This window comes from Rosa chinensis, chromosome 4, assembly GCF_002994745.2.
Source record: "Rosa chinensis cultivar Old Blush chromosome 4, RchiOBHm-V2, whole genome shotgun sequence".
NCBI lineage: Eukaryota > Viridiplantae > Streptophyta > Magnoliopsida > Rosales > Rosaceae > Rosa > Rosa chinensis.
Genome location: NC_037091.1, coordinates 8,787,424 through 8,857,665, shown reverse-complemented (window position 1 = coordinate 8,857,665; position 70,242 = coordinate 8,787,424). Strand labels below are relative to the sequence as shown.

The 70,242-nt window shown below is 40.8% G+C and overlaps 6 protein-coding genes and 2 pseudogenes across 9 annotated transcripts; 3 read left to right on the top strand and 5 right to left on the bottom strand.

Annotated features, from left to right (window-relative positions):
* Positions 1-673: 673 nt before the first annotated feature.
* Positions 674-5,759, bottom strand: LOC112197462 (putative E3 ubiquitin-protein ligase XBAT35). 2 transcript variants are annotated; one of them, XM_024338146.2, is made up of 10 exons: positions 5,490-5,759; positions 5,272-5,386; positions 5,097-5,177; positions 4,907-4,995; positions 4,740-4,831; positions 4,460-4,541; positions 2,926-3,028; positions 2,748-2,792; positions 2,389-2,474; positions 674-1,713 (listed from the first exon to the last, which is right to left on the bottom strand). In XM_024338146.2, exons 1-10 carry the CDS (start codon positions 5,589-5,591, stop codon positions 970-972), a joined length of 1,539 nt encoding a protein of 512 aa, XP_024193914.1. In that variant the 5' UTR covers positions 5,592-5,759; the 3' UTR covers positions 674-969. The 2 variants fall into 2 exon arrangements, with proteins under 2 accessions (XP_024193914.1, XP_024193915.1); XM_024338147.2 differs by lacking the exon at positions 2,748-2,792.
* Positions 5,760-16,902: 11,143 nt separating this feature from the next.
* Positions 16,903-23,317, bottom strand: LOC112196672 (PH, RCC1 and FYVE domains-containing protein 1). The gene is made up of 9 exons (XM_024337076.2): positions 22,922-23,317; positions 22,196-22,282; positions 21,888-21,977; positions 21,679-21,765; positions 21,490-21,591; positions 18,760-20,799; positions 18,493-18,639; positions 17,872-18,242; positions 16,903-17,512 (listed from the first exon to the last, which is right to left on the bottom strand). Exons 1-9 carry the CDS (start codon positions 22,967-22,969, stop codon positions 17,164-17,166), a joined length of 3,321 nt encoding a protein of 1,106 aa, XP_024192844.1. The 5' UTR covers positions 22,970-23,317; the 3' UTR covers positions 16,903-17,163.
* Positions 23,318-24,171: 854 nt separating this feature from the next.
* On the bottom strand, positions 24,172-26,461 carry LOC112198258. Of its 2 annotated transcripts, none has more exons than XM_024339346.2 (2): positions 26,316-26,461; positions 24,172-25,022 (listed from the first exon to the last, which is right to left on the bottom strand). In XM_024339346.2, the coding sequence occupies exon 2, from the start codon at positions 25,000-25,002 to the stop codon at positions 24,406-24,408; it is 597 nt and encodes a 198-aa protein (XP_024195114.1). In that variant the 5' UTR covers positions 25,003-25,022; positions 26,316-26,461; the 3' UTR covers positions 24,172-24,405. The 2 variants fall into 2 exon arrangements, with proteins under 2 accessions (XP_024195114.1, XP_040374378.1); XM_040518444.1 differs by lacking the exon at positions 26,316-26,461 and adding an exon at positions 25,428-26,060.
* Positions 26,462-27,346: 885 nt separating this feature from the next.
* Positions 27,347-31,391, bottom strand: LOC112198477 (protein tas). The gene is made up of 7 exons (XM_024339607.2): positions 30,977-31,391; positions 30,824-30,907; positions 30,571-30,731; positions 29,780-29,897; positions 29,266-29,401; positions 28,405-28,583; positions 27,347-27,816 (listed from the first exon to the last, which is right to left on the bottom strand). The coding sequence occupies exons 1-7, from the start codon at positions 31,280-31,282 to the stop codon at positions 27,577-27,579; spliced, it is 1,224 nt and encodes a 407-aa protein (XP_024195375.1). The 5' UTR covers positions 31,283-31,391; the 3' UTR covers positions 27,347-27,576.
* Positions 31,392-38,649: 7,258 nt separating this feature from the next.
* Positions 38,650-42,554, top strand: LOC112198745. The gene is made up of 6 exons (XM_024339863.1): positions 38,650-39,337; positions 39,542-39,775; positions 39,818-39,999; positions 40,272-41,285; positions 41,385-41,859; positions 42,547-42,554. The coding sequence occupies exons 1-6, from the start codon at positions 38,650-38,652 to the stop codon at positions 42,552-42,554; spliced, it is 2,601 nt and encodes an 866-aa protein (XP_024195631.1).
* Positions 42,555-52,197: 9,643 nt separating this feature from the next.
* LOC112198481 lies at positions 52,198-57,086 on the bottom strand (annotated as a pseudogene).
* Positions 57,087-57,532: 446 nt separating this feature from the next.
* Positions 57,533-63,052, top strand: LOC112198744. 2 transcript variants are annotated; one of them, XM_024339862.2, is made up of 2 exons: positions 57,533-57,660; positions 58,539-59,242. In XM_024339862.2, exons 1-2 carry the CDS (start codon positions 57,639-57,641, stop codon positions 59,213-59,215), a joined length of 699 nt encoding a protein of 232 aa, XP_024195630.2. In that variant the 5' UTR covers positions 57,533-57,638; the 3' UTR covers positions 59,216-59,242. The 2 variants fall into 2 exon arrangements, 1 of the variants encoding a protein (XP_024195630.2); XR_005809859.1 differs by lacking the exon at positions 58,539-59,242 and adding an exon at positions 62,952-63,052 and having other exon boundaries at positions 57,561-57,660.
* A 6,153-nt stretch (positions 63,053-69,205) lies between these two features.
* The window catches only part of LOC112198743, a 2,995-nt pseudogene continuing 1,958 nt past the window's right edge, over positions 69,206-70,242 (top strand).

Here is a 70,242-nt window from a genome sequence, read left to right as displayed (position 1 = left end):
GTTACAGATCCAGACATGTGCACACACCCACACAACACCACACTGTTCTATATTATCCCTACTTCAACTTAGCTGACTCTATAGTTCGATTTTTTTGGCTCTTTGTTACTCACCTTGCAAACCTTACGAGCGTAATGTCCAGTTATAAAATATCCTTCTCTTCCAGATATATGTCAGCCTACAATGTATGTAACAAAATCATTAGGAGCTGGAAAAACATTTTGAAATTAAACATCTGAAGTCTGAACCATGTCTAATATTTAAGGGCAGTGAAATCCACTCACCATTTTACAATCCACACTCATCCTTTCTCTTTTTGATAGAAATTCATACAAAGAGACAAAACTAAGTTACCAAAGACAAATTTAAGTTGCTAAAAAAGAAAACTGAGTGTAGATTGTAAAATAAAGAGCGTGAATTTCACTTCCCATATTCAATTTTAGGTGATTGTCTGGTTAAGTCAAAACCTGACTTCCCATATTCAATTTTAGGTGATTGTCTAGTTAAGTCGAAACCTGAAATGATGTATGCTGTGTTTACAGTTGGATAATGCAGCGAACAACAATGCATTGGTCCCGTAAACAAACCTAAACCATGCAAGAGCATGGTTGCAACAATCTAAAGCTGTATAGATGGAAAGTCTTGCATGGTTGCAACAATCTAAAGCTGTATAGATGGAAAGTAGATATCATAACTCGTCCACAAGTAGATATTAACATAAGACTTCTGTGACAGTCCCCAAGATTTTTGGGAAATGCAATCGTTTTTACATACAGAACTTACACACCATGAAAAATTAAAATGAAGAGAAACTGCTGCCTCACTGATACTTGAAAAACCATGGTATGTACATCAAAATCTCGGGGTGGGGGCTCCTAACATAAAACTTCATCTGTTATTGGAGACAAACAGATTCCAGATTCTTCAAGGTATTCAAGCCGTAGTAATAGTATGGTTGACTGCCATGACTCATACAGCATAGAGCCTTACAACCTGTTCAATCTTAGCTCGGCAGACAGGACAGCCCCATTTCTTACCCTTAATCTCAGTCAAACAAGACATGCATCCAGCCATATGGCCACATGGGATGCAAGCTCCTTCAACTGGTGCATCTAAACAAATCACACATGAAGAAGAGGCTCCATCACCTTTCTTTTCATCGACTGTATGAGGTATACTTTGAGCACTTGGGTTTGATAGATCAATAGGGCTGTCATCAATTGATGGATAGTGGATAGGATATTCATCTAGACTTTCATCTAGAACTGGTGGAGCTGATGGGGGTGGAACTGATGGGATTGCAGCTGATTGTGTTGAAGCTGATACGACTAAATCTGGGGTAGTAGTTGTCTGGGTAGGAGATATTTCCTGGATGTTTGCATGTCCACTTGAGCCACCAACTGGGCCAGTTTGAACCCCTGACCAGTCGCTGCTACTTACTTTTGGAGAAGCAGCTGCAATTGTTGCATCCCAACCGTTGTAGCTGCCAGTGTTTGTGGACGTACTCCAACCATTCAAGTTAGAAGCATTTGTAGAGGTACTGGAGCTACTTGAGGCAATTGATTCATTGATTGGGTGTGCATCCGGAAAGGGTGGTCTCTCCTGTGAAGCAGAATGAAGGGAGGCGCTGAGAGCAATGGCCAACTCTATATCTTCTGCAGTTGCTGGTGGTGCAGTTGCTGGATTGTTATTACCCAAAAATGCAGGTTGTGCCTGAATACAATCCAGAAATTCAATTTAAAATAGGCTCCCCAAATCTTGCCAAAGATTGAAAAGTGGCTTATCATAAACGACATGTATTTCACAGAACATAGTGCCAACAGAACTTGATCCACTCACATAAGCAGCATGTGACAGAATATGGCATTGCCAGAAAAAGAGACTAGAATGATAGAGAAAATATCTGCACTACAGAACAGTGTAATCTCGCATATCGTTGCCTACATAATAGTCTGTAAGATAGTACTTCATTGTCTCAAAAGTCGGGACTCCAGTCTATATGTGAGACTATGAGAGCCATTCAGCTATTTAGAAATCCATTTTTGCACATATTCACATCAAAGATCACAATCTTAAATGTTGGCAGCATGCAGTACATTGTTTGGAACTGTAATCAAAAGCCGCTTTTAGGGAATATCTGAAATTTGATGACCCATCATGTTAAGCCCAACTCTCTAAAAAATTATTCCACTCCTGTTCAGTAATACTATTCATTTCCAAGTGGCGGAAGTGAGGAATTGAAATAACTAATGATCTTAGTGACCGAATAAACTTCGCAACTACTTCAGCAATGCCACCAACAAATTTATGACACTTATTTATCAGGTAAGGTATTCCATTGTTCGAGAATCGAGAGAGATAGGAGAGACGAATGCAGATGACTTTTACCTGTGGAATTCCTTTGCATGCATTGCTAAACCACTGAAGTTGTTGCCTGTCAGTTTCATTTCCAGATGCAAGTCTGATGCGTGCTTCTGCAAAGAAAGAATTCTGACTTTAAATGACATAATAACAAAAATAAACATAGAACTAACTTGAACCATAACAGTATAACTTCAATTCTTCCTAGCTAGCTAGACTGCATGCGGCATGCCTATTATAGATAGGAAGGAGTAGGACTATAGGAGGCTGGAGAGTGGTATCACAGCATTACTGCTGTACTTTATCCGAAAAATATCCAATTTCTTTGATTCTAAATCACTTTCAAAAATCATATTGATTAAGATTAATTAACAAACAATACTTACGCCTAAGTTTTTGATGCCTTTGTCTCCGCCTCCTGCCTCGTGGGACTATGCATGGACATAGAATTCAATTAAAAAATGGCTCTAGAGGAATGAATGTGACATCAACTCCCATATTTATGGCCTAAGAAAAATAAGGTTTAAAACACTCTTAAGAATTGTTTCAGAATAAAGGAATTACTTGTGGAGATATCATGAATTATAACCGAAGGATCAGACAGTTGAGATTTTGGTTCTTCCAGATTGACTTTCCACAATCCAATAACTGTACGTGGTTGAGCATCCTGCTTATCAGAAAAAAAAAAAAAAAAAGAGATTAATATTCCAAAAAAGAAAGAAAGTAAAATAGGAATATAACAAAACTACTAGACAATTCAGAACACACAAAATAAGTGAACCAAGATGATTCAATCTAGAGTAAAGAAAGGTACATATAAATAATTTGGATAATCAATCAAAATTACAAGGTGAAAGAAAATGAGCCAACATGGAAATCAAGTGCATTAGCAGCCAAAAACACCAACAATAATATAGGAAACATGGAAATATGTTACAGAACACTACATAACGAGTCCATGGTCTTCATCACAGTAGAAACTGAAAATGAAAGAACAAGGGACATAATACTTCAAAGTTACGAAGCCAGAGGCTTTTAAGTGGGAACATAAATGTACAGTATTTGAATATGGTTAGACATCAGAGCAGTGGTTAAATCGCCGCCACCATTCCAGCAACCTAGCTGCTAAGGAAAATGTACAAACCTAATATTAAATTGTCAGACCAAACCACAGGTGGTAAGCCCAGAGTTGGTGAACAAATGACACGAGGAGCCAAAGCAATGTTCTGCCCTCCTTGGTAATCACAAGGGAAAATTATTCAGCCAAGAAGGCTGAACTTGAAAGAAAATGAAGGCCTTTCTGTCTCCAGGAGGTTGAATGGCGGTTGGTTTATGCACTTACTGATCAAGTTCATCCCCAAAGGCAATTTAACTCCCCTGAATTTCCATTTATAAAAGAAAAATGGTGCTAGCTTCTAGAGCATCACAACCACAAATCAGAATACAGAGCTCATTGTAAGAATTGAGTAGGTTACTTCACTGAAAGTTGAGAAAGAATATACATGTTGTATCCTGGTCATTGCTAGTTTCAAGTATGGGATTGACTTGAGTCCAGATTACTCATATGAGTTTGTTTTTGCTAATAGGGAAGTTAGGTACTCTGTGGACATACGGCAAGATTTTGGCCAACCAAATATTTTTGCCCATGTGCTCATTCATCTAAGCTTAATTGCCCTATTTTCTTTGTTTGTTATGACAGCCAAGTCCTTCGGAGATTTATACTCAACAAAACAATAAATAAACAAATACATGGTGAAGTAAGTTTACTTTGGTCATTAATTAGGACAGATATAATTCTAAATGCCTTAGAAGACAACATGATTGGACGTTTAGTGCTCCTTATATATCTTCAATAACTTTGATGGCACAATTTAAGGGATGATTTATTAACATGTTTAACAAAGGAAAAAAAAAACAAATATTCTAGTAGATAACAGTTATATAATTTCAAATGTGGCCAGAACATTAACTCAACCTAGTGCTAATCATATCATCTCCAAGCAATCATCTAAAGCATACACTACTTGTGACTTGACTTCAATGTATGCATACAAAATTAAGAACAAGTAAACAAAATATAACCTCCTACTCTACGTACCTGCATACTAGAATATATGGCAAGCTCCAACTTGTAAGGCATGGTAGGTTTGCGGGAACCACATGGCAAAACAACAACCCAACTGCAGAGAAGCCAACAGATGACCATTCAGACAATTAATAATAACAAGCAAGAGCTGCATAATCTTCTTCAGAGCAGATCAAGCAATCTGTCATATTTCTTAGACAGTTTGCTGCTTTTAAAGTGAATACAAATGCAAGACAACTAAACAGAAACAGTGAAATACTTCAAGATGACATAACTTCCGCACATTACTTACACTTTTCTTGAAACCAACTTCGGAGCAAGTAGTTCCAGAAATCCAGGACCATACAACTCGCGCAACCAACCCGAGAACAAGCAAATATGCCTCTACAGTCATTCACAAGAAGTACCATTTAGAAGCAGCAAACCAAATGATCGTTGCATACTGAACATTGAATATACCTCAATTGCGCGGACAACAGCACTCTGCCCTTTTGCTCTAGCAACATCAAGAGGGCTCTGACAGTCATCATTCACGATCAACGCATTCGCTGAACAAAAAATCCAAACAACAAATTTCACATCCAACGCAATCAAGCCAAAAAAAAAAAAACAGCACTACAGAAGTAAATTGACAGAGCCACACACACACCTCCGCGCGAAAGAAGTAAATTGACAGTCTCTTCGAGCCCTCTCTTAGCTGCATGATGCAGAGGAGTCCCGGCATGCCGACCTAAAACACACGAATTCACAACATCACAAACAAATCCAAAGCTAAAAAAATCAACCGAAATTCGATCAAGGCTGTTTCTTTCTCAACAACATACCGGGGCGATAAACATTGACATCTGCACCGAGGTCAATCAAGGTCTTGGCAACATTGGTAAGCCCAGGATTCATACAAGCCACAATCAAAGGGGTCTTGCCATCCCTATCAATAAACTGACCACCCAAAAAAAAAAAAACCACCACAAACATCAGTAAATCATCAAACAATTACCGCTACGAATACACGAAATCACGAATCACGGCGAAATCGAATTACCTCGAGGCCTGCGCCTTGGGTGCGAAGGGTTTTGATCCCTTCGACGTTGCCATAGCTGACTTGGTCGTAGAGAAGCTCATCTTTGGATTGCTGAAGCCCCATTCAGAGATTCGAATTTTTCGAATTCGAATCAAGGGGAGGAAGGGTGTCAGGGTTTGGCAAATTTTCTAGGTTTTTATATATTTTTTATTTTTTTTTGGAGGAAACTTGATTTTCCTGGAAAAAAATGGGGTGGTGTGAAGGAAACTTAAACGAGTGGATGATTGAGGAAAGGAAATAATTGAATTGAATGCCTTAGCAACGAAGTCTCTCTCATTTAAGAGTCAAGGACAGTTATTTTATTTAAAAGGAAAAATATTTAATGTTATTATTACTAGTCAAATGTGTTATGCCGTTGTTTTGGTAGAAAATTATGTTTGGGGTTTTGGACACGGTTTGTATTGGAGATGGTCGAACCACTAGATTTATCTGAGTGTCCGTCCGAGTGTGTTTATGTCTGATAAGGTTTCGGCAAGTGTGCTCATATCTAATTCGCCAACTTTAGTGTTGTTAATAGAGAAAATATTTCAAATAGTACCCGAACTTAGGCCGACTCCTAACTTTAGTATCCGACTATGCAAAACTATCACTTTGGTACCCCAACTTTGAAGTCTGACCCAAGAATGGTACACTCCGTCTATCACAGCGTTAAGTCTTTACTATGTGGCAACCCATGAGGGCCCTCAAAATATGCCATGTGGTTAGCTAGTTAACGCCGTGATGGACGGCGTGTACCATTCTTGGGTCGGATTTCAAACTTAGGGTACCAAAGTGATAGTTTTGCATAGTCGGATACTAAAGTTAAGAATGAGTCTTAGTTCGGATACTGTTTGTAACATTTTCTCTTGTTAATATACTTAACATAAATAATTATTCTATGATCCCGGATCACTGATCATGGTACATGTGGTGGCATAGGTAAATGTCATTGATCCAATTGACATGTGTTTGGTGTTGATTGGTTCTCTTATTTTAATTATTCTTTTCACTTGACCCATATAAGATGGGAAAAAAATTCTCATATAGTTACTGGACTATCATCTATTGCATTTTTTGGTACCTTAACTTTTAACCTACCCTGATGGTACCTGAACTATTGCTCCATTTCTTCATATGGTACTTCCATCCAATTTGCCGTTAACTTTGCCTATGTGGCCCATTCTTATAGGATGACATTCATCTCAAAAAAAAAAAAAATTAATAGGCAAAGTTAACGGCAGATTGGATAGAAGTATCATATGGAGAAACGGAGCAATAGTTTAGGTACTACGAGGGTAGTTTTGAAAGTTTAGGTACCAAAATGTGCATTGAACCTCAGGTATCATTTGAAGATTTTTCCCTGTAAGATGACCACAAAAAACAGATGTTGAAAATCTTTAAACATTACTACTATTTGACATATTTAAGACGTTGCACTAGTAAAAACATTTCGAATTACGTATTTCTAGTGACTCGTTTATGCATGTTACATACAATCGGCTACTTAATAAATGGGTTACACACGTTCATTTCGTGTTGGTGGAATGACCTCAGTTTTTATTTTGTTTTGGTTTTGAAACCTCTAGCAAGCAATTTTTTTTTTTTTTTATTTTGTTTTTAAGCCTTAGCACACCCCACCCTTACATATGTTAGTGAGAATCGAACTTATGACCTTTACAATGTTAGAATTATAACTTACCAACAGGTTACAGCTAACTGGCACACCTGTAGTAAGCATGACATTAAAAAAAAATTAACTCAATGCCATTGTTGAACTTGAAATCCCATTGGAGAGTGAATATATGAACCTTTGCCAAATTCGCCCGCGAGCAACTCCCCAACAAAGACATTTACTCATTTCTCCTCTCTTTATTTCTTATCTTATCTTATCTTAATGGATCTCTATCTTTCTCTCGAAGGAGACTATATCTCCTAGAGGATCACAAGGGTTAATGCTCATACACCCCAAATTTGGGAAAATACTTCTCATACACCCCAGTGTATTATTTTTGTTCCCTTTTACACAACTTTTTCTCACTTTCTTTCCTACCTACCCGTCTTTTCAAAATCCCTACCATTAGTACCCCTTTGTTGTTTTGGTTTGTTAGAGTCTGCATCTGCATATGTCTCTTTCATAAATTTATATATGTCGTTTTAGAAACGTGGTGGGCCCATCAGAGTTTGTTTCATTTGAATATATGTATGAAGCTGACAGTCATCCTCTAATTCGAAAGGTAAACGGTACAATTTACTATTCATAATTTCAATTGTAGACAGACTTGAGCTTGTTGCTATATGCAAACATACTACTAAAGAACTGCAGAAAGAGAGAGAAAAACTGAGAAAATTAAAAACCTATCGGGACAGCCTTGATAGAGAATCTCCCAATTACTGGGATATTATTTATAGACTTCAGACTAGAATCTATAAGATAGAAGAAGAGATAGAAAATCTCCTATATGTTCTGGAAGAGGAACAAAAACCTCTGAATTATTTGAGCATTGGTTAGATCCGCACCTCACTGGTATCAGAGCTTGTAAAAGGCTCAAAGGAGAACCCCTCCTTAATGGGGACAATGTCAGAATTGTTATTAGAGAAAATAAATTCTCTACTAAAAGCTTCTGATGAGAAATATCAGAAGATGTTACTAGAAATATCTAGATGTCAGTCGACACTAGAAACAATACCTGCTATAATCCACCAATTAGAAAGATTGGAAAACAAACTGGATTATATCAAAGATCTTCCAAAAACGGAAGAAGAAAGACTGACAAGTGTCAGTAGAAAAATCAAAGAACAGCAAAAAACGCTGGAATCTATACTGAAGGACAAGAAATTGCCTACAGTAAAAAAGAAGACTAATGGGTTCAAACCATTAGAGAAACCAGACTCAAATCGTGTTCCTAACATGATTTTTCTGGAATCATCTACTAGCCAGTCTAGTATCCGGTATGAAAACCCGGGAAATACAGAAAAAAGAGAAATGAAGATGTTAAGCATCTTTGGAAAAAAGAAAGGAGTTCAACTCCTAAATTCTGAAGAATTTGAATACAATGAAATCGAGCATGAGGTAAAAAACTCCTCAATTCCAAAGCTAGATTTCAAACAGATCTACCGACGGGGAACATTTGACCTGATGGACAGCCATCATTTCAAAATACTTGAATTCACAACCCCCTCAACAACAGGAGAAACAGATCTCTTGATGATCACCCCTGCTGAAGTTGCCAGAGCACAAGCAAAGCAATACCAATTTATGCACATTGGAGCAGTCCAAGTCGGCATAAAACAACTATTGGCAAGAGAAGGCATCAACTGTTCAGTCCTATGTGTCCTGCAAGACAACAGATTGACAGACTTCCAAGCTAGTCTGTTTGGGACTCTAGAAGCATCACTATGCAACCAGGTAGCATATTTCAACTGCTTCCCCAACTTTTCAACCAGCTTGAAAGATGCAGCCCACTGCCTCAGACTGAGAGTCAAGACAGACGGGATCTCAATGAAAGAAGAAATGCAAGAATTGGCAATAGTATACAGAGTGTACTATAAACTGATGAGCACCACAGTGGAACCAAAGACAAGGATCTCCAACATCCCTGGTCTCACTACTGGATTCCTCACCAACCAGAAGAACCATTCACAGCAGATTCACAAGGTTGCTTGGAATGAAGTAACTTTTCCTCTTGAATGGAAACTGTCCGGTCCAAAAAAGCTGCCGGAAAGAGCAAAAGCAAAGATCTACGAGAGTAGACGCACTGGAGAAATCAGCCTCAACTTTGAAGATCACAGGAAAAGTGATGTATGTCCTGAAAACATCAGGATAAACAGTAATCTTCTGAGAAGAAGCTACAGCACCAGAGAAGCCGGTGTCAGTGGTACAAAACCCACTATTGAAGAACCAATATCAGAAGAAGATCTGGAAGCTGATCTATGCAGACCAGTCCATATGCTCAGAACTGAGAAGCTCTATGATCTTTACAAAGAAGCTGAGAATTGTGAAAGTCCTGAACGATTAGAAAAACTAATCGAGGAAATGAAAAAATTCAAATGCAGAAAGACAAGAAAAGTTTTTCCTTACCAAGATGTTGAAATGGAAGAAGGAGGAAGCTCCAGAACTTTCATAAAAAAAGAAACAAGGGAAATAAAACTCCCAGTCCAGAAAGCCCCCACGGGTAAAAAAGGAGAAAGAAATTCTCAAAGATTCGTCCCCGAGGACAATCTGCCAAGAGTTCCGATCACGAACTATGGCATCTGGCTGAATTTAGACAAGAGTCTAGACAAAAGAAAAACCATTGACCAATGGGTAGATAGCCTGATGATGGCTTCTGCACTAACCCTTGGAAAATTTGAAGCACCAGATTTGCAGGTGTACTATGAAACTACTCTCACCGGAGTAGCAAAAAAGTACTACCTATCTTTCAAGGAAACTACCAGAGGAAGAGACTGGCTTGAAGAGATAAAAAATTCAAAGTCTCCGTATGATTTTGCAGTACCCCTGTACGATCAATTCTGTGGAGATCTCTCAAATCTGAGTGAGAAAGCCAAAGAAACGGCAAAGTCGAATATCTATGCTCTCAAGATCTGTGACATGAGATATTTCGAAGAATACCTGAATGAATTTCAGGAATATTACTGTACAATTGGTGAACTAGAGAATACTGATCTAGTTAATCTGTTGCACAGAAAGCTCCCTGAACCATGGAGAACAGCTGTGAGAGAAAGCATAGCCGAGAAACCAATTGAACGATTTTCAGTTGGAGGAATTGCCGACAGAATCCGGCAACTACTGAAGGAGCAATGCAAAGCCAATCTTAGAGCTAAGATGGCTAAGAAGCAACTCAAAGGAGTTGAAAATTTCTGTTACGGAATACTGGATATGCCCACAAACTGGGGATGTCATGAATCCAAATTCCACAGAAAGAAGAAAAAAGAAAAATATTACTCTAAAAAATTCAAAAAGAGTAATCAGAGAAAGAATTGGAGATTCAAGAAGAGCTCCAATTACAAGAAGCAACAGGATGAAGATCCAAAAAAGAAATTCTTCAAGAAAAAGAAGAATACTCAGCAGCATAAACAACCTAGCAAGAAAGCTTGCAGATGTTGGTTGTGTAAAGCTGAAGGGCACTATGCCAATGAATGCCCGGAAAAGGGTAACAGATCTACTAAAGCTCTCTTTGAAGAATATGAGCAAATAGTAGAGGTAGCAAACATGAAAGGCTACGAAATAGCCTATTCTGATGATGAAGATGACGACAGGTCAGTCTATTCTACCTGGTCTGAAGAAGAAGAAAGTTCATCAGAAGAGTCTGAGATAGATTCTGAAGTAGAGTACTTCGAATCCAGACAAATGAACGTTTTGAAAGTCAAAAACTGGGAAGAAAGCAAGACGGAATCCTTCATGTCTTCTTATCAGGTCAACCCTGGTTCGTTCGTCTGTGACTACTGTTTATGTCACGAGAAGAATGGTCTCCCTATGTTCTGCGAAGAGTCTAAGAAGACTTATCACAAAGAATGCTTCATAGCTGAAGCAAGAAGAAAAACCAAGAATGGTCTTGTCAGCCAATGGATTGAGCAAGAATATGAAGAGTATTTCGCTAAGAAAAAAGCGAAAGAAGTTGAAACTCTGTTCCAGGAAACCATGGAACAAACAAAGAATGTTGCAACAACTGTAGTCCAAGAAACGACTATGGAACAACCATCTTCCTCAGAAGTAAAGGAAGAAATCATCGGTGAAGAAACAATCGATGAAGATATTGAACTGGTTGAAATACCAGAAAATGTTCATCTCTTAGAAAGACAAGAGATAGCTGCGGATACTGGTACATGGGATCTACTTGGCCAACCTTCCGGCAAGTTTGATTACAAAGTCAGATATGATCCTCCCCCTGGTTCAGTAATCCAGACAGCAAAGAGATAACTCCTACAGATTGGGATGATGATGACAAATCACCCACTCAGGAAAATGTTCCAGAAGAATGTAAACCATTCATTCCAACGGAACAAGCTCAAGAAAATGAGCTTCACCAATCGAAAGTCGTCTCTACAAGTAGATACAGCAACTACATAGAGGTCGGACTCAAGTTCCCTGATCACAAGAAATATCATCTACATGCTTTTGTAGATAATGGATCAGGCTTTACTGTTGCAAAGAGATTTGCAATTCCAGAAGAACTCTGGAACGAAGACAAGAAAAAGTCAGCTACTGGTGTTACATTCGATGGAAGCCATCTCACCATGAAGAAAGTAGCAAAAAATGTTCATATCACCATTGGTGGAGGAACATTTATCATCCAGAATGTTTGGCAATCTGAAGGCCAAGGATCTGATGTCTTGTTGGGCAATGATTTTATTCTCCAACAACGATTCATTCAGGATGAAGAAGCGATAGGCTTCAGAAAAGGAGAACGGGTGTTCTGGGCTGACCGCCTCACACATGCATTCAGTGTAGTCGGTCCCGGTTTTACTACTCAGTATCAGAGATCGCAACAGAATAGTGGTGATCTTACCCCCTACAAACCCAAATTTCAACCCATACTCCAAATCAAACAACAAGAAGAACTGCTTGTTGAAGAATCTTCAGAAGAAGAAGAAGAAGCTAGTGAAGATGAAGAAGCTAGTTTCATCCACGAGCACAACCTCAAGCACTTTCAGAACAAGCTTGAGTCTCAACAAACCCCCACTCTTGACAAAATCAAGAAACTACTCGAGCAGAATGTGGACACAAATCCTCAGAAGTTTTGGGAAAAAGACCCAGTGGTCTGTGAATTGAGATTGCATGACATGAATGCCATCTGCCATGTCAAAGCCATTCCTCAGTACAAAGAGGAAGATCAAAAAGAATTCAGAAGTGATATTGAAGATCTCCTGAAGAAGAGATTAATTCAACCTTCCACTAGCCCTCATCATGCTCCAGCATTCTACGTGAGAAATCATGCAGAGAATCTAAGAGGAAAAGCTAGAATGGTTATTGACTATAGAGATGTCAATAAGAAGACTGTCAAAGACGGATATCAAATCGCTCAAATCAGAGTCCTGATCAACCAGCTCAGAGGAGCTAAAGTCTTTTCGAAATTCGATGCAAAGTCGGGTTTCTGGCAGGTCAAGATGCATCCTGAGAGTGTACCTCTCACTGCATTTGGAACACCACAAGGTCATTACGAGTGGCTAGTAATGCCTTTTGGTCTCAAGCAAGCTCCCTCAATCTTTCAAAGAAAGATGGACAACATCTTCAAGCATGTAGCGGAGTTCTGTGTCGTCTACATAGATGACATCCTGGTCTTCTCCAAAAACAGAGAAGAACACATGAAGCACCTCCACGAGGTAGCAAAGCTGATAGTCCAGCATGGAATTATCCTAGGTGAGAAGAAAATCTTCTTTATCCTCGATGAAGTTGATTTCCTAGGAATAAACATCAAGAATGGAGTCATAAAGCTCCAACCTCACATCCTTGAAAAGATCTGGAAGTTCCCAGACAAAATTCCTGATGCTAAGAGTCTAGAGAGATTCCTTGGTGTCATAAATTATGGGAGAGATTTCATCCCTAGAATCTCAGGGTTAACAGCAATGTTATCTCCCAAGACAAGTTCCAAAAGGAAATGGAACTTCACAGAAGATGATGAAAAGATCGTGAAGCAGATAAAAGACCTCTGCAAGAACCTCCCTCCTCTTCAACAACCAGAAGAGAATGATGAAATTATCCTCCAGACAGATGCGAGTGATAATTACTGGTCCGGTGTTGTTCTGGCGAGAGCGCCTGGAACTAACATTGAAAAGATCTGCAAATTTTGTAGTGGCAAGTTCAGCCCTGCAGAACTGAATTATCCCACAGGGGAAAAAGAGATTTTAGCTGTCAAGAAAACAATTTTAAATTCTCCAGCTTATCTGGGAAAAACCTTTACTGTCCGCACCGATTGTGCTAGAGTAAAGAATTTTAAAAATTTTAAACTTGACAAAGCTGCTGATAGAGGAAGATTAGCCAACTGGCAATTGTTTCTTAACCAATATGATTACACTGTTGAATTAATTGCAGGAAACAAGAACTATCTTCCAGACGCATTGACCAGAGAACTGGCAATGTTCAGCCAAAGAGAAGACGACGAAGGTCGTAATCCCAGAAGCAGAAGGACTGGGAAAGAACAGGAATCTGAAGAAGATCCAAAAGAAACCAAGGAAAAAATCCTTAAAAGGTTTCTGCTAAGCTCAAAAGGCTTGGCCTCAACTGATCAATCCCAGGGTAAAGGATTGGCTAGCCCGTCTCAAACGGCAGACGGTAAAGGCACATCAAGACCGTTGACGGCTGCTGCTTTGCCAAAAAGCAGACCAACTCCTAGTGGAGTTATAAATGTTTTTAATTACGAATTAAGAACTTTTGATACTCCTGTGTTCAGAACTGGCAGGAGACTAGCATATCACCAGAAGGCAATCCTGGACAATCTCTTATTTGCCTTTCAAGAAAGAAGCAGTGGATTAATGTTCCCAGCTCTGTTTGCATTAGCTGAAGAACTCTACGAGAATGGTAGACCACAAGGAGAAGAGCTTCATACACAGCAGAGTGCTGTAAGGAAAGAAAAACTATCCTTCCTTGAAAGTCCAGAAAGTGCTAGGGTCCCTATCATAGCACTCAATGAATCAGATTGGTATGAATTCCATAATCTGATAGGAAGGCACAATCCTGAAAACCTAGTTCCTCCAACCCTCTTTATTGTCTCAGGACCATATGTTGGAAGATACCTGGTAAATGTTCAGAGTGAACATCCTCAAGAACACAAGCTATGGCTTGTTGAAAATGGTTTTGTCCATAATTTATGGACTAAAACTAATGATGATCTGAGAGGCTTGCCGCCTATTATTGTCAACACAGTCAAGAACATCAGAAAAGACAACTGCATGCTTCGTCTGAAGTTCAGATCCACACCTCCTGAATGGATCCAGAAGACAGATGGTGAAGTTGAATATATTCCTCCGTATCATTATGTGAGAATTATTCAAAGAAGATATCTTCAACCAGCCTGTGTAGCATACAACGGCCAACCGAATTCTAGCATTCCCTGGATGAAGGCCATGGCTCTTGACTACATCAAAAAGATCATCTCTGAAGACATCAACAACACATTCCTGGCAGCAGGAGAAAAGACAATTATCACTGCTTACGATCATCCTGACGTAGTCAGCAGCGATATATTCCTATCTCTAACCAGAAAAGAGATAGACTCGACAATGGCATGCATGCGTTGGGTGGAAAAGCTTGAAAATGACAACCACTACAAGATGTATGTTGATACAGACGTCGAGGATAATGCAACAACAACTCGCATGGCCCAGACAGACAACAACTCCTTTGTCTTTGGCCACCATTCTGAAACGGACGAGAACATGTGAAGCTACAGGTGAAGAATCAGCACCAAAATAGCAACTGTAGAACTTTAGACTTTTCTAAAGCTACTTTTGCTTTTTCCTTTTCAAAAAGAAAAGGTTAAGTGAAAAACATTTCACTTTTTCCTTTTGCTTTTCCCTGACCGACCTCCACTAGCAGGAGCACTACGAAAAGCAGAAGTCACGGAGTTGTCCTGTAGATTTTTGCATTTTGAATTCTAGTTTGAGTTCCGCTCCCTATATAAGGAGCTTCAGCTTCTCTTAGAAGGCATTCGAAAATGAGATCAGAAAACTCCTCTGATAATAAAAATAGTAGAATAGCAGTGTGCTTCCTTTCCTGTTTAGGTGTGAAGTAGTGTGCTTCCAATACAAGTAAGTAACTGTTCTCATTCTTATGGATAGCTAAACAGCTTTTGCTGTTTACCTGAGAATGAGGCTCTGATTGTTTAAAGTTTTATATGTATATTTGAATAAATAAATTCAGATGGATGTTCACCCACTTCTTTAATTTATAAAATGTTTATGTCATTATCTTTACATATTGTAATCATCTTTATCATGCATAGTTTACTATGTCAAAGTTTGAACATTCGAATGCATGCATCCCATGGAAAGCTAAAGTTCTAAAGCCTTACTGTTCAGCCAAAAGAATCAGTTTTAAAACAGAAAAATTAGGACAAGCAGCAGTGATTCCGCCCTGTGAGTAGCCGTTTAGACAGGAAGTCGTTAGGCGAAATGTGGCATGTTGAAGGCTAGTCTTGTTTTTGTTTTAATGTTTTTTATTGTTTCCTTTTGACTGAATAAAACGGTAGAAGAATCTAAGGTCAACATAGGATACAGAGGGCATTTGTTTGTTAAAACTATCCATGTTAGTCTTTGTCTGTTGTCAATAGTGAAATACCAAAGTGTTGGGCAGTTGGGAAAAATACCAAGGATTTTTGGGTATGCGGGAATTACCCCGGATCACAATGATCATCTCGAAATCAGTGTTTGGGTTGGAAGTAAAATCTATTGCCTGAATATTTGAAGTTGTTTCAATATCGATAGAAAAAGTTTTCATTGGACTTCATATTGTCAAATTTGATTGCACTATGTTGTGTTTCTTCATTTAGATTCTCCATGAGCTTTGATCATAGTTCTAAATAATGACTACTTTAATAATGAAGACTTCTTTCTTCTTGTACCGACCAAATTCAATCGTAAAGAAATAGTGAGAGAGAGGAGGAAGAAGGAGAAAGGCTTCACCGATAACTATGAAATGGTTATGACGGCGATTTGCAGTTCAGTTGGAATTGTGTTTTTTTTTTTTTCCTCTCTCCTTGTTTAGTTTTTGGTTTTACTTTTTATTTTAATTTTTTGTTATTTCTAATTCAACTTAATTATGGGCAAAATAGGATTGTTAAGAGAATATTGGGTGAACAAAGAAAACAAGTGGGTGGCAATAGCCCCACCTTTAGACAACGTATGGGTGGCCCAAATTGTGTGAAAATGACATTGCCAACCACATAGAAGCTACTGATCAGGTCACTTCTGCTTATATAAAATAGAGATCTTAATTAGATTCAAATATCCACATCACTGTTACTGGAGTATACTATTAATACAGAAAAACAGTTGAGAATTTGTACAAACTTGGTTGTCACCTATACAATATTGTGGTCTACATTTTGGTTGGCCAAATTAGATTTGCATTAAATAATGAACAGACCATATGAGAAGATAACTCTATCCTATGTTCAAGATTAGGACAAGATTAAGGCCTGCACATACATACCCCAGTTGGGTAAAAGAACCTATACTTCTGAAAAAGTATACTATTTAGAAACAAAAACTCCTAATAATCATATTAGTTAATTCAAAATCAAAATCTCACCCAACTCATAACTCCCAAGTCCCAACATATACATAAATTTCTATCTGTCAGCCTTTAATATGGATTGGACCTGCAACTATTTTGGCAATAAGATTCATTTCTGTAATTAACCTCTGAGTAATGAATTCCACTTCAACATACAACAGAACCTATAAAATACACTCACTAATATGGATGAAAAAATTACAATGAAGGTTGCATGCCTTTAATTTGCACAAGTCTCACAGTTCTGTCCCTCTGATTCTCTGAATATATGACATGTTTTCTTTTTTTCCATGGTAAAAGTAGAACTCCTCTCTATCATTCCACTACCAAAACAAAGGCTCTTTCTCTAATGTACACCTACCTGATTCATATACTGCAATTCTAAAGCAGAGTGCTGATCCTACTGTAAGAGACTAAGTTACGAAACTATGTATCAGAAGATGAGGCTGCCTCAGTGTTGTTTTGATTTGAAGATGAGGCTGCCTCAGTGTTGTTTTGATTTGAAGATGAGGCTGCCTCAGAACTGTTTTGATTTGAAGATGGGGCTGCCTCAGAACTGTTTTGATTTGAAGACGGGGCGGCCTCAGAACTGTTTTGATTTGAAGATGAGGCTGCCTCAGAGCTGTTTTGATCTTCAGGAGGTTCTCTAGTGCTGGACGATGATGGTACACTTGGAGGAAGAGGAGCTGTCCTCGGTTGACTGTATCTTCTAAGCAGCCTTTCTCTGTTGTTAGTCCACCATTCTTCTGCCTGTTGCGAACTAAACCTCCGTTTACTGCAAAAGTATTGGTTGTAGGTATGAGAAGACTGAAAGAGAGCGAGATGAAAATGGTTGAAGACATGAGGTTTGAGTAGAACTTTTCCTTGCAAAACTGCCTTACAATGAAAGGGAAGCCATGTGATTATAGACTACATATACTAAAGGTACGTACCCGGACAATGTGAGACTATGCCAACATCATCATCATAAAAAATTATGAACTATGGAAATGAGGGAACTAGTGAAAATCTTGATTTGAAATCTTTCAAATGTGATAACGAGAAAAGAAGTCTTGCTTTACTTTGTTAAGTTGTGCTTGTATGTGCATCTGCAGATGTCTAATCACTGAATGTTGGTAAGACTAAATATTTTACCTGAATTTAACACGCCGGAAAGCCCTAGCACCATTTGGTAGATGAAGCAGAGTTACATAAACACCTGGTTCAAATTGTTCAATGACTTCCCTTTGTCCTTCGGTCTGCATTGTTGATGATTCATTTGACTTCGAGGTGCTTGCTGAGCTGGTTTGAGAGTCAGCAGTCACTACATGGTCATCCACTCTGTTCTCTGCCATTTTTGAAGACTCAGGTACCGAGGAAGACTTATCAGCTGCACCTTGTTGATCATGGTCTAAGCTTGATCTTTCACTGTATGTGTTTATAAATTCTTCTGCTTGAGCACGCAATGATTCGAAGTTCTCGTTGTCAAAAACCTCAGGAGGCAACTTGTCTGCCAATTCTTTCATCTGCACATGAGAGAAAGGCCCACAAGGACACAACATCAGCATACTTCACCGAAAGAAAAAATATACATCAACTTTGGTGCCACTGATACTAAACAATTTGTGTTATGACTTATGAGAACAATATCACTGTGCTATTTCCAGGTTCATCCTACTATCCTAGCCACTACCATACAGAACAAAACAAAAACAGACTAAAAAACAATAATAATAAGAAAAAGGAATTTTGCAATACTAAGTAAAGTTTAGAGACCTGTTCTGTTATGGACTTGACAAGTTCCTTCACGGCTCTGCACTTGGAAAATTGTTCTTCTGCTAATGAACTAGCTTCTTTAGCATTTTTATTTAGTTTTCGAATCTCCAGATCTTGAGTATCACACTTCTGCTTCAGACTTCTGACCTGAAGTGATCGAAGAGAGGAAAGTGTACCAAATGTTATTTGGTTTCGAAATTTCTACACTACAAATCAATATAATGTTGCAACCAAGGATGTAATTCACAAAAGGTGTAAAACTAGTACCTGGGTTTGCAACTTTGATAGTTCGTGAATCAGACTGTCATTTGTCCTTTTAAGACTGTCAATAACACTTCTAGAAAATATAGGAGTTGCAGACCGTGGAGGGCTTGGTCTCCTTGAATATGGTGAACTAGATCTTGACCTTGCAGTATTAGACCGAGGTGTTACTGGTATAGCAGGCCTCAAAGCATTTTGAAGAACACTCAATGAACTTGGAAATGCAATATCTTTCAGTTGTAAAAGGGACGGAACTTGGGAAGCCCTAACTATAGAAGGAGATTCCGATCTGCCCCCAGCCTTCATTGACTTAATCTCATGATATTTCACTGGTTCTATGATGGGAGGAAGCAGAATCCTTGAAGATCTAGCCTCTCCCCTACTAAGACCATCTCTGTCCATTGAACGGGCGATTGTAGCTCTCCTACTAACAGTACTAGAATTCCCAGCCTCAGCAGATTTAAGCTTAGCATAACAAGAATCACATACGCGATGCGGTTTTCCAGGAGTGGGAGCCAATGCAGCCCTCAGTGCTTTTTTGGAACTACAAGCATGGCAATGGACTAGTCCACAATTATAACAGTTATGCCTCTTCCTAGTAAAACCAAATGCCTGTCGACAACCTGAGCAAACTGATTGATCAGCTCCAGAAACCCATTTATGGATACATATACTAGATGTGAAGTTTGAGCCACATGATATGCTTTTCACATGCCTATCTTTCAGAGCTTCAACCATAGTTGGCGTTCTCCGATCTTCGGTGTCCCCATGTCCCAGTCTTCCATTAGCACCTCTGCCCCATGTGAATACTTCACTTCTCGATGTCAGGACAGCAACATGATGGGCTCCACATGATATTTCTTCAACAAACTCACCTACCAATTTATCCTGTACTAAGCAAGGTGCTTTCCCATCAGAACTAGGATTTCCTAGTTGACCATATGCAGTACCACCCATGGTAAACACATGACCAGATGTGGTGAGGGCAATAGTCATTGTGTGTCCACACGCTAGCTGCTGGAAATTATAGTCGATAAGTGAAGAGACACAGGTAGGAAGAAGATATGTGTCCTTGCTTCCATGACCTAAACGATGTTTATCACCATCACCCCAAGTGAACAGCTTTCGAGATGAAACATTTACACCAGACTGACCCATAACCTCTACAATAGCTGCAGTATGCCAAACACCACAAGCTACTTTTATAGTCTTCAGCCCACTCAATAACTGCACCTCCCTTGGATATGCAATACTCTCTCGATCTCCATGTCCCAAAACTCCAAATTTTCCATCTCCAAACGTAAAGAGTTTGCCATTATAAGTTGCCAAAGCTGAATGCCATGTGCCACATGCAACCGACAGAACCTGCAGTCCTTCTAAAGAACCAGTAATCCTTTTAGGTAGCCAGTGGCTAACATCAGTTCCATGACCAAGAAGTCCAGCATTATGTGTACCATCACCCCAAGTAAATAAATCACCAGACGTAGATACAGCACATGAATGATACTCGCCACATGCAACAAATTCTACATTATTAAGAGCCAGGAACTCAACAAGGCGAGGGCGACTAAAGTCTCTATCAATCCCATGACCAAGTCTTCCACCAGATTCCTCTCCCCAGGTGAAAACTTCACCTTGCCTTGTTACAAGAGCAATATGTCTAACACCACAAGCAATTTGATGAACATCAAGAACAACATTCGACTCCAAGGGCTTTGGAATAAGCACATCAGTGTTTATAGGTATTACATTTGCAGATCCATCAGGTACATTTCCATCAGACCAGATCTCTCCCCACACATAAACATCTCCTAGTGATTCTATGTCATCAGGTCCAGACCCTCCACTTGAGCAGCTAGGAGTGCTTGAAACACTAACTCGAAAACCATCTCCTGTACTTGTTCTTAGTTGCATATTTGCACGTTCTGCACCCACATCTGAGCTCACTGATTCACGAGAATCAACGGATACCCTACCATGGCTTGAAGTGTCATTTAAGGTCACTCCAGAATGACGGCCACTAACAGATTCACTTCCGTCGTGAATCTGGAACATTAACAAACTTAATCAGATCTTTTCAAAAGAAAAATATTGCTGAAGATAATTTCCGAAATGACCAAGAAAATTATGCAACATTCTTTTTTGTGATATGAGTAATGGGAATTTCTCATATATAATGCATGAGATGGGTGAACACAACTGCCCAATATATTGATGCACTAATGATAAGCTACTTCTAGTAGTACTTCTCCATTTTTTATATTTTTTAGAAAACCTTAAATAATATGTTACATGGTTGACTGAAAATTGAAATATAGTTTCAGCTTTACATTAGTAACTGAATTCGTGTTCAAAATAAATTGCTGAAGCCCTTCAAACCAATATAATTTGGTAAATATAAGAATAAAAGTAACCCAGTTCCTAAGAAATATAAAAATGAGACATTTAGAGAAGACAGTGCGCGTCAAGGATCTCAAATATTCTTATAGAAACATTCAGTACGTTTTCAAAGGCCATTAGGATCACATAGACATGTTTATTGCTGCGTTAACCAACTATACCTCAATCTTAATGCAAAATTTTGCATGATTTTTAAAAGTGGGTGTCACAAAATAAGTGAAAGAATTCCAGAACTTGCTCTTCTCTTAATTCAATATATGTGCAGAAGGAGAAGATCGCAGAAAGAGCAATAACAAACATAGTCCTAAATGCATTTTTGTTTAAAAGGAAACTTACTTCAGTAAGATCACTCTTTGTACGCCTATTACGCTGTCCTCTAGAAATTATTGCCTTAAGGCCAGCAATCCATGCCTCTACCTCAGCTTTATCCTTGCAGACCTATAAAGATGATTAATGAATTTAAACTTTTCATTTCACTGACCATGATAGACAAAATTGAAACTAACACTTCTTGATTTTGCATACCAGATCAAGTGACCGTTCACCGTTATTATATAGAAGAGAAAATGATAAGTAATCCTTTTCTGGACGCAAATATCTTCTAAACACAGCCTGTCGAGCAACAGTAAAAGCATTTATTTTTCATCAACGAGCAACGACTAGTTCATAGGTATACTGCAACGCAGGACTACAATAACAAAGCGTAAAATATCAATTAGCTGTTAAGAACTCACTGTTCTCTGTCCGGGTATAATTCTAGATACTGTCGATAATTTCAGATGTCGTTCTTCTCCATGTGATAACCAGACTAGAGTGGTTTCATCCTGTTAATGGTACTAAAATTGAAATCATTCAAGCCGTTGAGATACATAACAACTATGCATGGAGAAAAGCTCATTGATAAATGATCTGTGCATAGAAGCACCAAGATACTTGACTGCATGACTGCAACAACTAAACTGCTAGAAGATGTAAACAGGATAAATAACTTGCATTGCTATGTAATAAATCCAATATCCCTACTGTATAGAAGATTACTTACCGCAGAAAGTCTGAATGGACGAAGCTTTGGCTTTCCTTTCCGGCTGTACTTAATCAACTGGGTTCCTTTTTTTAATGCAATGAGTGACTTCATAAGAGAAGGAAAATCAGGAGATGAAATATTGACAAAAGCACAGAGATCAAAATCTTTGATATAGACCTTAAATGGTAAAGTGGTAGTGCATGTTTAACGTCACGTACAGTACTTGTGAAAAAATGCAAAAATACTACCAAACTTTGGAGAAGTTCGTGTTCCAGCAAATCACTTCTCAAGTTCAATACAAAGAAACCTTAATTTGTTCGGAGTATTAATGCATGTAACTTCAAAGGCAAACCGCGCTATACTACGCCCTTTTGTTGTTTATATTCTTCTTATGTGTAGTCCATAAGTCTATTAGTTCACCACTACTAAAATACATATATCTACTTTCTTTATGTGATCAATTAAAGACTACATTTTATAGTTTCATCTTGTTGCATAGCAAGTTATGATCATTGGGTATACATCCTTTTCAACATACATGCACTTTCTTCAGAACTATCATATCTATGTTTCTACGAGACATTCATCAAACACAAATAAGAATCACCCAGATTTCATTCAATTCTTCCCTCTTCTCACAAATAAACTGAATGACGAAAACCCATAAACAACACCAAAAATTAAAGGGAAAATTATAAAAAAATATATATAAAAAACACAGAGCGTAGTGATGGGAATACTGACTTGCTCATAATCACGCTCGATATTCCCAAAGATAGAAGGATCTGCCATTCCATCTGAAACAAAGAAGAAGCAGCTCGACCGACAACTGCATCGGCGACTTCCCTTCACCACTCTTCTTCATAGATGCATATGCTTTCGTCTACTTTGGCTCTCATCAAAATTCCTAGTTATCCTTCTAACCAAACAATGTGATTAACACCATGCACACATTCGGAACCTCCAGAAAACCACAATTTCTCACCAACAGCTTCAAACTGATTGAACCGCAATTGAAAAATATTTGATGAATTCACAAGATGGGAATGTTGGAGTTTCTGGGAATTGGTTCTTGCAAATTGACCAGGGCCAGATCAGAGAGAGAGAGAAAGAGAGGAGTGGAAATGAGAGGGCAGTAAGAAAAGGGATGTCACATGTTTAGGGAAGTTTGAAGCTCAAAAGAAAAGGGGTTGAGATATTGGCGCGACTCTTGTTCTTCCTCCACGTCCACTAACGAATTAAACTACTTTTCAAATTAAATTATTAAAAATAATACCCAATGTGCCACGTCATTTGAATTTAACTTTTTTTTCATGACAAATTACTTTTTTTTTTTTTTTTAACTTTTCAATCGATCAGCATTTTATATGTTATAATCACTTGGTGTGGTAAGGTTGGTCGAGCAACCTAGCATAGAACCACCATATCTAGCGTTTGAGTCTAATTCCCTCTAGTTTGTGGCCAGTGGGTTTGAGGGGCATTCGGGTCTGTGCGTCTGCAGCAGAGGGTTAGTATAGCTTTGTTGGGATACCCTCATGGGCCTCGGTTCGTATATTGAGTGGGTGAACAATTTACTTGTTAAGAGAGGAAATTCAAGTGTTTCTTTTTACCTACCCTCGGATTTTCTATGCTCTACATTATGATTTTTGTTCCATTTAAAATGTTGCACCCTGAATTATAGTTTGTTCCCAATTTTGTACACCCTAGTAGATACCATCTGTATGATTATTGTGTAAAATTGTGTGTTAGAGCGATCACAGCAGAAGGATCGCTTGTCAGTTTGTCACTGATGATTTCCGATGCAATAGCGTCTGTGTTTCCGACTGCACTTGGCATTCGATCGAGACCATAACCATGCTTAGCTTAGTAGTAGTCTCTGCTGACAGATGATGTGAACAAAATCACGCGTACTGGAAGTTGTATTTTCATGCAATACCGTGTTGGAACATGCAACACTACATAGTATCTTTTTCTTGCACTGTTATCAATGAAGCTAAAACAGGAATATTGCCTCCTTAGTTGTTGTTTCTGATAACTGGTAAACCAGAATGGTTTGGAAAAGCTGGGTTTCTTTGGTTCATATAAAGCTAGGCTTTCAACCGTACATGAGTAAAGGCTACATACACCAAAGATCATTGTCTCTGAATTAATTCAACTGCAGAACCCAAAACCGAGGTACCAGACCAAAATGGAGACATTTTTCAGAAACTACATCAATACTCTAAAATTCAGTCATCTGCAACCCGAAGATGATAACCGCGAGCCAATTGCCTAGTAGTTCCATCAGCTATCACACTATCTATCATTTTATACTTCTTATGCGTTGCTTTGAGGGATTCTTGATGCTGCTTTTCAAGCTTCTCTTCATCCTCCAGTTGTTTCTTGAGTACATATTCAGCTTCCACAGCATGAATTTTAGCAAGCTCCTTCAGTTTCTTTGCCACCTCAAAATCAGGATCATTTGGCTCCAACCAACGAAACTGTATTGTTCTACCGGGCTTTACAGGGCGATCGTCAAACATCTCCATTTTAGCCTTGCGTGCCCTCACAGGCCTGGGCATCCCCCCAATCATGAAAGGCTTCTGCGCTATATCTGAGACAATGGCATTGACCTCTGTTGGGTTCTCCATCTCAATCAATGCACATTGTGGGACGTTCTTTGATTCCAAGTAATTGGGAATAAATTGAACACTTTTCACATTCCCAAACTGATCCAGAGCTTGTTTCACAATCGATTCATTGACCTGTGGTGAGAGGTTGTCAAGGTAAACAGTTCTTTTGACCTTCTCCTCAAATTCAGCATACTGTGCTTCTGAGGCCTCCATATGCAACGGCAAGTCAAAATCTAATAAGAAACAAATTTCAGTAAGTTAGCCAAAGTGTTGAATATTATGTTAGAATTCCAAATCAAGAAAAGAATTAAACATAAGGTAACCTTAAATCCATCAGAGCCCCCATCGGAGTACACCTAATCTTTGACATACTAAATAGTTGATTAAATGGATAATGACAAAAGCTAAACATATTCTTCTTTCCACAATCAAGCTCTATAAACTTCTAGCAGCACTTATTTAGCATTGGCAAAACATTGTGGTCCTTATTGTAGATGTTATAGTTGGTCTTTTACAGTTGTCCAACCTCAAACAGATCCAGTTATTGCTTATTGAGTAATTGAACTGTTTAACTAAAGTCCTCAGTGGTTTCAGTTCATACTACACCAGATCTGGATTGGGGTAACAAATTTCATTACCAAAATCTCAATCTACAGAATGTGTCTCATCTGACACTGAATCACAATTGCAGATTTGTATGCAGTAATCTCAACCTGTGATCGGATTGTGATAGTTAATATCAACTCATCAGATCAAGCAGAAAAAGTACATGCATGCTAAATGTATGGGAAGGCTCGCATTTTGAATGAGACAGACGAAACAACAACCATATAACACATCTAACAATGTCAATGATTAGAGCAAAAATGGATATACAACACCTACACTAATGATATCAACGAGTGTCTCAGCAAAATCAGATGCAAAATTCATGTCTATTCAAACACAAGGCTCATCCTGAAAAGTTCAAGGATTCTTTTTACTCTCAGAATTAAGCCAACAAATTGACTACTTTCCAAACATTGGAGTCGCAAACTTCTTGATAATCAGATCCAATACGCATATACAGTTTAAAACTTCAGTTCTCAAACATATGTTTCTTTTAATCATTGCAGCACTACTGAACTTGTCAGTTTTTACAGGACTATTGGATTACGCACCAAGTCCCAAAACCCAAAAAGCACAAGCTTTCAAGATCCATCAAAACCCATTAAATACAGACATGTTTCACATCAGGCAGTAGTAACAAAAATGTTAATTTCCCAGACATCACAATTTCCATATGACCAAAGAGGAAGAGGCTCGTCCAAAAAAAAAAAAAAAAAACCATTGAACTACTCTTATTAAATCTCTAAACCAATGAAAATTCAGTCCTTCAACTATATCACAAGTGTTTAAAACCAATGCGAAAGAACCATATTTCACCTACACCAAACTGTGTTCATCAAGTGTAAAAATCGCCACCTACCTAACACATTGCATATTTAATTGTAAATATGAAGAAAATTAGATTAAAAAAAAAAAACCTCAAATTGGGGCTTCGTTTCTGGAAGCGAATTGGTGTGCAGAAGACGCAATTGGGTCGAGAGAGGAAGAAGACGACTGAAGCAAAGCGAGAGAGGAGAGCTCTCTCGGTGTTTTGGCGGTGAGGACAGTTACAGTATTGGTATAAATGCATGGGTTTCCGCGCTACCCATATCGGATTCGGATTCGGATTCGGATTCGGATTCAGATTCGGATTCGGATTCGGATTCGGATTCGTTTAAATGACCCGAACCGGCCCCACCTTCTTCTTCTTATTTATTTATTTATTTTATTTTTTATTTTTTTAAGGTGAATAATTTGAGCAGTAGCGTTCACTTGGTCACTGAGGAAATTATGTTCAATCAGTCTTGGATGTAAACTCATTGGTGGAAAATAAAATAACTTAATTTAAAAATATTTTTTTCTATCCTTACATTTACATCCGGGGGTGATTGAATATAATTTTCCTAGCTAATTACCAACCATATAAACATTAGGGGAGGATTCAGTGCACCGACGTGCACTTGCACCGACATAAATAGATGGTTAGATTATATTAAATACACTCTTAGGTTATTGATAAAAATATTAATTATAAATATTAACGGTTGAGATCATCTTATAAGTGTTGGGTCATTTGTACCGTCAGTGCATAGAATAATTTCCAATAAATATTACTGTTCACCACAATTAATTAACTAAAAGAATTTTTTTTTAATTTTTTATTAACTGTCATTTAGGCTTTAATACTGAAATTGCTCCCTTTAAATTGTCAACTTATCATGTGGTGCAAACATGACCATGTAAATTGACAGTTTCATCGGAAGTTGAAGGCTAGACTGACAAGTTCGTCGTCATTTGTAGAAAATTGATCAATCCTCGGTGTTTACATTTGTGTTTATTTGCCTCTTAAGAAAGTACTTCTAGTTGCTTTAGATGATCGAAGCTGCCTGGTATCCAAGCAGTATCAACTCCATGAGCAACCAGTCACCTAGTTTAGGAAACTAGATCAAATAGAAGCATAATCAAAAGCTTGGACTAAAGTTGTATTCAATATAGAGAAAACGGAAGGACAACAAGAGGTCATAGATACAAAACAATCCTGTACAGTAGGATGAAGCTTAATTCGACAACGTGATGCTTAGTTGCTCATTGGAACATCAACATTCCCCAGGTAAAACAAGGGAGATCAATATCATTGACCTTTGATCTACATATAAAACCATAAACAATGATAATTACACTTTTCTAGGATACTATTTTTCAAAAAAGAGTGGGATCTCGGTATCTCTTGTAAATATCTTCGATATCAGCCGCAAGTTCTGCTGGTAAAGGCCTCTCGGTTGACAGAAAAGCATCAATGTCCTCTTTCAGTTGGTTGACAGAAGTTGCGCCAATGATAGAACTGGTGATGAATGGACGATCCCTTGCAAATCCAAGTGCAAGCTGAACTGGAGTCAGCCCGTGTTTTTTGGCAAGTTCGATGTACTTTATTGTTGCTTCCTGAATACAGAAATGAAGTAAGCAATCAACAAGCTGTAACGAAGATTATCCTCAGCAATCTCTATTCACAACTTGTAACTACTCATCAAGAAACAAAACAAACCAATTATTTCCACAACATCCAGGTTATGAGGTAAATTATGTAAAGCAAACTCCAGCATGATTTTTATAACAAGTTGTAAAGAATGTGCCTTCTTGTGGGTGGTAAAAAGTAAAACAAAAAACACAAGCCTTAAATTTCGTTAACTGGGCCTTAATCAATCATTTTAATATTGGTTTTCAATAAATTTAAAAACATGATAATATGTTTTGAATATATAATCAGTAAGAAAGTTTTTTCAAGTCAATAGTAAACAAGCTGCTTCCCAATGACAAATGCCACCAGTGCCATCAACAACAATCTGCTGTTCCGCAGCTCCATTACCAAATGTCACAGAATGATAATAAGCCCCCTTATCAAACATGTCGACAGTGTCTAGAGACTGTTAATAACTAATTATGCAACATATATGTCCTCCAGCTTATATGGTTTTAATTTGAATATTATCATGATTTACATCTCCAATCATGTGTGAGTTTTTAACATACCCTGGCAATGGATTTGTTATATCTTTCCATGTAGCCTGGGAAGAGATTCAACCTCCCTTTTCTTGCAGCATCGGAATTGCTATCAATGTATTTTCCGGTCAGAGCTCCACCAGAAAGTGGAGAATAAGCTAGTAAGCCAATGTTGTGATGTTGTGGGAGGCAAACTTCAACAAGATCAACTGCCAAAAAAAAAGTGATAAATTAAAATTTCCTTGAAGTTCAGAGACTGGCATAGAAACACTGGGAGGGAAAGCTAAGCACAACATCATGATCATCTCTCTCAACACATAAAACAAAGGGCGAACTGCAGGTTGCATCCAGCAAATAGGTTAATGATTTGACATTAAAGGACATGATATTTAGAAAAATCTACGGAAAATGAAGTAATTAAACTCAAAAGATTCTATCTGTACTCAGCAAGGACCTGTAAATTTTCCGAGGTATGTCCATTTGGTCAGGGCTAGGCGTATTATGGGAAAACTTGCTTGGTGTTTTGAAATTGTTAAAAAGGTTCAGAGAATGCTTGGCATAACTAGGTTGCTTGGTTCAACTGGTAGCTCTCACAAAACTTGCTCCCCACTAGAAGAAACAGGCTAGACACACAGCCCAACCAAATTGTAATCCAAGGTCTAACAGAGGTTATAGATCAGCCAGATAGTTCTTAGCAATCAAAAAAGTTAAGCATCCAATATAAAAGTGTATAGTTGCATGACTAAAAATCTTATTTCTAGGAAAACAAACTCAGAGAAGCGAAAGAGACCTCTCAACCCTTTCAAAAAAGAGACCTCTCAACTGTCACCTAATTTTAACATATAAATAGGAAATGTTTGAATTTTCTACCTACAGAATCAGAAGACTTACTTTCAAAATGAGTTCTAACAAGCAGACTGTAATTGTTTTGGATACTGACGATCTTTGGTAGTCCTTCAACTTTGGCAGTATGTACGAACTCCATCACTCCGTATGAAGTCTCATTGGAAACACCAATATAACGTACCTATAAAATTTAAACAAATCTTACATCAATGTGAGTTCAAGAATCATAAAGACGTCAAGAAGTTATAGGAAACATGTGATACTCCATTTGTTGCTAAATAATAGTTACCAGAATTTACAGTCTCAAGGTTTAACTTCTTGGGCTTACTCATATATCAACATATGTTTAATGTCAATTTGCAGTTAAGACTTTGAACCTTACTTAAAGAGAGAAACTCAATACACTAAGATGATAATACTTCTTTTCAATTTACATATTATAACAGGTCATGAAAGCTTACTTATTTCTATACAACTTCCACATCAGGTGGAAGGTATTTTACAGTTATGCCGGAAAGTCAAAACTTTTAAGTTGGTTTGGATAGCTCATAGTTATTACCTTTCCTTCATCCACAACTTCTTGAAGAGCCTTCAGTTGCTCCACAAATGGTACGCTTGGCCTCCATTTGGAAGGATCATAACAATACTCACCAAATAGTGCAACATAGCGATCTGGCCTGGATTAAACACAGTAACTTAATTTTCGAAAACCACCACCGTAAACTAATTAACATTCAGATTCCTTTTCTGGAATATGAAAAGCAAGTGTGTCAATGTATCATTTCAACATAATATGAGTCAATTTGGAAGCCTTCATAAATGGTGTTGCTTTGCCGCTTTCTTTGTTTTTACCATGTCTAATCAAGGAGCTCCAATGCATTAATTTAAGATAACCTTTTCAGCTTTACTCCCGTGAATGTAATATACGAAAATGAACAAAGTTGTCCAATGATGTAAGAAGTGCTGATATATACGAGTTCAGAAGACCAATTTTATTAGCATCTATATGAAAACCAGAAAAGGTAAAAGGGACAAAAGAAGAAAAGAAAACCAGGTCCTTCCCAGGGGACTCAAATTCCTATAGAAAATAGTAATGTCCAGTCAATCATACAAATGGTAAGAGTAATCTCCAGCCATGTATATAAATGATAGAGTAATCTCCAGCCAAGCATATGAATGGTAAAGTAAAAAAAAAAGGTTTAGACATCTCCGATTCTAAATGTTCGTTAGTCCCAATTTAAGACTTGAGCGATATTAAATCACAGAAACAAATTACATAGAATCAGAAATGAGGTGAGAGTGTACTCATACAAACTCGTAAACACTGCGAATATTGGTCAGTGAACTCACCAATGAATTTGCAATAGATCAATGTAATCTGTGCCGAGTCTCTTAAGGCTTTTCTCTACACTCTCTCTAATATTTGCAGCATCCACCCTCAGGACCTTTGCATTGTCACGCAGATAACTAGACCTCTCTGAATACCCACATACTTTTGTTGCCAAAACAATCTATACACAAAACAAAGTAACGAAAATCAGTGACTCCCATCAATAATCCGGAAACCATTGCGGTTAAACTAATGAAGAAGCTCATTGATTACCTTCTCGCGGGGCTGAGACTTTAGCCAGCTGGCAATGTAGAGGTCAGTCAATCCCTGCGTCTCCTTCTTCATTGGAATCGGGTACTGCAACAAACAAACAATCAAATTTTATTCGAAACAGAAAATAAACAAAGTAATATTTAGAGTACTCACGGCTTCAGCAGTGTCCAAAATGTTGATCCCATTGTCGAAAGCGTAGCCGAGAATCTCGTGCGCTTCTTTCTCCGAGGTTTGCTGACCGAACGTCATTGTGCCCAGAGTAATTTCGCTAATTTCGAGGTCCGAGTCGCCGAGCTTCCGGTACTGCAACGCCGTCTTCTGGTCCTGCTTGGCGGTTATGGTGGTTGGTCTGAGAGAGCTCCGGAGGCTTCTTGCGCTGGTTCTGGTCTTCCGAGGCGAGTAAGGTGAGGTTAATGCGGCGGCGTGGTTGCAGAGGAAGGCGGTGGCGCACGAGGCCATGGCGATGGGTCAGCTTGCTCCGTTTGCTCTTGGCCCCTTACCGGAATTTGACCGTTAACGAAATCAAGGTTCTAGAGTGTGTGAGAGACTGTGTGACTCTAGTGCGGACTCGTATGAGATTTTGAGGGAACTAAAAGTCTGTCGGCCCCACCTTTTCGGCAATTGGATTTTTCATTTATTTATTTTTTATATCGAGTTTCCACGGTTATTCTTAAATGTTTTTTAGGCCGAGCCAAGGGTCATGCCAAAATTTCAAAACTCTTCATCCCTCAGCTACCAAAATCTATTAGCGATTTAATGCAACTAGCGTCGGAGGTAACTGAAAAAAATCTTATTAGTGGATTGCAAATAATTATCAAATTATGAATAAATAATGAGCACTTTAAAATGAAAATTTTATAAAGATTTTCAAATCAACGGTAGGATGAGTGGTCTAAATTTTAGTTGTAATATTAATTCTTCAATACACAAGTCATTCAACCATCAATTTAAAAGTCATCATGGAATTTTCATTTTAAAAGTTCTCAGTACAGCCTAAACAAGTGCTCCGAACACCGAAATTCAGATATTCTCGTTCTTTATGTTTACCATACACTCTTGACTTTTGGTTCTATGTAATCTGTACAAGGTTGTATAAGTACATTCTGACAATTAATACTATAGTTATAGAACCAGAAGTCAAAGTATACTTATGCAATTGAAACTATCACAATTGTTGTAGTAGAGCATCATTTGTTTATCTGAGAATTCTTTATGATACGTTTACTTATCTGGAATAAAAATAATCATGAATCAGAGACAACTAGAATGAGAGAAGAAATTAATCAGTATGAGAATATTTCCATTTGCGGAATAGGAATCAGAATAGGAATGCGTGCAACTGACTACAATTGATGTTGTTTATTCATTTTCATAAATCAGAATGGTGATTTTTTGTCAAATCAAATGTTTTCTCTCAACCCTAGCTGTTGCTGGCAAGGGCTCCAATGGCAATCTCTATCGCCAATAGCTTCTCTAATCAGTGCTATTTCTTTACCCGGCATGGGAAAGAGTGTGCGCTATCCAACCAGTTATGTTTCGTTGATCTCTGAGGCAGAGCTTGTGCAATGGGATGAGTCCCAAATGGTTTTGCGTTCCAAGCTAAAAGCGTCGAAACCTCGTGTCACGCCCCGAATTTTGAATAAATAAATTCAAATCCGAAACACGATAACTTAACAAGACAAGAAAAACACATGAAAAACTTTTCATTTAAATTAAGCAACTAAACAACTGAGCTCACAATGTCAATACCGACTCGTTCTTTAGAGTCACATATTACATTATAGATAGTTTACAAATTAAACTGAATGACAATTCAATAAGTAAACACACCCACCACAACTCACTACACAGCGGAAGACTTAAAACTATGAGTACCCTTCCACGTCCATGCTACCGGACGTACACCTCAGCTTTGATGACGATTAATCGAAATTCTAACCTGCACAATAATCCCTACACCATGGAATAGTGCACTGGGAATGGAAACAACAAACCCGGTAAGCTTTTTAAGCCCGTATGAGTAAACTCAAATAAAGTGACTTACGTCACGCATGCTTATAATTTCTCAACTCGTGAGATGAATTAAAGCAACAATATTTACTTCCAAAAAATACATGCTTTCACCATCTTAGTCTAACAAAATAAAAATGCAATTATCACAACAAAAACATCAAGTTCAAATAAATCAATATCATGCTCAATAATTTCAACCCAACTAAAACCCACATGCTCTGTCTCACAATTCATTTTATCTCACTTTCCACAATCTCCAACTATACAAATAACTCTCAATATTTTAACATTTTACATCCCCACAAACTATCAGATCACCATTCCTTTGCCTCTGCGGCACAACCACGAAATCATATTCATTTCCCTCAACATAACGCGTTTGCCAAAATCATGACATCCCAACTCATTTTCCAATCACTATAGATCACAACCCACCACTGTACCCACAATAAGAATTAAGCAAAATCAGTAATCCCTGCTGTTTGAGCCCAAAAGTAAGTTTGGCGAAATCCTTTAGTGGGTCTGAGCCAGTGGGCCGATACTTGCGGCCCAAAATGGGATAACATGGACTTGGGTCGTGATGCTGCTTATCCCGTGTCTCATAAGGAGATATCATCATTAATTGCATGAAGATTTGAGCGCTCAGAAGGGCGTGAAGATATATTTGCAATTAATACGTGCGTATCCTACTGCTCGCATCCAGCGATCACGTCTAGGATTCTAAGAGGCAATTAATCTTTGCCTATATTCTAGCGACGACAGAGGCGGATAACATTAATTATCGCTTACAATAGATATCAAAACTATTAAGAGTTTTGATTTGATTCAAGGCCAATAACTGTGGCCTAAAATATAGTATTTCATTCCTATTTGGACAATGAATCTGCAATAGCCTATATATAGAGGCTAAAGACAATACAGAAAAGGACCTCTCTCAAATCAATCAATCCCAGCGATTACAAAGCCTCCCCGGAGCAAACCCTCAACCTCGTTGAAACCCGGTGACCGCCCGCCAGTCCTAGTCTCCTCGCGAGCCGACTGTCAGCCTCACCAGTTCAACCCGGCGACCGTACTTCCAGTCCCAGTCTCCCCAGGAGCCGACTGCGAGCACAACCGCCACTGTTACTTCCAGCGAAGCAAGGGTAACGCCCTCGCAACCCAGCGAAGCTAAAGTCACGCTTTAGCAAACCCGTGCTTCTCTCAAACTTCCCAGTGATTGCTCTGCTCAGCCTTTCAGCGTTGAGTATCGATTCGGTGAACGCAAAGAGACCACAACCAAAGCCCTTACCCGCGTAAGGCAAGAAGTCCTTTTCCAAAAGGCAAGAAAAGAACCCTGTGACGAGGTTGGTGCTCTCCTCGTCCACAGCGCTTGAAGAAGAAGTCAGGTCACGGGACTACCCCAACGACTGCACCCCGAGGTGCTGGCACGCCTGCGCAACCACTCGCTCAAAAGAGACTGTTTGCACACCAGCTGGTTTTGGAGCCAAACATTTTGGCACGCCCAGTGGGACAACATACTAGGGTTTCTTTCCGAACGCAACCATTGGGAAGTCTAGCAATAACCCTTACCAAAAAGGCTACGCTAGCTGCCCAAAGCATAAGACCTCCAGTTACAGATCGCATTCTCGTGCGGACTGTCGTGGTCTATCTGAGGAACAAGTAACGCAACGATTCTCTCTGCAGGCTCAACCATCCAGTATGTCAACTTCGCAAGGTGAGAATCACTTGGCCGCAACTGAAGGTCAGAGCGTCAACACTAATCAGGCTAGCGAGCCTGTTAGTCCCTCCACTGTCAACGCTGTAGTGGAAGCGGAAGAGGCTTTTGTTTCGAAGCCTATCCCGGAGGGAGCAACCGTCGATGAGACTATCGCGATCCTTATGGAGAATGTCAATAACCATCGCAAGAAGATGGACGCGGATCTAGCCAGAGAAACCGCGAAATCAGAAAAGCTCCTCCGCGAGTTTGAACAGCGCATGACTCTTTATGCGGAGAATACCAGGCAGCAGGTCACACAGACAGAGAGCGCCTTGAAAGCGCAAGCTATAACTATCGCTGCCGCACAAGATGAGCGTCATAAGACAATTCTGAATGCTATAGCGGATCATTCCAAGCAAACCACATCGAACATTGCTGATCTCCGCAAGGAGGGGGCCAACTTGGCAACTGAGGTGGCTATGCAGAGAGCTGAATTGAACCATGCGAAGGAGGTGATGCACACGGCTTTAGGAGACCCTAATACCATCCTTGGCTCTCTTGGCCAGTCGTCCGGTTCAGGCAAGTACGTGCCACCAAATCAGCGCGACAAGGCCAACCAGAACGTCGGTTCTTCGTCGGCGATGACTGCTACTACTCCATCGAAGAACAAGGAGCAGGCCTTGGTTATTCCTGGCGGTAAGGAAAAGGTTGCTTCATCAGGTGGACAGGCTGCCAGGAAGCATCAAGCCTCGAAAGGTATAGGAGCTGCGTCAGAGCCTACGACTTTTGTCCAGTATGACAGTGATGGGGCGGAAATAACATATCAAGAATTGCCAGGAAGCTATTATGCGCTCGACCAAACTGGCACTCCGATCAAGATAACCGCTCTATCAAAGGAAGAAATTATTCCTGCAATGACTCTCCCGCCAAAAACGGCTACCCGCACTGTACATGGCGGGGAAGGATCAACAGTAGTAAACCAGGTAGCTCCTGAACAAACTGCTCACCGAGCTTTGGTGATACCCCCTCCACCTCCGGGTCCGGATTACGTGAGACGGGACGAGGTAGAGGAGATGATCAGAATGGCAAACCCTAGGGCCCAGCCAGATGGAGTGTACGAATGACCTTTCCCGCCAAACATCATGCTCGCACCTTTCCCTCGAGGTTATAAGAACATTATTTTTACTACTTTTTCAGGGGAAGACACGGAAGATGCGGCCACTCATCTGGCCAGATTTAGGGTGCAATGCGGCCAATATCAGAATGATGACGTCCTCAAGTGCAGGATCTTTGGTACCTCCTTATCCGGCGCTGCCTTCAGATGGTTCTCTAAACTTAGGCCAGGGACAGTGGCGGATTGGCCGGCGATGGAACTACTTTTCCGGGCAACTTTTGGGAATATTGAGCCTGAGGTAGATCTGGCCTCTCTTACTCAGATGGCCCAACAGCCCGCAGAATCAGCAGTCTCTTATCTTCAGCGCTTTCAAATCCAGAAAGCCAAACTGAACGTCATTCTGCCCGAGAAGGAGTTGGTCAAGTTGGCGGTTAAAGGCTTGGAACCCCGGCAAAGAAAGAAGCAGCATGGCAGCATGATACAGTCGATGGGGGAACTCATCACAGAAGTGGGCAGTTTTGAGCATCTCCTTCGAGAAACAGATGCAAGGAAGAACGCTTCTAAAGGAACGTATGTGCCCGGTAAACACCGTACGGTAGCGGCCCTGAGCTACCAGCCGACCACTTACGACCCTTATTATCACCGCGGTACGCCAGAGATGAGCCAGGACGATGAAGAGGAAGAGGATAATGATATAGCTGCCTATGAACTGACTGGGAAGAAAAGCTCATCTTTGAAACAGTTGAAGATGTCCAAGGAGCCTGTTAAGCTCAAGTCGATGGCTTTCACTAAGCCGGAGTTCGCGGCATATACCTACGATGCCAACAAAGCGCACGAGATTCTCGACGAAATGATTGCTGCGAAGATGGTAAAAACTGATTTTGGGCCGTTTCCGCGGCCAGAGCAGTTGAAAGGAAAGAAATACTGCAAGTTCCATAACCTGTGGAACCACAACACTGCGGACTGCGTAAAACTTAAGGACCAAATTCAGGTATGGCTTAATAACGGTAACTTGCAGGTCGAAGCTCCAGTCACCGCGACGGCACTAGTGGATGTGGACCCCTTCCCTGATACTGGGGTTAATATGGTCAACATAGACTGGAACAGAAAGCAGCAACAGAAACCGACACTGGATTTGGCCACAAGCGAACATGGTTATAAATCCGCCGCAGGTGAGGCACCTGTTAAGGATAAAATTGCGACAACCAACCAGGCCTCACCTGTGTTTCTTTGTTCGCGATGTAAAGAGGAATGTGGTATCCAAACGCCACATGAAGAAGTTGAGCAGACATTTCGCTTTGGTTCTCTACCACCAGTCAAGTGGACTTCCCCATCGCGGAACTATCAGCCTACCAGCCCGAGGGAACGGGAGAAAGTGACACCACCACCTCCCAGAGACTCCAATTTATTCCTGAAACTGAAAGCAACCGCCAAAGAACCAGAGCGGGAAAAGGTTAGAAGTGACTGCAAAGATGTTTTGACCAAGCCCTATATACCACCTGCAGCAGCTAATCCCATCAAAGAAGGTAGATGGTACACCAGGGAAAAGGGGAAGGCAGTGGAGATTAGCCCGTCCAGAAAGAGGAAGCTGCAGCGCCGTTTCGGTGAAGCCAAGCGCACTCTAGAGGCCTTAGACCAAGACCTAATCAAACCTTCCCAATTGGTCAAGTCGCCTGAACGATACCAGAAAGAGCTTGAGGCACTGGCCGCTAAACCACTGAGACCTCTCCGTGGTCTTGACAAGCAAACAGATTCGCTAATGGGAGCTTCAAAGCCCAGTGTGTTTTGCAGGATTACTAAAGAGATCTCACCGCCGCCTACCCAAAGGAACAGCACGCCAACTCGGCGACCGCACGTTCAGCGCAGACTCTCTCATGAAGCACCGGCGGTCAAAGCTTCAGTCTTCGACAGACTGGGGGGCAAGGACAGAGTGGTTAGCACTTTGCAATGGCGACCTAAGAAAGTCCCAAGTGTGATCATTTCCGCCCCAGAAGAATGTAGGGAACCGGAAAACCCTAAGCCGTTGGTAATTGAGCAAGAAATCGAGTCACAAGGGCCTGAACACTGTCAGGTAAAAGGCCTTACAGAAGAGTCGCTGGTAGATCGCTTGGCTCGGTAGTTCCAGACTGATATCCCATTGGAAGAACCCAAGATTGATCTGGATGTCAACATGGAGGGGACTGAACCAGATAATGTTTCTTGCAACATGGTTTATGTGCTCCCCGCGAGATATGCCTTGCCGGTCGCTGCCCAGTGTTGCGTGGAGGAGACAGAAGAAGAGGGTGCGCAACCATTGCAGGTCACGTCCGCAGCCGCAACTCCGGTAGAAGACGGAGCCTTACCAGAACCAGCGGGGGTTCCAGACAAAAGGTTGCTCATGCATTTCTCTAAGCCAACACCAGCCATGGTCCAACACATGCGGCCGCTATACATTACGGCAGATATCGGTGGTGTCAAAGTCAGCAAAATCATGATTGACACTGGAGCGGCCGTTAATGTTGTCACTACTCGGACCATGCACTTGCTTGGAATCAAGCGGGAGAAAATCCAATCCACATCTCTTGCGCTCAAAAACTTTGCAGGAACTGTCACCAAAACCCTAGGGCTATTGTTCTTGCGTATTAAAGTCGGACCAGCAGAGGGAGTTTATGCTTTCTTCGTGACGGATTGTTATGCGGCCTACAGCGCCATTTTGGGCAGGGATTGGATCCATCGGAGTTACTGTGTTCCGTCGACACTTCACCAAGAGTTGGTTATGTGGAATAGAGAAACAGACACGGCAGAGGTGGTCCCAGCAGATCCCCGTCCGTTTCCGGTCTCCGCAAATTATGTAGATGCCAGATACTATTTGGAACCTATCACTCCATTGCAGGTTAGTGGCATCGACGATAAGGGCCGCCCCACAGGGGTGACGGCCTCTGAACTGGCACAGTGGGGTCTCACGCTCGCAAAAGAAGGCTTGGAGCGGCCTGGCCATACTGTGCTCAAACCGTTAACTGATTAATGGATTACGACCTCACTGAGGAGGGACTGGAAGCCTTCCACTCGATACACGAGCGGTTGTCATCATACATGGTGGAAAAAGAGGCTTACGATCGCATTGCGACCTTAGAGGTCGTCAATGAAGAACTTGCTGATCCGGAGGATGACGAGGACGTCCACATTCAGCTCGCTCCGGCGGCGCTGGACGATACACCTCCCAAGGTTAAAGACCCTACAGAGAAGGTCAACCTGGGTACGGTAAGCGAGCCTGTGGAAGTATCCATCAGTGCTTACCTAGAGCCTAACGAGAAACAGAGGCTCATCGAATTATTGCTAGAGTTCAAGGATTGTTTCGCGGAGAAGTATGAGGACATGCCCGGCCTGTCACCAGACTTGGTTTGTCATCAATTACCAACTCTGGCTGAAAAGAGGCCCGTCAAGCAGGAGCCTCGACGAATGAACTCCGAGACCCAGATCTTGGTAAAGGAAGAGGTAGAGAAAATGCACAAGTCAGGCATCATACGGGTGGCCAAGTATAACCAGTGGCTATCTAGTATAGTGCCTGTCCGGAAGAAAAATGGCAAGATAAGAGTCTGCGTTGACTATAGAGACTTGAATCTCGCCACACCTAAAGACGTTTACCCTATGCCGGTCGCGGATATGTTGGTGGACGCGGTGGCGGGCCATGAGCTGTTGTCCTTCATGGACGGCACTGCGGGATATCACCAGATTCCGGTCGCTGAAGAAGACAGACACAAGACTGCTTTCCGCTGCCCTGGCTTCGCGGGAGTGTTTGAATATGTAGTCATGCCTTTTGGCCTGAAGAACGCCGGTGCGACGTATCAAAGAGCCATGAACCTGATCTTCCACGACATACTTGGAAAGGTGTTAGAGGTATACATTGATGACGTAGTCGTCAAGTCTCAGAAGCGAGGGGATCACATCGCGGATCTCAGGAAAGTGTTTGAGCGCATGCGCCAACATAAACTCAAAATGAACCCGGCCAAATGTGTGTTTGGAGTGCTCGCCGGAGATTTTCTGGGGTTTATAGTCCACCAGCGAGGAATTGAGGTCCCCGAGGACAAGGCAAGCGCAGTTATTCATGCATCTCCCCCACGGACGAAGAAGGAATTACAACGTCTTTTGGGTAAGATCAATTTTCTACGGCGTTTCATCTCTAATTCTGCAGGGAAAATCCAGCCCTTCTCACCGTTGCTGGGACTACAAGGACAGAATGAATTTGTGTGGGAATCCAAGCATCAGGAGGCTTTCGACAGTATCAAGGCCTATCTAGCAAACCCACCAGTCTTGGTGCCACCTAGACCCGGAGTCCCGTTGAACTGTATATCTCAGCAGCCGCCGCCTCCATTGGTAGCCTGCTCGCTCAGGACGATGAGGACGATATCGAGCACGCTGTATTTTATCTCAGCCGTGTACTGACAGATTGCGAGACAAGGTATACCCCCATGGAAAAGCTGTGCTTAACCCTATACTTTTCGGCGTGCAAGTTGCGCCATTACATGTTATCCTTTACTACTTGCATCATCGCTCAGACCGATTTGGTCAAATATATGTTGTCCCAGCCTATCTTGAGAGGCCGCATTGGCAAATGGGTATTGGCACTCTCAGAGTTTTCGCTCCAGTATGTACCCCAGAAGGCGGTCAAAGGGCAGGCTATCGCAGATTTTCTAGCACATCATCCCCAGCTAGAAACACCCGTACTGAAAGAGCTGGAAATTGCCTACAACGCCACGACTCGACCAGATACAGCATGCATTCCTGAATACGAGGTCTGGTATCAGGCTACTATTTTTCTACAACCCTGGGTGTTATTCTTTGATGGCTCAAGAACAGATACTCTGGCCGGCGCAGGGATTGTCCTGGAGAATCCTGCCAGTGACCGTTTCTCTTATTCTTTCCAGCTCACGTTCCAATGTACTAATAATCAGGCTGAATATGAAGCTCTCATCATTGGACTCGAAGTCCTGTTGGAAATGGGCGTCCGGGACGTTCAGATTCTCGGAGATTCTCAGCTCGTGATCAATCAGCTTCTGAAAAAATATCGCTGTACGAGTTGGCTGCTCATCCCCTACTTGAGTCGCGCCGTTGCGCTTCTGGACCAATTTACAGATGTTGGTATGGAACATATACCACGTGAACGTAACTTTGCTGCCAATGAGCTCGCTCAGCTGGCTACGGGCATTAGCTTGCAATACGGAGTGCGCGAGCGCATTCTGAAAGTTGAGCGCCGCACACTACCTTCGTGGCTTGCTCGCCCTGATCCTCCAGATGATCCCGTGGTTGCGGTACTCGAGCCCATTGATGTTGATTGGCGGATCCCACTGATTGAATACCTCAAACGACCAGACTCCAGCGCTGATAGGAAAATTCGTTTCCTCGCATTGAATTACTTCCTTAGAGGTGATGAACTACGCAGACGTGGCGAAGATGGTATAGATTTTCGATGCGTCTACGGTCGCGAAGCCAAAAGATTGATGCGCGAGGTGCACACGGGGATATGTGGATCTCATCAAGCCGGACCTAAGATGCGTTGGCTCCTCCGACATCATGGTTATTATTGGCCCAGCATTTTGAAGGATTGTATTGCATTCGCCAAAGGCTGTGCGGATTGTCAAGCACACGGTCCTGTCCAGCATGTTCCTAACATCCCTATGCAACCTATCATTAAACCTTGGCCTGCGCGAGGTTGGGCGCTGGACTTGATTGGGATGATCCATCCTCATTCTTCCCTACAGCACAAGTTTATCATCGTCGCCACAGATTACTTCACGAAATGGGTTGAAGCAGAGCCTCTGAAGGAGGCCTCCGGCACTACCATTCGCCAGTTTATTTTCCGTAATATTCTCTGCAGGTTTGGCATACCTGAAGTGCTGGTGTCGGACAGGGGGGCAGCGTTCATGGGAGGCCCCGTTGAAGAGCTGGTGAATGACTTTGGCATTCAGTTCACACATAGTACTCCGTACTATGCTCAATCTAATGGTCAGGCGGAGGCGAGCAACAAGATAATCATCACCTTACTGAAGAAGATGTTGGTGGAGAATCCTCGACAGTGGCATGATACTTTGCACGAGACACTTTGGGCCTATCGCACTTCGAAGCGCAACCCCACCGCCACGACGCCGTACGCGCTTATGTTTGGACATGACGCTGTCTTACCATTAGAAATTAATGTGCATTCCTTCCGAGTCCAAGAACAGCATCATTTGATTGGTGAGGACTATGTTCAAGCAATGTGGCAGGAGCACGAAGACTTAAGCGAGCAGCGCTTGGCCGCTTTGGACAATTTGGTGATGGACAAGCAGCGTATCGCCCGCGCCTATGACAAGAGGACGCGGGGTCGCAGTTTCAAAGAAGGTGACCTCGTTTGGAAGGCCATTTTACCCCTGGGTGAAAAGGTCACCGGTCGCGGTAAATGGACGCCGCGATGGGAGGGACCCTTTGTTATCCACCGCATCTTGGAGCGCGGTGCTTTCCACCTCAAAGACATCGACGGTGACATCCATCGCAATCCTATTAACGGTCGTTTTTTGAAAAAATATTATCCCAGTGTCTGGGAGTTTGACGATCCTCCCGACTCTGTTTTTACTCCGACTGGGGGGCAACCTTAATCTTCATCGGCTCGCAGCGTTATGGTTATTCGGCCTTTTCTCTGTGGCCTTTCTATTTTGTTTCTGCTCCCCGCTGAACATTGGGGGGCAACATCTCAATATCTATTAGGGCCTACACAAGAGGCTTCATTTTAAGAACCTATACAAGAGGTTTTGTTTATGATTATAGTCCATGTTATCAGTTACTAGGTTGTTATTCATGATCTTGACAAAACGTGTTAAGAATAAATACAAAGGCCTATACAAGAGGCTTTCATTTTGGATTATTTTTGCTTTTGCGTTTGTACAGATTTTTGAGTAAATCGAGCATATTTATTCATAAAGTGGCTTTGCGGCCAGAAGCATACAACAGAATAGAGCAATACAGGTTCACATGCGAGCTACAGACATGAAAGTTTAAAGTGTTCGCCGTGGCCGTGTGGAGAAGGATCTAGACGCTACCACCTCAGAGCATTCTTCCCCCTATGATCAGATCCTCCTCCCATCTAAGTCGCCGCTGCTGTCATCGATGCTGGAGGAAGAGGGAAAAAGAGGGCCTTCACTCCCCTGCTGGGGCCTCTCCTCCAGGCAAGAGTTGGGCTCTAGAGCAGGTGTGACTCACAACCACATCTACCTCCTGGGGTAAATCAGAAAGTGCGTGCCCAGGCCCCAGAGATAGACCGCGGAGGCAGAAAGGAAAGCCTCAAAGTGGCCTTCCTCCCCTCCTCCGTTTGCTCCGCGCAGGCAATCTGAAAAGTTGGACTCCTCAGAATTTGGTTCTGCCGCGTTAGGAGCGCGGCGTGTTCTTCGGTTTAACTGAGACTGGCAAGTTCATCCAGATTTTCAGTAACCAGAGACACGCCGCTGGACCTGAGATTAGGCCATGAAGCCTAACCAGGTCTTGAGATTAAGCCATGAAGCCTAAGAATCTGTGGCTAAGGGTGAGATTACGGTGGGAAGATTTTAGAAAATGGAGGAAAAGCAACAGGGCTGGCGAGTTCATCTTTGGAAGAAACATGGTGGTTGGGTTATCGCTCTTCTTTGGCAGTTGGTATTTATAGGGTTGATCTCACACCGTGCGGTAGGCAGTTGAGACGATTTCAACGCCATCAATAGGAGAATCAATGCGGTTGAATGCGATTATCTCGGAAATGGAAGATATTGAAAACGCGTGGGAAGCAGGACGGTCTCCAAGAAAGCAACCGCCCGAATTAGGATTATCTTTTCAACGGTCTTGCTGTTCATTAATTGGCAAACCTTAAATGATATTTGGGCCGAACAAAGCGGGCTGAATATTGTATATATTAAACATATCCTTATACAAAGTAAAATGGGCCTAAAACAGGAGGCCTAAAGTTTTCGACCCGCATGGGTCAAGCGAAGCAAGTGCTCATCCAGACGAAAGCTAGCGTCAGCAGCAGCGTGCTTTGCTTGTCGAACTGCTTCGCGCGCTTGAGCCAAGTTCTGAGACATTGCTTCTAGCGCCGTTAGGGGCTGTTCTATCTGAGGCTCCTCCTGCGCCAGTTGGGCCGTGACCGTCACTAGTTGGGCCTGGGCTTCGATTAGTTGGGTTTGGAGATCCTGAATGTGGGTCCGAAGGTGGTTCTGTGAGATTCTCAGATCCCTAACGCGAATCGCTTGATCGCTTAGAGAGTCGTGAGATACTTCTGCTTGTTGTGCAAGGCCGTGATAGTGAACCTGAACCTGCCTGGCCTGCGCGGCCGCGGTCGTCCTATCTTTGATCCTTGCAGGAAGATTTTGCAAGAGCTCATATATTTCAACGAATTCATCTTCAGCGATGGCGCATTCGCGGCGAAGTACCATCAGATACTCTTGAGCTCTGGCAGCTGCGCCCGGCAGTAAAATGTCAGGACCCAGGAGTCGCTGCAGATTGTCCCTCGCTTCATCCGCGACCCTCGGGGGAGCCACTTCGAGTACGCGAACAAGTCTTTCCAGCCTATTAGGAGGCTCAGGAGAAGGAACTTCAGCGATGATGTCTGCGTCAGCGGTAGCAGCAGCAGGGCCTACTTGAGGTTCGATGGTCGGGGCCGCAACTTGTTCTGGTACTGCATCCATATCAGCAACTATCTCTGGAATCTGGGGGGCAGGTTCTTGATTCGCCATGCCGTCATCAGCGGGCTCAGCAGGGTCAGGGACAGCGACCTCCTCAACAGGGACGTCACTCTGCAATGAGGAAAGACGGTCAGGTGTACAAGAAGAATAGGAACTAAGGCACCAATTTTCAATTAAGAATACCTCTGCCACAGGACCCTCGCATGAGACGTTTACTGGCGTGGATTCCTGAGCTTCCTCATCAGGATTGCGATCAGGTGATGCGGGTGCTGGTGGTTGTGTAGCGAGCAGTTCCTCAGTTGATGCGTCCGGAAGGGGCGCATTCTCTTCCGTTTCATCGGAACTATCTTCTATGATCTGTACAGGGATAGAGGCTGAGCCGCCATCAGCGCTGACGGGAGGTGGAAGATTTTCAGGTCCCACGGATGTTGGCGCTCGAGAAGCATTTGTCCCTTGAGCGGCGGCTGAAGAGCCTTCCCCGGCATGGTTGGATGGTCTGCGACGAACCTGTAAAGGAGAAGGGTGTGAAACATGGGCAGAGACAGGGATAATTTCTAACATAGGCTCTTTGTTTCTTACCAGCCGGTCGGCCATCGGTTCATCTTCTTCCCAGGTGCCAGTATGAGCATCTGAGCGACTACGCTTGCGGGCTATAGCAGCCACGACCTGGGAGAAGCGAGAGATTAGCATTCAAATCACAAAGTTGGTCCTGAAGACAAAGGGTGCTTACGGTTTGTAGATCGTCGTCATCAGAAGAGGAAGAAGAGCCCTCAGCTGTAGCTTCAGCAAGTACTGCTTTTTGTTTTCCAGTCTGTCCAGCGGCCGGTGAAGCATGGTTTGTGCGGCGGCCAGGGCGCATCGCACTTCCCTAATACAAACAAGAATGAGTAAATGAAACAAAGAAGGAGTCTGCAGAAATTAGAGTTGCAGTACTTACTTCTGGAGGTGGTTCACGAATTACGATGCTAGCCTGGGCCGGGCGAGGAGCTCGCGTAGGCCTGACCACTTGGAGGGGTCGAGGCCTGTTGGCGTCTTCAGAAAAGCGAGCGAGCACTTCAATATCAGTGGGATATGGGTTCCTGAGCTCGCCAAAGAGAGTAGCGAAGAGTTCGTCATCTGGTCGAGTCCAGCAGTTGACAGAGACTTCTCTCCACCAAATCTCATACCCTTCTTCGGTTCCGTCGACAGCCTCTAGGTTTTGGGCCCAATCGGGAAGGTCGACCAGCACGAGCATACTTTGTGCCGGTGGGGGCCCGGAAGGTGGACCGAATCTTCTCCAGGAGGTGTTGTAGTTCCAGGCATCATACGGAGGGATTGGTACCAATTGGACAAGGCCAAATTGGCGGGCGAAATGGTTAGGAGCGTAGAGCTCATAGCTGAGTTCCTCGGTAGCGATCCGAATGTCTGAACAAGAGATGGCGCGGCGGAACGCCAGGCGAGCGCGGTCGGGATAACGAGGATCGCCAGGGAGGAATCCATATTGTAACACAGAAGGGAATCGTCTCCCCAGAATTAAATCACAGTATGGCATGTCGTCTAGCAAGTACAGATAAGAAAAGCATTCAGAGTAGGGGGGAGATGAGTACTTGTCCTCGCAACAAAACCATCGACCTAACAGTTGATCGACCGGCGGAGATAGCAGGATATCTTCGCGGCGGAAGAATGGGAAGTAGGTCTGGATCCAGAAGTCCAAGATCCAGAAGGGTCCGGAAATGTTGGTCTCAAAGGGGTGCATCGTCGCTTGGTACAGCATGCGATAAATAGCGCCCAAGACCGGTTGTCCGAGCCCGATGTTGCGGCCGTTGTAGAGGGCCGTTGCTAAATAGGTCCAGGTGCCAGTGGGCTTGCAGGAGGAGGTGCAGAATATGAATTTACAGAGCCAATATTCAAGGAAAGCGATTCCTCCGGTCGCATTGTGTTCCCGGCTGTAATATGCCAGCCATCTTGGGTATGAACCACTATGAGCGCTGCGGCCTTGCTGGGCCATGGTCAAAGTGAAATCGGTCGAGTCAAATTGACCATGCACATACGGCTCGCCATCGATGGGAAGGCCAGTGATGGCAAGGATGTCCAACAGGGTAATGCTCATTTGACCAAATCTGAAGTCAAATGTATTGGTGGAGGTATTCCAGAAACAGAGGAAAGCAGCGAGTGGCGAGCGATTACCATCGCGAGGAAGGTGGAAGCACAAATCAATAGCATGGGTGATACCCGCAGCATTCCAGCGACCTAGATCTCGCGCCCGCGCCTCGCGATACCAAGAGGTTTCCTGCGCACTAATGGAGGATGGCCAATTCCCTATCTTGGCTCGATGGTTTTGGACACCCCAACCGCTAAAGTCTCCGGGAGTCCTTCGGAGGACTAGAATGGGCCGTCGGACAGGAAGACCGTACATAGCGATGGCATCATTTGGGATAACACCTTGCGGTGCTGGGCCTAATCCGGTGTGGTGATTGGAAAAACGAAGGAGTAGGGGTCGGTGAATAGTGGTCTCTAGATGAATGCGAGCCCCGATACTGGTGCCCCAGGTCCGAGCAGCCGTTTCGTTCAATTCTTCTTCCTGATCGACGACAATTTTCTTAGGGGGAGCCATTTCTGGATCGTTTGCAAAGAAGATGGAGCAGAGATGAGTGCGGCTGTGAGTTTAAATAAAGAATTTTGTGAGGGAAACGATGCGACAGAAAGCGTTTCACAAATGAGGGGACGCGACCCTTATTAATGGCATCGTTTCAAGCGACCGACGCTTCTTTCTAAGTCCCCTTCAATCAGTTGCATTTTAGCAGGCCTGATTTCGGGGCCTGGGGGGCACTGTTTGAGCCCAAAAGTAAGTTTGGCGAAATCCTTTAGTGGGTCTGAGCCAGTGGGCCGATACTTGCGGCCCAAAATGGGATTACATGGACTTGGGTCGTGATGCTGCTTATCCCGTGTCTCATAAGGAGATATCATCATTAATTGCATGAAGATTTGAGCGCTCAGAAGGGCGTGAAGATATATTTGCAATTAATACGTGCGTATCCTACTGCTCGCATCCAGCGATCACGTCTAGGATTCTAAGAGGCAATTAATCTTTGCCTATATTCTAGCGACGACAGAGGCGGATAACATTAATTATCGCTTACACTAGATATCAAAACTATTAAGAGTTTTGATTTGATTCAAGGCCAATAACTGTGGCCTAAAATATAGTATTTCATTCCTATTTGGACAATGAATCTGCAATAGCCTATATATAGAGGCTAAAGACAATACAGAAAAGGACCTCTCTCAAATCAATCAATCCCAGCGATTACAAAGCCTCCCCGGAGCAAACCCTCAACCTCGTTGAAACCCGGTGACCGCCCGCCAGTCCTAGTCTCCTCGCGAGCCGACTGTCAGCCTCACCAGTTCAACCCGGCGACCGTACTTCCAGTCCCAGTCTCCCCAGGAGCCGACTGCGAGCACAACCGCCACTGTTACTTCCAGCGAAGCAAGGGTAACGCCCTCGCAACCCAGCGAAGCTAAAGTCACGCTTTAGCAAACCCGTGCTTCTCTCAAACTTCCCAGTGATTGCTCTGCTCAGCCTTTCAGCGTTGAGTATCGATTCGGTGAACGCAAAGAGACCACAACCAAAGCCCTTACCCGCGTAAGGCAAGAAGTCCTTTTCCAAAAGGCAAGAAAAGAACCCTGTGACGAGGTTGGTGCTCTCCTCGTCCACAGCGCTTGAAGAAGAAGTCAGGTCACGGGACTACCCCAACGACTGCACCCCGAGGTGCTGGCACGCCTGCGCAACCACTCGCTCAAAAGAGACTGTTTGCACACCAGCTGGTTTTGGAGCCAAACACCTGCATAGAAACTTGGTTAAGGAGATCACATGAAAACAAACAATAGAAATCATATAAATCCCTGCATAGAGTTTAGTTCAGGAATTTACATTAAAACAAACAATTCAAAAAGCGGTAATCCCTGCATATAATTTAGTTCAGGAGATCACATTAAAACAAACAATAGAATTCATAGTAATCCCTGCATATAATTTAGTTCATGAGATTACATTAAAACAAACAATAGAATTCATAGTAATCCTTGCATATAATTTAGTTCAGGAGATTACATTAAAACAAACAATAGGATTCATATAATCCAAATCCCACATATAAATTAAAGAAAGAACACTAGAAACATTCTCCGAAAACTACGTACTCATGATGCAGTAACACAGTTACCACCATGACCGCACGCATACAACAGACTACGTACTCCTGATGCAGTAACTCAGTTACCACCATGACCGCACGCATACAACAGACTACGTACTCACGATGCAGTAACTCAGTTACCACCAGGACCGCATGCATACAACAGACTACGTACTCACGATGCAGTAACTCAGTTACCACCATGACCGCACGCATACAACAGACTACGTATTCATGATGTAGTAACTCAGTTACCACTAGGACCACATGCATATAACAGACTACGTACTCATGATGCATTAACACAGTTACCACCATGACTGCACGCATGCAAACATACTAGAGCTCTACTGAATCGTAACCTGTCACCTCGGCCGAGGTTCAGCCTTACGATATTTTTGCACCCAGGTTACCACTGTAACCTACAGACTTTAGACCCTTACACCCTCGGAACAAGACATTTAAAGAAACCCCTCACAACTCACAATTGTCACACCATAACTTCAAATCACTCTTTCAACAATATAAATCATCAATTCACATTTCCGACAAGAGTAAATGCTCCAATATAATAATCCAAATAAAATCACAATTATTATACTTCACACAATGCCACACCGTCCATATATATATTCCACGTAAATATATATATATATATATATATATATATACATACGAAGTCATTCACGCAGGAATAACTACTAATACCAACTATAGTTCATAAATTATACTTCTCAAAAATCATTTTAGATCAAAACATTGTTTTAACTTACCCATGAACCGTTGTCGATCAAGTTCATATATTTTAAAACAAGTAATTTCATTTGATAGATACGATTTCTCATGCTAACAATTAAATCTATTAAAGTAAAACATAACTAATTATCAACCGAAACACCGTGAGATTTACTCACCTCCAAATCCTGCTGCGTCTTCACACAAACCAAGACAAGCACAAACCGTCCAAACTCCGCTCACACAATTTTGTCAATCACCTAATCACATCAAGGTCACACTCAATACAACACAAATCACACAATTCAGAAAACACAATTACACGACGATCCAACAGTCAGATCCTCATCCGAGACCATCCAACGTCTTCGGAACACTTCTACGATCAATAAATCAAAACTACAAGTCGATCAGACGGCCAAATCCTCACGGATCGAACATCGATCGAACCTAAAACCCTAAACTTTGAAAATTCATAACTTGCTCATACGATTTCCAAAAATTACAAACTATATATCGAAATGCTTGTATCAATGAGGAGATCGAAATCAAAAACAGAAACTGTCCCTGGGGTGGCCGGAACCTGCCGGAAACCACCACCACAGTGGCGGCCCCGCCGCCCACCCAAAGTCAAAATTAGACAAAACTTCCAACACAAAAGATCTTCATCTCAACTCCAATTGAAACTTTCATAACTAGCACAAAGTTTAAATCAAAGCTATTTGGCCTGAATTTACCTCGCAAGTTTTGAAAACCGATGAACCCTAGATTCCCAATCTTTCAAATTCGAGCTCCACAGGTTGAATCGTTGCAAGCCATTTTGTGGAGAGTATCTACGTCCTCTGGGATTCAAAAGCCCTCAAGAAACACCGGCTATGGTGGCCGGAATCGGAAGTTCCGCTCTGGGTTCGAAGCATCGCCGCCGCCAAACTTCCCGACCTTGTAGCGCCGTCTACGGTGCTTCCCACGACAAATCACCACCACAGACTTGTAGAGGGGACTGAGGAGAGCAGGATTCCCTTTGGAATGGAAGCAAAAGGTGGCCGAAGGAGGAAGAACGACGCTGGCGAATGTGAGGGGGCAAACCGACCGAAGAGAGAGAAAAAGTTTCCCTTTTTGGAAACTTATGATTTTTCTGATTTTTTTCCTATTTAACCAAAATGGAAACTTTTTCCAAAGACCATAACTTCCTCATACGAACTCCAATTTTCGCGTTTCACATGTCCACGAAATCGTATCGACGCGCTCTACGACTTTCATGAAGGAAGTTCCTGAAGAATCCAAACGTATAAAAAGTCAAACTTCGTAACTCCCCTAAAACGTGCACTTCGAATAATAATTCGTCCGAAAATAATTCCACTCCACCCTCGAACCACAAAATCGTACAAACGAACGCCTTATTAATCCCAGGAAACATTTAGGAATTAATAACAAATTTCCGAGGTCTTACACCTCGGGCAGAAGCCGGCGTTCGGCCTTGGATGATGGTGAGCAGGCTACCAGGGTGTGGCTCTGATGATGCAGGTCGGATCCGACCACTCAAAGCCTAATTGAAATTTGTTGGCAATCGGCAGGTAGGCCAAAATTTGAAGGAGGGAGTGGAAGTGAGCTGGATACTGGAGGTTGCGGTTCGTACCCTATGTCCAGAGCAAGGCAACAAGGGAGGCAACGCTCCATTTTTCTGGAGTGGTGGTGAGTTTCCGAATGCACCGCGCTGCTAGTGCCCTAATGTCGTCGGCGGCAAAGAATGTGCAAGGGCCATTTCGACGGAGTGGTGTCATGGGAATCGTACAGTGGTGTCAAACTCTGGAAAGTCACTGCTGGAGGGGCGTTCTAGTATCGGTCCCCGGTCTATGGTTGCGGCGGCGATACTTGTGCAATGGTCGAGTTGTGAGGTGGTGACCATGGCAGAGGGGACGATCGTCACCCCCAGGTTGGGTGCCCAGATCAATTGTTTGGCCCAGGCTAAGGTGGAAGCCCAAATCAGTGGGGGTGTTTTAGGGGTCCAAACAAATTTTGCAGCCCAATTGGGTGTCCAAAGTTTTTGAGCATGTTTGGATTTGGGCTTATTTGTGGACCCAATTTATGGGTTCTAGTTCTCTAGAGTTTCGTATTTGGGATCCGGGTGGCTTGATTCAAGTAGCTGCAGAGATGAAGAAGAAAAGGGGGCGTCCTCTTGGAGCCCGAAATAAAAATACACCAAAGACCAAGATTGAGTAATTTGTAAGTTGGTTTTTAGCCTGCTCTCTAAACTCTGCTAAGTTTTTGCACTAAATATTTGATCCTTCTGGCGCACCACAATTGTGTGCATTGGCAAAGGAAGACTCAAGTCAAAAGTATTTTTTGTAAGCCTAGTTTTAGATTTAGTCTTGGCAAGCTCTTTGAATAATTGAGCAAGATTTGTAATAGTGAATGGTACCGAGTGTCCATATGGACCGTTTATATGTGCCGTTCTGGCCGTTCAATACTTCAATCAATGGAATTCATTTGAACTAAAAAAAAAAAAATCAGAATGGTGGAAAACAAAAAAACTTAATTTAAAAATATTTTTTTCTACTCTTACATTTACATTCATTGGTGATTGAATATAATTTTCTTCGTCAATTACCAACCATATGAACATTATTGTTCACCACAATTGATTAACTAAAAGATATTTTTTTTTTTAAAACTGTCATTTAGGCTTTAATGCTGAAATTGCTCCCTTTAAATTGTCAACTTATCATGTGGTGCAAACTCGACCATGTAAATTGACAGTTTAGTCGGAAGTTAAAGGCTAAACTGACAAGTTCATCGTCATTTGTAGAAAATTGATCAATCCTCGGTGTTTACATTTGTGTTTGTTTGCCTCTTAAGAAAGTACTTCCAGTTGCTTTAGATGATCGAAGCTGCCTAGTATCTAAGCAGTATCAACTCCATGAGCAAATCACCTAGTTTAGGAAACTAGAGCAAATAGAAGCATAATCAAAAGCTTGGACTAAAGTTGTATTCAATATAGAGAAAAGGGAAGGACAACAAGAGGTCATAGATACAAAACAATCCTGTACAGTAGGATGAAGCTTAATTCGTTAACGTGATGCTTAGTCATTGGAATATCAACATTCCCCGGGTAAAACAAGGGAGATCAATATCCATGACCTTTGATCTACATATAAAACCATAAACAATGATAATTACACTTTTCTAGGATACTATTTTTAAAAAAAAGTAGGATCTCGGTATCTGTTGTAAATATCTTCGATATCAGCCGCCAGTTCTGCTGGTAAAGGCCTCTCGGTTGACAGAAAAGCATCAATGTCCTCCTTCAGTTGGTTAACAGAAGTTGCGCCAATGATAGAACTGGTGATGAATGGACGATCCCTTGCAAATCCAAGTGCAAGCTGAACTGGAGTCAGCCTGTGTTTTTTGGCAAGTTCGATGTACTTTATTGTTGCTTCCTGAATACAGAAATGAAGTAAGCAATCAACAAGCTGTAACGAAGATTATCCTCAGCAATCTCTATTCACAACTTGTAACTACTCATCAAGAAACAAAACAAACCAATTATTTCCACAACATCCAGGTTATGAGGTAAATTATGTAAAGCAAACTCCAGCATGATTTTTATAACAAGTACTTGTAAAGAATGTGCCTTCTTGTGGGTGGTAAAAAGTAAAACAAAAAAACACTACAGCCTTAAATTTGGTTAACTAGGCCTTAATCAATCATTTTATTATTGGTTTTCAATAAATTTAAAAACATGATAATATGTTTTGAATATATAATCAGTTAGAAAGTTTTTTCAAGTCAATAGTAAACAAGCTGCTTCCCAATGACAAATGGCACCAGTGCCATCAACAACAATCTGCTGTTCCGCAGCTCCATTACCAAATGTGACAGAATGATAATAAAGCCCTGCATCAAACATGTCGACAGTTTCTAGAGACTGTTAATAACTAATTATGCAAGATATGTCCTCCAGCTTATATGGCTTTAATTTGAATATTATCATGATTTACATCTCCAAGCATGTGTGAGTTTTTAACATACCCTGGCAATGGATTTGTTATATCTTTCCATGTAGCCTGGGAAGAGATTCAACCTCCCTTTTCTTGCAGCATCGGAATTGCTATCAATGTACTTTCCGGTCAGAGCTCCACCAGCAAGTGGAGAATAAGCTAGGAAGCCAATGTTGTGATGTTGTGGGAGGCAAACTTCAACAAGATCAACTGCCAAAAAAAAAAGGGATAAATTAAAATCTCCTTGAAGTTCAGAGACTGGCATAGAAACACTGGGAGGGAAAGCTAAGCACAGCATCATGACCATCTCTCTCAACACATAAAACAAAGGGCGAACTGCAGGTTGCATCCAGCAAATAGGTTAATGTGTTTGACATTAAAGGACATGATATTTAGAAAAATCTACAGAAAACAAAGTAATTAAACTCAAAAGATTCTAGCTGTACTCAGCAACGACCTGTAAATTTTCCGAGTACACCAGACAAGAAAAGTCAAAATCTTGTTGGAACTTCCTGGCTATGTATAATATCCTTGACAGAAATGGGTGATTAACACTCTTCATTATGTATATTACATTCATGGCAATCTCCATCATACAGAATGCAAAAGTTAAGCTTATATGTGAACTTATTCAAAATGTAATTTGCTATATCAGAGGGCAACGGTTCAGAATGCAAACGAAAATGAAGGCAAATGGGGATTCATGCCTGATAGACAACATGCAATGCTGCTTGACAGAACTTCGTGACATGAAATGAAGAGCAAGCATGACATAGCTCAGTCATGGGCTGGCCTTTGAGGGCTATAGTGAAATAAAAGCCACACCAAATTTGAGAAGAAACTTGCAAGTGTAATTAAATTTACCAAGAAAGGTTAGGTGTGTTAGGCCTTTTGATTTGCTTGGTGTGTCCATTTGGTCAGGGCTAGGCGTATTGTGGGAAAACTTGCTCGGTGTTTTGAAATTGTTAAAAAGATTCAGAGAATGCTTGGCATAACTAGGTTGCTTAGTTCAACTTGTAGCTGTCACAAAACTTGCTCCCCACTAGAAGAAACAGGTTAGATACACAGCCCAACCAAATTGCAATCCAAGGTCTAATAGAGGTTATAGATCAACCAGATAGTTCTTAGCAATCAAAAAAGTTAAGCATCCAATATAAAAGTGTATAGTTGCATGACTAAGAATCTAATTTCTAGGAAAACAAACTCAGAGAAGCGACAGATATTGGTTTATTATGAGAATAATGATTTAAAGAGACCGCTCAACCCTTTCAAAAAAGAGACCTCTCAACTGTAACCTAATTTCAACATATAAATAGGAAATGTTTGAATTTTCTACCTACAGAATCAGAATACGACTTACTTTCAAAATGAGTTCTAACAAGCAGACTGTAATTGTTTTGTATACTGACGATCTTTGGTAGTCCTTCAACTTTAGCAGTATTTACGAACTCCATCACTCCGTATGAAGTCTCATTGGAACACCAATATAACGTACCTATAAAATTTAAACAAATCTTACGTCAATGTGAGTTCAAGAATCATAAAGACGTCAAGAAGTTATAGGAAACATGTGATACTCCATTTATTTAGCAACAATAGTTACCAGAATTTACAGTTTCAAGGTTTAACCTCTTGGGCACACTCATATATCAACATATGTTTAATGTCAATTTGCAGCTATGACTTTGAACCATACTTAAAGAGAGAAGCTCAATACACTAAGATGATAATGCTTCTTTTCAATTTACATATTATAACAGGTCATGAAAGCTTACTTATTTCTATATAACTTCCGCATCAGGTGGAAGGTACTTTACAGTTATGCCGGAAAGTCAAAACTTTTAAGTTGGTTTGGATAGCTCATAGTTATCCAAATGGAACGCTTGGCCTCCATTTGGAAGGATCATAACAATTCTCACCAAATAGTGTAACATAGCGATCTGGCCTGGATTAAACACAATAGCTTAATTTTCGAAAACCACCACCGTAAACTAATTAAAATTCAGATTCCTTTTCTGGAATATGAAAAGAAAGTGTGTCAATGTATCATTTCAACATATCATGAGTCAATTTGGAAGCCTCTGTAAATGGTGTTGCTTTACTGCTTTCTTTGTTTTTACCATGTATAATCAAGGAGCTCCAATGCATTAATTTAAGATAATCTTTTCAGCTTTACTCTTGTGAATGTAATATACGAAAATGGACAAAGTTGTCCAATGATGTGTGAAATGCTCATATGAGTTCAGAAGACCAATTCTATTAGCATCTATCTGAAAACCAGAGAAGGTAAAAGGGAAAAAAATTATATATGAAAACCAGTCGTTCCCAGAAATCTCAACTTCCTATAGAAAATAGTAATGTCCAGTCATTCATACAAATGGTAGAGTAATCCCCAGCCATGCATATGAATGGTAAAGTAAAAAACAGTTCGACAGACATCTCCAATTCCAAATGATCGTTAGTCCTAATTTAACTTGCACCATATTTATTCACAAATACAAATTACATAGAATCAGAAATCAAGTGAGAGTGTACTCATACAAACTTGTAAACACTGCGAATTTTGGTCAGTGCACTCACCAATGAATTTGCAATAGATCAATGTAATCTGTGCCGAGTCTCTTAAGGCTTTTCTCTACACTCTCTCTAATATTTGCAGCATCCACCCTCAAGACCTTTGCATTGTCACGCAGATAACTAGACGTCTCTGAATACCCACATACTTTTGTTGCCAAAACAATCTAGACATATATACACAAAACAAAGTAACGAAAATCAGCGACTCCCATCAATAATCCGAAAACCATTGCTGGTTAAACTAATGAAGAAGCTCATTGATTACCTTCTCGCGGGGCTGAGACTTTAGCCAGCTGGCAATGTAGAGGTCAGTCAATCCCCGCGTCTCCTTCTTCATTGGAATCGGGTACTGCAACAAACAAACAATCAAATTTTATTCGAAACAGAAAATAAACAAAATAATTATGAGAATCAGGCTTTAACATTTAGAGTACTCACAGCTTCAGCAGTGTCCAAAATGTTGATCCCATTGTCGAAAGCGTAGCTGAGAATTTCGTGCGCTTCTTTCTCCGAGCTTTGCTCACCAAACGTCATTGTGCCAAGAGTGATTTCGCTAATTTCGAGGTCCGAGTCGCCGAGCTTCCGGTACTGCAACGCCGTCTTCTGGTCCTGCTTGGCAGTGATGGTGGTTGGTCTGAGAGAGCTCCGGAGGCTTCTTGCGGTGGTTCTGGTCTTTCGAGGCGAGTAAGGTGAGGTTAATGCGGCGGCGTGGTTGCAGAGGAAGGCGGTGGCGCACGAAGCCATGGCGAAGGGTCAGCTTGCTCCGTTTGCTCCCGGAATTTGACCGTTAACGAAGTCAAGGTTCTAGAGTGTGTGAGAGACTGTCAGGCTTAGTTTGGGATTGCTTCCTGAGCTGCTGCTTTTAGAATCAAAAGTGCTTTTGAGCCTAATCTAAGCTGTTTGGTAAAACTCCTGTTGGTCGGTCAACCGCTGTTACCTAGACTGATGACAGTGATAACTAGAAACAAGCAGATCTACCAAGCAATCGCGATTGGTATTCTGTAAAACCTAATTGGACTATCATACAATATGGAACTTCATTAATCACAATATAAGATCATCTAAGGAACAAGGATTAAGAATTACACAATGTGATGCAATCCGAATAACTTGCAAATAAGGAAAGTGTGATTATACTTTTTGCAGGTTGAGGAAACCTAATCCTATGTGGACTATAATTAGTTTACTAAGACATGAACTAAAGTATGCTTTGCAGAGGAGTTGAATCCATGATTCACAAGGAAATCTTTATGGGAAGCTTTAGGAATCATCAACTCCTATATAAAGCAAGGTCCCTGTTCTCACAATTCATCAAGCAATATTGTCTACCCCATTATAGACTGCTAAAGCATTGGAGAGAACAGAAGACTTGTGCTTTCGGCATTGTAATGGCTTCTACATCATCAGGTTAGTAATTCTTCATCGAATTATGGTTTGTGTTTCTTGAATGTGTATGATGTTTGTTTGTTTGTGTTATTCTAACAATTGATATCAGAGCCTATCATATGCTTTTTGAAACCGAACCTAAATTTAAGATTTATTTATTGGTGTTGGAAAACCTAAAGAAAGAAAAAAAAAAAAAAAAAAAAAAGGGTTTCTGATTCGTGAGTTTTTTAATTAGAAGCCCACTTAGCCCATTAGTTGTTGTATGTTGGAAAGTCAAAAATAACGGGGATAAAATTTTCTATCGTCTCTCTCGCTTCTCTTCTTCACGTCAAAACACAAAAGGGGAACTTTTCTGGGTTCCTTAATTTCTGGAGATAATTTTCGAATTGCTCCAAATTTTCAATACACATGATGCTTGATGACTTCTTTTGGGTGTATGTATTTTGAATATCAGTAATATGCAGGAACAATTTGCTAAAGGTACACAGCTCTTGAACTCTTCATCTCTGCTATGAGATTTTTGATTCTGGGATATTGTTTGCGCTTGTGATATATGGATAGTGAAAAGCATGTTATATTACATTCTTCTTGATTGATTAGATTCCATAATTGAATTGTTTGATTGCTTATATGGTATTGCGTTAGCAGTAGCTATTAGGATTGCAGGTTAGCTTCAATCTTGAAGAACAAATTTGTTTTTTTTTTTTTTTTTAGGAGCTGCGTTTCTGTAAAGAAAAGACTAAAGCAAGCACTCATATACAGATTGGTTAATCCAACTAAAGATATCTTAAAGTTCTCATCATGTTTGTTCACACAAACCAAATTTCTTCAATTTTTTTTTTCTTTTCCGCTGCAGAACTTTAATAAAAACAAAAGTTTTTTGTCTGTGTGAACAAACATTAAAGAGCCTCAATCTCGTTTTAGGAATTTCAGTAATATCTCTCACCATAGTGGTTATGTTGTTGGCATTCTTAACTCAAGGATTTAAGATTGAGATTCCAATTCTATTCTGAGCTACTGAATGTTCTTCCACAGAAGGTTTAAAATTTCATTAGTAAGGCGTAGAATTGGCACATTACAGAGATATTAAAACACATAAAGTGGGGTGTTTTCTTTTAGTCACAGCAAAGAAACATTCATAGAAATTAGTGTTTTAAGAATTCTGGTTGTGTGGTAAAGAAACTAAAGGCTTGTTGTATCTTCTTGCTCACATGTGTTGTGCAATAAGCAAACTGCAGAATGGGGTTAAAATTTAAAGAATGAACTCAAATGCTTGATAAAGAATGTTTCATGCATATTTAATACAGAATGTATGAATTTTACAGAGTGCTTATTAAGGTTATTTCTTTCTTTTTCAGTTATGAGTCAGATGACAAAAATTGAAACACTTACTGGTAGCAACTTTAAGAAGTGGAAAGCAGATGTAGAAATAGCTCTAGGACTTATGGACATTGACTTGCCACTTAGAGTTCCCGAACCACCAAAAATTAATGATACTAGCACCAGACTTGAAAAGGATAAAGCTGAAAAATGGGAGAGCAACAATAGGATGTGCATCAAGATTATGCAGAGGGCAATGACTGATACGGTAAGGGGAGGGATTCCTGTTTGTGAGAGAGCTGCAGATTTTTTAGCAGCCATAGAAGAAAAATTGAAGGAAAGTGATAAAGCTGAAATAACAAATCTCATGAATACCCTTTCGACTATGAAGTATGATGGTAATGGAAGTATTAGGGAGCACTGTTTGAAGATGATTGATATTGCAAGTAAGCTGAAAACTCTAGAAGTTCCTGTAGCAGATCCATGGCTAGTTTATTTAGCTCTTTCTTCTCTACCTCCTCAATTTAGTCAACTAGTCACAACCTACAACACTCAGAGAGATAAGTGGACAATTAATGAACTCATATCCATTTGTGTGCAAGAAGAGGATAGGATTAAGAAGGAAAAAGGCAAAGTTGTTTCCACAGTGAACTTGGTGACAAAAGGGCAGTCAAAGAACTATGGGGTTAAGAAGCCTACATTCAAATTTCTCTAAGGGTTCATCTTCTGCTGGGGATCTCACTTTTCTAAAGATAACAAAACTTCCAACTCAAATGTTTTCAAATGCTTTTTCTGTGACAAAGTCGGGCATCTAAAGAGGAACTATCACAAATACAGAAATTGGTTGACAAAAAAGGGTATGTTTTCTGTTTTCGTTTGCCTTGAGTCTAACTTAGTACATGCTCCTTCTAATTCTTGGTGCCTAGATAGTGGTTCCCCTATTCACATAGCTAATACCTTGCAGGGATTCATAAAAAGGAGAACACCAAATAAAGAAGAACAAAACTTGTTCGTAGGGAATGGAATGAAGGTTGCAGTAGAGGCCATAGGAGTTGTTAGGCTTTTGTTAGGATCTGGTTTTTTGTTAGAATTGGATAATGTTTTCTATGTACCTTCTATGAGAAGGAATTTAATTTCTTGTTCTCAACTTGTTGACAATGATTTCAGTTTTTTCGTTAATAAAATTGAGTGGAAATTATTTTATGATAATTCTGCTGTTGGCAATGCTTTTCGATTTAATGGCTTGTGGCAATTGGAATGTTCATATCGAAATGAGTCTTTTCTTGTTGAATCTGCTGGTGTCAAAAGAAATTTAATCAATGAAAAATCTTCTACTCTTTGGCATAAAAGATTAGGACATATTTCTAAAGAAAGAATGCAGAAATTAATCAAAGAAAACATTCTGCCTGTTTTGGATTTTTCTGATTATGATGTCTGTGTTGATTGCATTAAAGGAAAGCTAACAAACTTTAGAAAGAAAGGGTCAACTAGGAGTCTGCAACCTTTAGAGCTAATTCATACTGATATTTGCGGTCCATTCTCGACCCAAACCATATGTAGGAACCATTATTTTACCACCTTCATTGATGACTATTCTAGGTTTTGTTATTTGTACCTTATTTCAGAAAAATCACAAGCACTTGAAAAATTTAAGATTTTTAAAACGGAAGTTGAAAATCAGTTGGAAAGAACAATTAAGGTAGTGTGATCTGATAGGGGAGGTGAATACTACGGAAAATATGATGAAATAGGGCAACATAAAGGACCTTTTGCATTGTTTTTAGAGGAATGTGGAGTTGTAGCTCAATACGCAACACCGGGGACACCTGAGTAGAATGGGGTAGCTGAGAGGAAGAATAGGACATTGTTGAATATGGTTAGAAGCATGATGTGCACTACTGGACTTCCTAAATTTTTGTGGGGTGAGGCACTGAAGACGGCAAATTATATATGCAATAGGGTGCCTAGTAAAGCAGTAGATAAAACTCCCTTTGAACTTTGGATTGGTAGAAAACCTAGTTTGGCACACCTACACGTTTGGGGAAGCAAGGCTGAGGCTAGACCATATAATCCGCAGGAGAAAAAGCTAGATTCCAAGACTGTCAGTGGTTTCTTCATAGGTTTTCCAGAAAAATCTAAGGGTTTTAGGTTTTACTGTCCCAAATATCATCTGAGGATTATTGAAACAAGGAATGCTAAATTTATTGAAGAAACTCAGTTGCAAGAAAAGGAGGATTTAAGCGATTTTCTCATAGAACAAGAAGAAGCAGTAGCTAAAAGTTTATCTCAGCAACGTCAAAATTCAGAAACCTTCTTCTCACCTATGTCAGTTGTTCACCCTTCTATTAGTACACTTCCTGATGAAGAAAATTTGGAAAACCATGTTCCTGAGCCAATCATTCCCATTGAAAATCATCACAATCATGATCCGCAGATGCTAGATCAACTTGTAGTACAGGAACCTCAACCACAACCACAACCTATTCAACCATTAAGACAATCGCAGAGAGTAAGGAGGTCAGCAATCCCTGATGATTACATAGTTTACTTACAAGAAACAAATTTTGATTTAGGGGAAGAGAGCGATCCTGTCACCTACAAACAAGCTGTAGATAGTATTCAATCTAAACAATGGAAGAAAGCTATGGAGTCTGAGTTGCAATCTATGAGTGACAATGCAGTTTGGGAATTATCAGAGTTGCCTCCTAATGTCAATCCTATAGGTTGCAAGTGGGTGTTCAAAACAAAGAAAAATTCAGATGGGAGTGTAGAACGACATAAAGCTAGACTAGTGGCAAAGGGTTTTACACAGAGAGAAGGGGTAGATTACAATGAGACTTTTTCCCCTGTTTCAACAAAGGATTCTTTTCATATTATTATGGCTTTGGTTGCACACTATAACATGGAACTACACCAAATGGACGTAAAAACTGCTTTTTTGAATGGAGATTTGCATGAGGATATTTATATGACACAACCTGAGGGGTATATTGCTTCTGGGAATGAAAGGTTAGTCTGCAAACTTAAGAAATCTATCTACGGATTAAAACAAGCTTCGAGACAGTGGTATTTAAAATTTGATTCTGTGATGGTAAAGTTTGGTTTTGAAGAAAATCCTCTTGATGAATGTGTATACTTGAAAACTAGTGGGAGCAGATTTATTTTTCTGATTTTGTATGTAGATGATATTCTTCTTGCCAGCAGTGACTTAAATTTGCTTAATGAAACTAAGTCTTTTCTGTCTAGAAACTTCGATATGAAAGATTTAGGAGATGCATCTTATGTTCTGGGTATAGAGATTGTCAGGGATAGAACTCGAGGTCTTTTGGGATTATCTCAAAGGAATTATGTAGAAAAAGTGTTGAAGAGGTTTAAGATGGAAAAATGTGCTCCTGGTGAGGCTCCTATGACAAAAGTAGATATGTTGTATAAAGATCAATGCCCTAGAAACAGCTTAGAGCAAGAAGCAATGAAGGATAAGCCTTATGCTTCATTGGTAGGCAGCCTCATGTATGCGCAGGTCTGCACTAGACCTGACATAGCCTACTCAGTTGGAATACTTGGAAGATTTCAAACTAATCCTGGACATGCACATTGGGTTGCTGGGAAAAAGGTCTTGAGATATTTGCAGAAAACCAAGGATTATATGCTAGTGTATAAGAAGATAGATGGTCAAGAACTTGCTGTGTTTGGTTTCTCTGATGCAGATTTTGTGGGAAAGCAAAAGGTTCAACAACAAAGAAAATCAACTTCTGGTTTTATTTTTATGTTGGCTGGTGGCGCTATTTCTTGGAAGAGTGTGAAACAGACTAGTATCACTACATCTACCATGTATGCTGAATTTGTTGCCTTATATGAGGCAGCAATTCATGGTGTGTGGCTTAGAAATTTTATTAGAGGCATGAAAGTTATAGATACCATACACAGACCCTTGCCAATATATTGTGATAACAGTGCTGCAGTGTTCTTTTCGAAGAACAATAAGAGATCTTCAAAATCTAAATTTGTGGATCCAAAATATCTATTGGTAAGAGAGAAAGTAAAGCTTGATGAAATTTGTGTAGAGCATGTGTCTTCTGAGGATATGTTAGCTGATCCATTCACTAAACCATTAGCTGTTGCAGTTTTTAAAGAACATGTTAAGAATATGGGTTTAGTTGAGTCTTTAGATGTTGTTTGAATCAGTGGGAGCTTATAATTTGTTTTAGAAGCTCAGGTTTGATGTAATTTTCATTAAAGAACATCTTTGTATTTTCTTATTCATTTGGATGAGGAACTATCAGTTATATTTTTATTATGGCAGCTTGAATTCGGTGTTTGTATTACTGCAGTAAATTATGAAATATATGTATATATGTGCCTGTATTTGGAAATTTGATTTTATGCAGGATAAGAAGACTAAGAGCAGCTGCTTATGATCCATACTAAGCTGTCATTTTGGTTTTGGACAGTGAGCAGAGGATCTGGATTCTTTTTTAGATTTTGCAGGCTTCAATTTGAAGCATTTATAGCTCTGAAACTTTTCAGAAGCTAAAGGAGGACCATGTATGAGGTATAAAGTATAAATCACAATGCAGATGCTTCATATGTTAATTTTCCTCTTCTGTTGGGGACTTGCATAATTATAGTTCTGTTCTTGTGATCATAGAGTGCTATCATTGTCAGATTTCATTGTTAGTTTTCTATGATTCATTTACAGTAACTATTTTTGTGAAAGTCTTGAAATTAGGTTCTGCAGTATTGTGTAATAACAAGTGATCACTAAGGAGTTCTTGTAAATCTGGTTTTGTTGGTTAATGAAGCTAGTATGAAAGTCCAAGTGGGAGAATGTAAAACCTAATTGGACTATCATACAATATGGAACTTCATTAATCACAATATAAGATCATCTAAGGAACAAGGATTAAGGATTACACAATGTGATGCAATCCGGATAACTTGCAAATAAGGAAAGTGTGATTATACTCTTTGCAAACCTAATCCTATGTGGACTATAATTAGTTTACTAAGACATGAACTAAAGTATGCTTTGCAGAGGAGTTGAATCCATGATTCACAAGGAAATCTTTATGGGAAGGTTTAGGAATCATCAACTCCTATATAAAGCAAGGTCCCTGTTCTCACAATTCATTAAGCAATATTGTCTACCCCATTATAGACTGCTAAAGCATTGGAGAGAACAGAAGACTTGTGCTTTCGGCATTGTAATGGCTTCTACATCATCAGGTTAGTAATTCTTCATCGAATTATGGTTTGTGTTTCTTGAATGTGTATGATGTTTGTTTGTTTGTGTTATTCTAACATATTCGCCTCGGCGCAGTGTACGTGGTGGAGGGCCGGGGTTCGAGTTTCCGTCAGGGTGGCACGGTTTTATAGGAACTTTCTGTTCTGGGATCATCTTATCTTATATGTACTTAGTCCCCGTCCCAGTATTGGCCGTGACCGCTTCCAACTTTGCTAACGAGGATCCGCTGACTTTGAGAAAGCCATGCGTAATTGCATATCGGAGAAGCGGCAATTCCTAGCTTAAGGGGAAGCAATCCAAAACAACACGGAGCTTTTAATGAAATATATTCAACTACCAATTTTGTCCTCATTCTTTCTAAAAATTACGTTGAACCCAACAACTCTATTTTTACTCTTTATGGCAGATTTGCAGATACATTGGTCTTTGTCGTCAATCCCTAATCCTCATCGGAACAAATGGGGAGAGAGGGCCTCTACTTCTCTTCCTCTCTCTGAGAAGTATCATCATCGTTCTCATCAGAAACACGACGAGAGGAGCTCTATTTGTGATTGTCTTCTCCTTCTTGTTACAAAGCCTTGATTTTGCATTACACAAACTAAGTAGCAAATCTGAGAGAATAACCTCAGTTTATTCATGAATGCATATCGGCTATATAGCCTACAAAAGACATAACTTAAAGATAAGAAGAATAGCCCACGTTATCAACTGAATGTGGTAAATATGCAAGGAAATAGCCAACAACAAGCTATACTACCCTAACATTTAGGTAGGTTATTAACAGAAAAACAAAAAACTAACAGAATGTCCTAAAAACCTAACGTTCCCACCCTTACTAACTGCACTAAGCAATTAGTTTATGACAGGTTCTTCACACACTCCCAACAAACCTCTCAGTTTTTGAAATAGTTCAAGCTTGAGTGGCTTGGTCATTATGTCTACTATTTGATCCTTCGTCCCACAATGCACCATATCTACAATTCCTTTTTTCGTCAAGTCCCTCAAGAAGTGAAATCGCACGTCTATGTGCTTGCTGCGACCGTGTAAAACTGGATTCTTAAACAATATGATTGCTGAGCTGTTGTCACAAAACACAGTTGTACAGTCCTTTTGCGAACAATTGAACATCTTTAGGATTCTCTGTACCCAAACAGCTTGACATGCACACCCCGCTACAGCTACGAACTCAGCTTCGGTTGTAGACAGCGCAACAATGGGTTGTTTTCTTGAGGACCAAGAAACAACACCAGAGCTCATCATAAACACATAACCGGAGGTGCTTTTACTCTCCTCAAGGTCTCTGACGTAGTCACTATCAGTATACGCCACCAAGTCATCAACCCCTCCCTTTCTATAAAAGATTCCAAAGTCCGTAGTTCCCCTTAAATACCTCAAGACCCTTTTTGTAGCTTCGAGATGAAGTAGAGTTGGCCGCGACATAAATCTGCTGATTAAGTTCACCACAAACATTAAATCTGGACGTGTGGCTATTAGGTACATCAAGCACCCCACAATCTGCTTGAAGTGGGTTGAATCAACTTTGACACCATCTTCATCTCTAACCATCTTGAAGCCTGAAACAATGGGGTTGTGCACAACATTACTACCCTCCATTCCGAACCTCTTAAGCACATCAAGAGCATACTTCTTTTGACAAATAAAGATCCCATCATCCTTCTGCAGAACTTCAATACCGAGAAAATATCTCATCTTCCCCAAATCACTCATATCAAATTCACTCTTCATTGACCTCTTAAACTCATCAATCATCACATCATCATCTCTAGTAAATATTAAGTCATCGACATATAAACTAACAATCAAGATGTTACCTTCTTTATTAGTCTTAGTGAAGAGTGTTTGCTCGCTGTGTCCCCTCTTGAAGCCTTCCTTTAGAAAGTATGATTCAATACGACAAAACCAAGCTCTAGGAGCTTGCTTTAGACTGTTCAGTGCTTTCTTAAATTTGTAAACTTTGTGAGGCTCATCCTTTAGCACATATCCCTCCCTCTAGCTGCTCGACATATACTTCCTCACTCAACTCCCCATGAAGGACAGCTGATTTTACGTCAAGCTGATGAATGCTCCATCCCTTTCTTGCTGCAAATGCAATAACCAACCTCACTGTATCTAGTCTAGCTACCGGTACAAATACTTCCGAGTAGTCTACTCCATATTCTTGTGCATACCCTTTCGCTACCAACCGTGCCTTATGTTTGTCAGTTTCTCCCAACTCATTCATCTTGGTCTTGTACACCTATTTAACCCCTATTGCTTTAGATCCTGCAGGTAGGTCAGTTAGTGTCCACGTTTCATTTCTTTCAATAGACTTCATTTCTAACTCCATAGCCTCTCTCCACTTGCTATCCTTCATAACTTCTTTGAAATGAATCGGATCCGTGCTAGCGAATAAAGCTAGATTAGCTTCATCTCCAGACAAGCCTTCTCTGCTTTCATAATCTTGCATCCAAACAGGTGGCCTTCGATTTCTTGCTTCTACTGAACTTGAAGAATCTTCACCATTCATTGAGTTCCTTGAACTAGAACCAATTCCTTCTGAGTCATTGTTTTCTGCATCACAATTCTCATTGCCTTCCGACCCACTTATACTGTCTACTTCTGCATCTTCTTTTGTATCTCCCCATTCTAAGTCCATCGAAATCTGCTCTTCGTAGCTCTTATCCCAGTTCCAGATTTTTTCTTCTTCGAAAACTACATCTCAACTGACAACAACCTTCTTTGCTACTGGATTATAAATTCGGTAACCCTTTGACTCTTCACTAACTCTAAGCAAGACACAAGCAACACTCTTATCATCTAACTTTGTCCTCTTAACATCAGGCACTTGTACGTAAGCAATGCAGCCAAAAACTCTAAAATATTCAACTGAAGGTTTACCTCCACTCCATGCCTCTTCCGGGGTCTTGTTTTGCATTGCAATTGTAGGGCTTCGATTAAGAATGCGCATGGTCCAATTTGCAGCTTCTGGCCAAAATGTCTTAGGGACTTTCTTCTCTGACAGCATACTACGTACCATGTTCATGATGATCCGATTTTTTCTTTCCGCCACTCTGTTTTGCTGCGGAGTGTAAGCCGCGGTCAACTGTCTCTTAATACCATGATCTTTGCAGAAATTGTTGAACTCGGTTGAAGTGAATTTACCCCCATGGTCAGTGCGTAAGCACCTAATATATTCTCCTGTTTCCTTCTCCACACTACTCTTAAAAACTTTGAAAATACTCAATGCATCTGATTTTTCTACGAGAAAGTAAATCTAAGTTCTTCTGCTATAATCATCGATGAAGGTAATGATGTACCATTTATGACTATTGGAAGTCAAAGTGATAGGCCCGCAGATGTCAGAGTAAATTAGTTGAAGTTTCTGTGAGGCTTTCCAAGTGCTTTTCTTCATAAATGACTCTCAATGTTGCTTGGCCATTACGCAATCTTTGCACACATTTGTTGAAGCTTGTAACCTCGGCAAACCATGAACCATCTGCTTCTCTTGTAGAGTTCTAATACCTTTTTGGCTCAAGTGTCCATAACGATGATGCCACAAGTGTGAGAGATCTTTTGTGGCAGCGTTGCAACAGGAAGGTCTTGTGGAATTTGGTTGAGTCATTGCAAGCAACACAAACATCCGATTAGCAGTCATCTCTGTTTGAATGATGAGGCCCTTTTGAGGATGGTAAATCCTACACAAATCATTCTGAATGAGAATAGCTAGCCCCTTCTCCTGCAACTACCCTATGCTTAGCAGATTGTTCTTCAAGTCTGGTACAAAAAATCACTTCAGTTATGACATGACTCATCCCATTCACCTTCAATCTCACATTTCCTTTCCCCATCACCAACATCCTTGTATCATTCCCAAGTTTCACTCTCTGCCGAATATCTTCCTTGAGCTCACAAAACATGGTTTTGTCACCGCACATGTGGTTACTGCACCCTGAATCTAGGAACCACACATCCTCCTCCAAACACCTTTCATCTCAACATAGGACATGAGAAGCATCTCTTCTTCTTCTCCAAGCTCTGCATAGTTTACTTCTTTGTCCCAAGCTGGACATTCCTATTGAAAATGTCCAAGCTTGTGACTTTATAACATTCCACAGTCGATTTGTTGAGCCAGGTTCTGCCTCTTCCTCTGCCCCCTGCCTCTGAATGAGCCATGTCCACGTCCTCGACCACCTTCAAAAGTCACCTTCAAGGCATGTTCTTCTCCAGCTATTCTTCAAAACTTCTACTTATGCAAGATTAGAGAGCTTTGCAGCTCATCAACAGAGAGTGTATCGATGTCCTTTGACTCCTCTATAGAACAAACGATATAGTTGAACTTCTCTGTTAATGAGCGAAGTATCTTCTCCACAATCTTCACATCCTGCATTGTGATGCGGGAAGCGTGAACACAATAGTAAGAAGCTCCGTTAAGCGTCGAAAACCATATGAGATGAGCTAGAATCCACTAGCAATTACGGGCACAGGCGTAAGAAATATAGATAAACTTCTCTAATATTTGGTTTTTTATTGATAACTTGAATATACCAAATGATGCGGGAAGCATGAACACGATAGTAAGAAGCTCCGTCAAACGTCGAAAGCCATATGAGATTAGCTAGAATCCACTAGTAATTACGGGCACAGCCGTAAGAAACATAGAGAAACTTCTCTAATATTTGGTTTTTTATTGATAACTTGAATGAAAATTACAATCTAAGAGGTGCCTTATATAGGGCACATAGCATAAACCTAATACAACTAGAAAACATAAAGAACAATTTATTATAGACCAAAACTAGGAAACTTAATTAAACCTGATTAAATAAAAATTGGAAATAAAATCCTCTATACTAAAGAATATTACTTTTAGAATCCCAATCAAAATTTTGCTCGAAAATCCCGATATATCCAAAAGAGTAATTTATGATTAATTCCATCATTAAGAAGCCTATTTGAATACCAATTTCCAATATTCAAATCATTTTTCTTAATGTGAATACGCTTCTTTCTTTTCGAGATTTTTTGTTGAAATTGGTTAAAATCTCGTCCTACATCACATTATTCTCCGTGAACTCTCATTTTGTTTGCCACCATCATCACCCTTGAGAAATACTTTGTTACTGCTTCTCCTGACTTCATCTCTGGGGTTTCGAATTCCCTTCTGAGAGCTTGAAGGTGTGACCGCTTGACTCTTGCACTTCCCTCGAATTTCTTTTGCATTGAATCCCATATTTGCTTGGAAGTGTCTTTCTAAAGAATTGTTTCTAGAATAGTGTGGTCTATAGCTTGAAAGAGATAGTTTTTCACCTTGAGATCTTTAAGCTTCAACTATTCCAATTTCTTTCATTGTGTTTCTGTGCCTTCTGCTTCGTTCTCCGGCTCAACATATCCTATCTCTATAAGAGCCCAATACTCATTTGATCTGAGGAAGTTCTCCATTAACATAGCCCAATGGTCGTAATGACCATCGAACTTGGGTATGGAGGGTTGAACAAAGCTGCCTCCCTCAGTTCCCATCTCTCAATCACTCTTCTCACATGCTTCTCTCCTTCTCTCTCTTTAGGGAATTGCGGTTCCTTTCTATTCCTGATCAGGCCTTGTGAGGAGGCTCTAATAACAGATTGTTACAAAGCCTAGATTTTACAAAACACAAATTAAGTAGCAAATCTGAGAGAATAACCTCAGTTTATTCATGAATGCATATTGGCTATATAACCTACAAAAGACCTAACTTAAAGATAAGAAGAATAGCCCACGTTATCAACTAAACGTGGTAAATGTGCAAGGAAAGAGTCAACAACAAACTACACTACCCTAACATTTAGGTAGGTTATTAACAGAAAAAAAAAAAAAAAAACCAACAGAACATCCTAAAAACCTGACACTTCTTCCCTCTCTACGATCATTGAACTGTTCAAAAAATCAATATCCTCATCAAAAACTTGGTAGAGCAGCATCGTCCCCCAATTCTAAAAGGTAAAACCTCTTACCAACTCTTTTACAGAAATATTTGGCCTGATTTTAGATTTTATTTTTTCTGGGTTGCTGGGTTTACTCTGTACATACCTCCACTATTATGGAGGATTTGTTATGTCATCAAACATATGTGACACCCTCTTTGGGGGACCCACAAGCCATGGTGGGACCCAACCACAACATGCATTCCATAGCACGACATCCAACTTACCCCGTGGTGGTTGGAGGTGGCCAAGACCTCGCTGGGAAGCAACCTTGCCAACTTGCCTTCACAACATGTTTTGAATACTACAAATGGGATTCTTTGTCCCACATTGAAGAAAATGTAAATGAGAGGGGTTCCCTTACCTATAAAAGGGACCCCTCCTCCCACTTAAACATCTTCCCATTACACACTTTGTTATCCCTTTGAGCCGCAAAGCCCAAACCCATATAGTGCAACACTTCAAGTGGACGTAGTTTCCCGCTAAGGCAGGAGATGAACCACTATACTTCTTGTGTGTGTGTGTGTCTCTCTCTCT

What these genes read in the sequence shown, in the direction of transcription:
- LOC112198744 (XM_024339862.2), top strand. Translation starts at nt 57,639, where the DNA reads ATGCAGGAACAATTTGCTAAAG. An exon ending in GCAGGAACAATTTGCTAAAG is followed by an intron (nt 57,661 to 58,538) that starts GTACACAGCTCT and finishes TTTCTTTTTCAG; the next exon opens with TTATGAGTCAGATGACAAAA.
- LOC112198477 (XM_024339607.2), bottom strand. Translation starts at nt 31,282, where the DNA reads ATGGCCTCGTGCGCCACCGCCTTCCTCTGCAACCACGCCGCCGCATTA. An exon ending in TTTTGGACACTGCTGAAGCC is followed by an intron (nt 30,908 to 30,976) that starts GTGAGTACTCTA and finishes TGTTTGTTGCAG; the next exon opens with TACCCGATTCCAATGAAGAA. An exon ending in TGTTAGAACTCATTTTGAAA is followed by an intron (nt 28,584 to 29,265) that starts GTAAGTCTTCTG and finishes TTTTTTTGGCAG; the next exon opens with TTGATCTTGTTGAAGTTTGC.
- LOC112198258 (XM_024339346.2), bottom strand. Translation starts at nt 25,002, where the DNA reads ATGGAGGCCTCAGAAGCACAGTATGCTGAATTTGAGGAGAAGGTCAAA.
- LOC112196672 (XM_024337076.2), bottom strand. Translation starts at nt 22,969, where the DNA reads ATGGCAGATCCTTCTATCTTTGGGAATATCGAGCGTGATTATGAGCAA. An exon ending in GTCCATTCAGACTTTCTGCG is followed by an intron (nt 21,978 to 22,195) that starts GTAAGTAATCTT and finishes TACCATTAACAG; the next exon opens with GATGAAACCACTCTAGTCTG. An exon ending in TTCCGGCGTGTTAAATTCAG is followed by an intron (nt 17,513 to 17,871) that starts GTAAAATATTTA and finishes ATACTTTTGCAG; the next exon opens with TAAACGGAGGTTTAGTTCGC.
- LOC112198745 (XM_024339863.1), top strand. Translation starts at nt 38,650, where the DNA reads ATGGATTACGACCTCACTGAGGAGGGACTGGAAGCCTTCCACTCGATA. An exon ending in GCTGTTGTCCTTCATGGACG is followed by an intron (nt 39,338 to 39,541) that starts GCACTGCGGGAT and finishes TTGATGACGTAG; the next exon opens with TCGTCAAGTCTCAGAAGCGA. An exon ending in AGCAGCCGCCGCCTCCATTG is followed by an intron (nt 40,000 to 40,271) that starts GTAGCCTGCTCG and finishes TTTTCGCTCCAG; the next exon opens with TATGTACCCCAGAAGGCGGT.
- LOC112197462 (XM_024338146.2), bottom strand. Translation starts at nt 5,591, where the DNA reads ATGGGGCTTCAGCAATCCAAAGATGAGCTTCTCTACGACCAAGTCAGC. An exon ending in CTGTTGTCCGCGCAATTGAG is followed by an intron (nt 4,832 to 4,906) that starts GTATATTCAATG and finishes GAATGACTGTAG; the next exon opens with AGGCATATTTGCTTGTTCTC. An exon ending in AATTCATGATATCTCCACAA is followed by an intron (nt 2,793 to 2,925) that starts GTAATTCCTTTA and finishes GTCCATGCATAG; the next exon opens with TCCCACGAGGCAGGAGGCGG.